General features: G+C 51.5%; 14 protein-coding genes and 1 pseudogene across 14 annotated transcripts; 8 read left to right on the forward strand and 7 right to left on the reverse strand.

Moving 5' to 3' along the window:
* The first annotated feature begins 914 nt into the window (after window positions 1–914).
* Window positions 915–1,763, forward strand: LOC136372298 (feather keratin 1-like). The gene is made up of 2 exons (XM_066336850.1): window positions 915–1,013; window positions 1,379–1,763. The coding sequence occupies exons 1-2, from the start codon at window positions 915–917 to the stop codon at window positions 1,703–1,705; spliced, it is 426 nt and encodes a 141-aa protein (XP_066192947.1). The 3' UTR covers window positions 1,706–1,763.
* Window positions 1,764–7,014: 5,251 nt separating this feature from the next.
* On the reverse strand, window positions 7,015–11,059 carry LOC136372403 (feather keratin 1-like). The gene is made up of 3 exons (XM_066336999.1): window positions 11,035–11,059; window positions 7,692–7,729; window positions 7,015–7,332 (listed from the first exon to the last, which is right to left on the reverse strand). The coding sequence occupies exons 1-3, from the start codon at window positions 11,057–11,059 to the stop codon at window positions 7,015–7,017; spliced, it is 381 nt and encodes a 126-aa protein (XP_066193096.1).
* On the forward strand, window positions 7,310–11,409 carry LOC136372402 (feather keratin 1-like). The gene is made up of 3 exons (XM_066336998.1): window positions 7,310–7,334; window positions 10,650–10,687; window positions 11,037–11,409. Exons 1-3 carry the CDS (start codon window positions 7,310–7,312, stop codon window positions 11,352–11,354), a joined length of 381 nt encoding a protein of 126 aa, XP_066193095.1. The 3' UTR covers window positions 11,355–11,409.
* Window positions 11,410–15,736: 4,327 nt separating this feature from the next.
* Window positions 15,737–16,106, reverse strand: LOC136372154 (feather keratin 1-like). Its single transcript, XM_066336621.1, has one exon. It carries the CDS (start codon window positions 16,104–16,106, stop codon window positions 15,801–15,803), a length of 306 nt encoding a protein of 101 aa, XP_066192718.1. The 3' UTR covers window positions 15,737–15,800.
* Window positions 16,107–18,858: 2,752 nt separating this feature from the next.
* On the forward strand, window positions 18,859–19,164 carry LOC136372295 (feather keratin 1-like). Its single transcript, XM_066336848.1, has one exon. It carries the CDS (start codon window positions 18,859–18,861, stop codon window positions 19,162–19,164), a length of 306 nt encoding a protein of 101 aa, XP_066192945.1.
* Window positions 19,165–23,251: 4,087 nt separating this feature from the next.
* LOC136372155 (feather keratin 1-like) lies at window positions 23,252–23,618 on the reverse strand. The gene has a single exon (XM_066336622.1). The coding sequence runs from the start codon at window positions 23,616–23,618 to the stop codon at window positions 23,313–23,315; it is 306 nt and encodes a 101-aa protein (XP_066192719.1). The 3' UTR covers window positions 23,252–23,312.
* A 2,127-nt stretch (window positions 23,619–25,745) lies between these two features.
* LOC136372293 (feather keratin 1-like) lies at window positions 25,746–26,523 on the forward strand. Its single transcript, XM_066336845.1, has 2 exons — window positions 25,746–25,809; window positions 26,186–26,523. The coding sequence occupies exons 1-2, from the start codon at window positions 25,746–25,748 to the stop codon at window positions 26,521–26,523; spliced, it is 402 nt and encodes a 133-aa protein (XP_066192942.1).
* Window positions 26,524–29,731: 3,208 nt separating this feature from the next.
* Window positions 29,732–30,028, reverse strand: LOC136372131 (feather keratin Cos1-2-like). The gene has a single exon (XM_066336600.1). The coding sequence runs from the start codon at window positions 30,026–30,028 to the stop codon at window positions 29,732–29,734; it is 297 nt and encodes a 98-aa protein (XP_066192697.1).
* Window positions 30,027–33,512, forward strand: LOC136372132 (feather keratin Cos1-1/Cos1-3/Cos2-1-like). Its single transcript, XM_066336602.1, has 2 exons — window positions 30,027–30,089; window positions 33,195–33,512. The coding sequence occupies exons 1-2, from the start codon at window positions 30,027–30,029 to the stop codon at window positions 33,510–33,512; spliced, it is 381 nt and encodes a 126-aa protein (XP_066192699.1).
* A 4,215-nt stretch (window positions 33,513–37,727) lies between these two features.
* LOC136372294 (feather keratin 1-like) lies at window positions 37,728–38,097 on the reverse strand. The gene has a single exon (XM_066336847.1). The coding sequence runs from the start codon at window positions 38,095–38,097 to the stop codon at window positions 37,792–37,794; it is 306 nt and encodes a 101-aa protein (XP_066192944.1). The 3' UTR covers window positions 37,728–37,791.
* A 2,649-nt stretch (window positions 38,098–40,746) lies between these two features.
* On the forward strand, window positions 40,747–41,502 carry LOC136372292 (feather keratin 1-like). Its single transcript, XM_066336844.1, has 2 exons — window positions 40,747–40,824; window positions 41,176–41,502. The coding sequence occupies exons 1-2, from the start codon at window positions 40,747–40,749 to the stop codon at window positions 41,500–41,502; spliced, it is 405 nt and encodes a 134-aa protein (XP_066192941.1).
* A 4,292-nt stretch (window positions 41,503–45,794) lies between these two features.
* Window positions 45,795–46,091, reverse strand: LOC136372133 (feather keratin Cos1-1/Cos1-3/Cos2-1-like). Its single transcript, XM_066336603.1, has one exon. It carries the CDS (start codon window positions 46,089–46,091, stop codon window positions 45,795–45,797), a length of 297 nt encoding a protein of 98 aa, XP_066192700.1.
* A 3,798-nt stretch (window positions 46,092–49,889) lies between these two features.
* On the forward strand, window positions 49,890–50,196 carry LOC136372296 (feather keratin 1-like; annotated as a pseudogene).
* A 4,314-nt stretch (window positions 50,197–54,510) lies between these two features.
* LOC136372396 (feather keratin 1-like) lies at window positions 54,511–57,995 on the reverse strand. Its single transcript, XM_066336992.1, has 3 exons — window positions 57,971–57,995; window positions 55,187–55,224; window positions 54,511–54,828 (listed from the first exon to the last, which is right to left on the reverse strand). The coding sequence occupies exons 1-3, from the start codon at window positions 57,993–57,995 to the stop codon at window positions 54,511–54,513; spliced, it is 381 nt and encodes a 126-aa protein (XP_066193089.1).
* LOC136372395 (feather keratin 1-like) lies at window positions 54,806–58,299 on the forward strand. The gene is made up of 3 exons (XM_066336991.1): window positions 54,806–54,830; window positions 57,625–57,662; window positions 57,973–58,299. Exons 1-3 carry the CDS (start codon window positions 54,806–54,808, stop codon window positions 58,297–58,299), a joined length of 390 nt encoding a protein of 129 aa, XP_066193088.1.
* Window positions 58,300–60,268: the final 1,969 nt, after the last annotated feature.

The following is a 60,268-nucleotide window of genomic DNA, read 5'->3' on the forward strand; positions in this document are numbered from 1 at the left end:
AATGAAATTTGTCAAGCCTCCAGGCAACCTCTTTTATCCTGAGAAATTGCTTCCAGGTTGATTAGCTCCATTACTTTTGTAGGGATTGAGATGAGGCTGACTGACATGGCTTCTTCTTCATGTCCTTCCTGAAGGCAAGAGGACCACTGGCTTTCTTGCAGTTCTGAGATTTATTCTGTGAGTGCTGAGTCTTTCAAAGGGGATTCAGAGCAACCAGACACCAAGCATCCTTCATGAGATGCCCAGGATCAAGTCACACACACTCATCTCAGTCCATCTGTTGATATGTTCCCACTCCTGATCCTGCCCTAGTGCAGATAAGCCTTTCCTGCTGATGACTTTCCAAGGAGCACAACCTCTTGACAGCAATTCCTGCTAGTAAAAACCATGGCCAAGAATCCCTTAGGAATCTCCACCTTTCCTGTAACACTCATCCTCAGTGAAGCTGCTCCAGTCAGCCTTTGGATTTTTCATCTACCTGGAAGAATTTCTTGTGCCCATCACATATTTTACCTGGTTCAAACTGAGGCAGGCTTTGGTTGTCCCTAGTCCTGCATACTCAGACAAACTGACAAACATTCTCCCCAGAGAAAAGATTAATAAGGGGAAGAGAGCTGAAACTTCTTGCTAGAAGGGGAACTGTATACAATTGCAGTTCACTGCTCCAAGCCATCATCCCCTGCATTCATGGGACCCCATCACATTTTCAACACATCTTCTTCCTTCATTGACACAACGTCACCCAGGATATCCTTGGGTGCCTCATCTCAGCACATGAAAGCAGAGCAGGAATGTTGAAAATGAGGAAATGAAATTGCAGCACAGGTTGACAGAAACCAAAACACAACCTGCAGCACTAGGTAGAAATTTTTGTTTTTGACGTGAGTCTGTTAGAAAATTACTGCCGTCATGCAATGAGTGTAGGCCTGGGGCAGTGCAAGAGCAGTATAAAAGCAGGTCCTTCTCCTCACTCCCTCATCCGCTCCTCTCGCCTCCATCTCCTTCAGTACAAGGTGAGTCTGAAGCTTTTTTCTCTTCTTTGTCTTCATATTCCTCCAACGCACCTCAGCTCACACCTGCCCCAGTCCTACCTGGGGTCTTGGAACTGCTCTCATGGGAGAGGGAAGGGGAGGAAGTTCTGTCATCACAAAACCCAGAAACTTGCTTAAGTGTCTCCTGAGCTCTGGACTAGCAAGGAACCTCTTTGGGCTTGTTCACTGTGCAGAGGGTTCTTTTTGGCAGAAATTAAGGTGACAGCTGTGGATCTCACTGCAAAACTCCCAGCTCTTTTCTCCAACTTGTGACGTATCTCACTCTTAGTGAAAGACTGCTCTTCATCCAGAGTTTCTGTTCTGCTTCTCACTTCCTTCTCTCTCAGGTGCCTGTGCAGCCCCAAGCCATGTCCTGCTACAGCCCATGCCGGCCCTGCCAGCCCTGCGGCCCCACCCCGCTGGCCAACAGCTGCAATGAGCCCTGTGTCAGGCAGTGCCAGGACTCCACCGTGGCCATCCAGCCCTCGCCCGTGGTGGTGACCCTGCCCGGCCCCATCCTCAGCTCCTTCCCACAGAACACCGCCGTGGGATCCTCCACCTCTGCTGCTGTTGGCAGCATCCTCAGCTCTCAGGGAGTGCCCATCAGCTCTGGGGGCTTTGGCCTCTCAGGCTTGGGCAGTGGCCTCTGTGGCAGGAGATGCTTCCCCTGCTAAAGCTGCTGGCCATGGCCCTGGGGAAGGAACCCAGGGACTCACAGGATGGAACCGCCCTGGGGACACAGCATGGCCTTGGTGCTTCCTGAGGGGCTGAGCAGCCCCAGCAGCCCCTGCAGAGGGATGGGGCCAGCCTGGGCTCCTGGCAAGCACAGCCTATCCCTGCCTCTGTCCTCTGCCACTCCCTCCTTTCCCTCCTGTGTCCTTGTTCCCTCCTCGGGGCCATGAGCCCCACGCAGCCATCCATCCTGGAGAGCACCTGCTGGCTCTGCTCCCTCTGTGGGGCAGGTAGATGGACATATCTCCTGAGATCTCCACCACCAGTTATTTGGTGCAGAATCCTATTTGCCTCTGGTGCTCCTTTCACTCAGATTTCCTTAGTTTTCATCTTTTGACTTAATAAAGTTCTGCTGCATTTGAGCCCTTGCCTTTTTGTCATCATTTACCCTGTATATGCCTTTACAAATTGACCAGGAGCGTTATTGGATATGCTTGTATGGAGATCATTATCACACGATTGCTTTGACTATGTGTAGAGGGTGATCCTCTGTCTTTCAAACTTGTCTACCTATCTAGGACTGGATGGAATGATTCAATGCACTTCAATGACTAAAGCTCCATCAGAGATGCTGTCACATGAAAAAGGGAGATTTCCTCAAACCTTAGCGTTTAATTTGTCATTGCCCCAGGAAAGCCGAGACCCTTGTGCCCAACCACCCTGTCAGTGTTCAGTTCAGGGGACCCTGCACTGAGCTGTCTGGCTGGATTGGAGGGCAGCTCGACTGACTCAGTCAGGGAAACACCATCAGCCTCAGGGAGACTCCTCAGCAGTTATTACCACTTTTTGACCCCTTAGTGGGTCTTCCACTGCATTTGAGTATGTTCCCTGCTGCCAGAGACTGTAAACACCAGTGAAGGACTGACACTGACAGTTTATGGAATAATACCCTTCATAACATAAAATTGTGAAAGGTTATGGTTTGAGGATTGCCAGTGATAGTATTTGGCTGCAAAAATGTATTCAATGAAATACAAAGACAAGCTCTAATCTCCAATAAAAGTATCCAGTGTGCACAGAGTGGGGTTCTTATCTAAGAAGCATTCCTGGTTCAGCCTGTTGACTATCCCAGCAGTTACTATGGAGTTTGAGCTCATGCTCCACTGTTGTTCACCAGCACCCCCAGGTCCTTTTTCACTGGCAGCTTTCCAGCCATTCTGCCCTAAAACTGTAGTGATGCAGGGGACTGTTGTGACCAGGGGCCGGACTCAGCATTTCTTCTTGCTGAGCCTTATACAAAGTGGTCTTGGTCCATTGATGCAGCCTGTCCAGATTCCTCTGTAGAACCTTTCTACTCTCTTGAAAATCAACAGTGACATCCAGCTTGGATCTGCAAACTTACTGAAGGTACACTTGACCCACTGGCCCTGGTCATCCATGAAGATACCAATCAGAACTGGGCCAAATACTGAGCCCAGGGCAACACCACTAGTGAATAGCCATCAACTGGACTTAACTCTATTCACCACCACTCTCTGAGCCCGGCCACAAAGCCAAATTTTTATCCAGTGAACACAACCCACACTGAAGTCATGAGCAGTCAGTTATTCCAAGAAAATTTGGTGGGAAATGGTGTCAAAGACTTTACTAAAATCCAATTAAACCACTTCTACAACATTTGTCTTGTCCATTTAGTGGGAAACCTTGTCACAGGAGATCAGGTTAGCCAAGTAGGGGGTCATAAAGACATTCTGACTGGGCCTGATCACCTGGCTGTCGTGTATGTGCCATGTGACTGTCCTCGAGATGACCTGCTCATAACCTTCCCTGGTGCCAAGGTCAGACTGGCAGGCCTGCAGTTCTCTGGATGCTCCTTCTAGCCCTTCTTGCAGATGTATCTTTCTCACATTAGACCCCAAAATTTACTGCAGTATTCTAGATGCGGTCAGCTGAGTGCTGAGTGGAGTGGGACCATCACCCCATTGATCTCCTGACTGTGCTCTTGCTCATATATTCCAGGATGCTGGTGCCGGTCCTCGGTGTCTGGAATTAGTTCTGGTGTCTGGAGATTATCCGGTACCAGTTAGTCCTGGTAGTGCATCCTGTTTTGGAGGCATTGCCACAAAAGCCTCTTTTCCTGGCCTTGCATTTGGATTGCTATTACTCAGAGGGAGAAGGACAACTGACTGCTACCAAGCCAGCTTCTGATGAGGGTTCTGGGGGGATATGTCACGGCACCCAGCAGTGTCCTGCAGCAGCTCAGCCACTCCTCTCTCTCAGCTGCAAGTCTCTGCAGCCTGTGCTTCTGCCACTGCACTGCTCTGGAGAGCTCCTGGACAGTCCTTTGAGACACTCAGCACATACCTGCTGACTGTCTTCCTGCCCTGAGTTTCTCCCTGCATCCGTCTCGCAATATATTTTTCCAGGAAGCCCCAGGCATAGACAGCAAAGGAGGAAGGTGAGAGGAACAAGAGTTACCACTGGGTCTGTGTGGTGTGTTGACCTCAGTCAGCAATAAGGTCACACTGGCCATTCATGTTCACTCCACTGTCACAGAACCAAGAATGAAGAAGCATGACAGTGAAATACCTTCAGGTCAAGATAAAGGGTGTTTGAGAAGCAAAGGGATAAAAGAGGAAAAAAAACATAAGTTGTACAAATGCACCCATTACCCACCATCTTGCACCAGGAGACCAGTGCCCAGCCATGCCCTGAAGAACAGCTGCATTGGAGAGACTATCTACAGTTCTTTTGCTGAGCATGTTATATGGCACAGCCCTTTCATCAGTTCAGCTAAACCACTGGGAGGACATTTCCAACTTGATTCTCCTCCCCTGGCACAGTGGAAGCCAGAGAAGGAGGAATTGTTACTTCACCTCTCTTCTCTCATGTCCTCACCTCTCCACTCTTTGTCTTGCCTCCCATTACCTCTGGAGGTCATGGATGACCTCCAAATCTCCAGATCATAGCACCCAAAGGAGACCCACAGCACTGTGCCCCATCCTCCCTTTCGTGACTGTTGAAAGTCACCATGCACCCCTAACTTCCCCAGGGCAGCACTCTCCTCACCAGTGCTCCTACAATGTCCACTGAAGAGGCAGTAAACAATCCTTATGGTGGTTCACTCTTGTCTGACTACCAGGTGGTGGAGGCATAATAATCACATTATTGATCACATCCACAGGGATGCCACAACATCCCCCCTGCCATTTCACTCCTGAGAAACACATCCCCTATGCAGGTCCTTTGACCTGGCTTCATTTCATGGGCAGTTCACCTTCCAGAAGAACTGGAATTATTATTTTACCCTTCTCAAACACTTCTCTTGGAAGAAAACTGACAGACTTCTTTCAGATATCTTCATCCCTCATTTCACGTGCACCACCTCAGAGGCAGGCTCTCGTCACCCCAGTTCCTCTCTCCTCCCTCTGCTCATGCAGAAAGAACCAGAGAGGGCCATCCAGTGCAATCCTGGAGCCCCCTTTCCCACTAACCATAGTGAGAGAGGACAGGCTACATGGGTCACCCTTCCATTGCCCCTTCCAGCTGAGGTGCTGGCCTGTGAGTACAGGAAGAGAGATTTTCTCTAAACTTTCAGAGCCAGGAAGATGCTTTCCCACACACGGTGCATCCTCTTTCCTGAAGGACTGGATTCCTGATCAGACCCTCTCTCCCCTTCACTCAATCCACCAATGAGATGGTTGCATTCACCTCCTTGTCCAGGATTTTTTCCCATTACTGGGACAATTGCCATAAGTGTTGTTTGTGTCCCTATCTCAGCCCTCATGTTCTCATGTGTGATTTGGGTGTCTGCCTCAACTATTGTGTTCTTGAATGTAGGTAAGATGGTCACTCATGACATTCTCAGAAGTGATTTGGACCCCTGTCTGGACCCCTGTCCTCTGATAATACTGTTCAGGCTCCAGACTTGTGTTAAAAGCTGCCACCAGCCACCTCAGGACAAGTTTCACTGTTGCCACACCAAAATTTTTTCTTATTACACCACCCTGACACCAGATGCCTCAAACACCACATTAAGTCAATAGAGTTAATTATTATTTTTAAATACCTCACACTAAGATGAAAAAGGACTGTGTGAGACCACACAACAAAACAACCTGCATCACTCATAAATGAGAGTGGAGAAGCCTGTTTGCTTATCCCCCACACAAGACAGTTCCTCCAGCATAGTCTCATCCTTCCTGGGCCCCAGGTGCCTATCAAAATGTCCAATCACTCCCTCTCCTCAGAGAGTATGGTGGGAGAAGATAAAATTAAAGTACTGTGTATTGAGACAAAGCCAGTTTAATGACGAAAAGCAATGAAAGACTGCAAAAACACAAGAAAAAAAGAAGAGTTTTCTTATCACCTTCCATCAACTGGCAATGTCCAGGCTCTCCTGGGAAGCAGGGACAGAGTACAATTAGCAGTTTCTTCTTTGACAAATAATCTGTGAATGAATGCTCCCCCGTCACCCTCCTCTCCTTTCTCTCAGCATTTTTTGCTGACCGTGATGTAATGTGGTATCAAACATCCCTTTGGTCAGTGTGTGTCGGGCAGCCTGGCTGTGTCTTCTCCCAGCCTCTTGGCCACATCCACCTTCATGGCCTTTTGCAGAGGAGGGTGGAGGGACAGGGTTGATGCTGGGCAAGAACTGCCCAGAAAAACCAAAAATATTTCTGTGTTATCAACACCATCCTAGCTCCAACTGCAAAGAACCAGTAGAAGGGTTAATTTGATGAATTGAACTCCATCTTGTGTAGACCATATCCAGTGCTCTTTTTCATCACTGAATATTCACAGCAAGCAAACTCTTACCAAAACAGCCCTTAAAAACATCTTTTTCCCTGGGCATATTGAGAAAGAACCTGCAGAGGAAAGAATGACCGACACATGGGCTCAAATGCAGCAGAAATTTAATGAGACAAAACACAAAAAACAGGCTGCCCAGCCTGGAGGTCCCAGTGCAGAGAGCATGAGGGACAGAAGGGAATCTCTGCCACAGTAGTTGTCCCTCTTCCTGATCCAGAGAGGGAGCAGGGGCCAGCAGGTGCTCCCCAGGATGGCTGTGTGGGGCTCACAGCGCAGGGCAGCACAAGGGAACAAGGACACAGGAGGGAAAGGAGGGAGTGGCAGAGGACAGAGGCAGGGATGGGCTGTGCTTGCCAGGAGCCCAGGCTGGCCCCATCCCTCTGCAAGGGCTGCTGGGGCTGCTCAGCCCCTCAGGAAGCACCAAGGCCATGCTGCGTCCCCAGGGCGGTTCCATCCTGTGAGTCCCTGGGTTCCTTCCCCAGGGCCATGGCCAGCAGCTTTAGCAGGGGAGGCCACAGAGGCCACTGCCCAAGCCCGAGAGGCCAAAGCCCCCAGAGCTGATGGGCACTCCCTGAGAGCTGAGGATGCTGCCCACAGCAGCAGAGGTGGAGGATCCCACCACGGTGTTCTGTGGGAAGGAGCTGAGGATGGGGCCGGGCAGGGTCACCACCACGGGCGAGGGTTCGATGATGACGGTGGAGTCCTGGCACTGCCTGACACAGGGCTCATTGCAGCTGTTGGCCAGCGGGGTGGGGCCGCAGGGCTGGCAGGGCCGGCACGGGCTGTAGCAGGACATGGCTTGGGGCTGCACAGGCACCTGGCAGAGAAGACATTGAGGAGCAGACATAAGAGGTGTTTGAAGAGTAACCTGTCACCACAACATGACTCAAGTGAAGTCAGAGACAAGAGCTGGAGATGCAGGCATGCCCACAGGTTTTTCTTCACATTTAGCCCATAAGTTCCCTGCCAAAGAGCTACCAATCTCAGAAGGTTCCTGCCTAGACTATCACTCACTACAGCAAAGCCCCAGCCTCCCTCCATATGACCCTCTGTCACGTTTCACTTCTCACGGTGAGCAGTCTCATGAAGCAGCACAGGACCAAGTGACAGGTGCGCACTGGAATAAGAGGAGGAAAAGGAAGGAAAGGAGGAGAGGAGAAAAGTGACCGGACTCACCTTGATCCCAAGCAGACTGAGGCAAGAGGAGTGGATGAGAGAGACAGAACGATCCCTCTCTTATATTTCCCCTGCACTGCCCCAGGCCCACAGTCACTGCACAAGGGTAGTAATTTTCCTACAGACTCACCTCCAAAGCAAAATATCCTCCCTAATGCCACAGGTTGTGCTTTTATTTCCATCAACATTGCCATTTCTTTTCCTCATTCCTGACATGATCATTTGGCATCCAAGGAGTCTTTCAAGTATCAAGATGAAAGACCGAAGGATTTCCCAGGCAGGGAAACATTAGCACAGGCAGAAGATGTGCTGGAGGCGTCTCTGGAAGGAAGGGATCATGGGACCAGTGAAAAATGGTAACACTGATTTCCACCCTCTTTTGCAGACCATGAAGTCCTGATAAGGACAAGATCTGTAGTGGCTGCCTGGAGCTCTGGGCTTGGCTACAGACCAGTAATGGAGACGTTTTCTCTGTGCATGGATGGAGTTGCCCTTACTGGAGGGATCCTGGCCCTTACTCATCCTGGCCTGGAAAAAAGCCTGCAGACAGACACACTCCTGGCTTGGCCTCACACCAAAAGGCTGACACACGGCCAACCCAAAATTAGAGCATGACTTGCCACAGGTAGAGAGAGTCTCTCCCTGGAAATTTGCCTACTGAAGGCATTCCCTTGCCCTCCTGGGAAGCGCCCCAGCTGCCTTCATGTCTGCAGGGCAGGGAAGTACAGCCCTGCTTGATGTGGTTTGAGAGCTGGGTTTGCACCCAGAGCCCTTCTGAACATGTTCCCCCTATGCTCAGTCTTCTCTTTGCTTTCTGTGGTTTTAGTGGACCTTTCTTGATCCTTGACCACAAGTTGTCTAAGATGCTGCCAGCTTTTCTGACTTGTTTTACTCTTCACAGGTGCCTCTATGCTATCCAATCTGCCAGATGCCTGACTGGGTGTAAGATTTTTGATGTCTGGGGGCTGTACACTGCTACTCATTTCATCCCTGACACCAGCTCTTCCTCTCCACTTTCTTTGGTGTGACAGCCAAGGCTGCCCTTGATTCCAGTGTTCAAATCCAGTTCTTCCTTCTCAGAAGCATCACCATTTTTTCCCCCTGACAGACTCCATGAGACTGGAAGAAACCCCTGGAGATCACCTAGTCCAACCAGCCCTCTGCACAGCATGATCAGCACTTAGAGGATGCTCAGGGCCAAGCCTTGAATTTCTACAAGTGTGAACAATCCTTAACCTGCCCAAGTTCTTTATCACCTTCACCCTAAAAACTAGTTTTCTTTTGTTTCCCCAGAATTTCCCATATTTACAGTGTGCCTATTTCCTCTTGTCCCTTCTCTGGAGGAGACTCAGGAAAGCCTAGCTCTGTATTCTGGACCCCTCCCACAGCTCTTTTAGCCATTGCTGAGCAGTGTGCTCAGGTACCCCCTCCCTTCTGGGATGGACAACCCCACCTCAAGCAGCCTCTCCTGTCCCAGAGGATCTAGTCACCTCATGGGCTCTGAGGCCCTTTGCTGGAGCTGCACCAGTATGACTGTGCGTCTCTTATATTGGGCAACTCCTCTTTGTGGCACATTTCTCAGCACTGCAGAGTAGAAGAGAGGGGTCACATTCCACAGTTGGAGAGCAAACCCCTTCCTAGTGCAGCGTTGGATGCTGTCAGGTGCCAGCTCCACAAAGGTGCAGGGTGGTGTCGTGATGCCCTGCAGGACCCCCTTTCTGTACTGCAAACCTCTTTAGCTGCCCCACAGCCCCAGCCTGTGGGGGGCAGGGGTTTCTCCCTCCAGCCTTGCAGGACTTTTCCCAAAGGGTTTAAACAGTGCTGGCCCCAGTCTGGGCCCTGTGGTACACCAAGAGTGAGTCTCTGCCAGCTGCAATTCATCCCACTCACCACACCCCTTAGAGACCTGCAGCCAAGCCAGATTTCACGCATGGCCTTCTAGAATTCAGGATGTCCACTTTCTTTCTCCTAGTGCTCAGCTGCGTTCCTTGACTGCCAGCACCTCCCAAGGTGTGTTTAGAGGTGTTTTCACTGACACCAAGGCTTGTGTGCCCGTCACCAGGTTGCACGCATTCATATCAGTGCAGTCTATTTAAATGTTCCTACTGCTGATCCTCCTCCTGCTCTGCTCTGGGCAGGTTTTCCCTCCCCCTGTTTCTGAGGAATATCAGGAACCTTATCCTGTGACAGGAAATGTTGCCACTGAACACCAAGGCCAGAAGCCTTGGAGAACCTTCCCCTGTCCTGTAGCCCCTGACCCCAGTGAAGCTGCCCCAGGCAGCCTTGGCTCAACCTTCCCTTTTGCTGTTCCCTTTTGCCCTGTGTGGAAGATTTTGTTTGCCACCACAAGCTTTGCTGATTCAGCCCCAGGTGGGCTTTGGCTTTCCAGTCCCAGCCCTGGAATACTCAGCCTGGGAAACGTTCTGCATCAGCACAGGGCATGAAGAAGAAGGGAGAGGAAAGCATTTCCCTGGAGAAGCAGTGTCCAGTGGGCATTGGAGTGAGGTGACAGGGGGGAGAGCAGCAGGCAGGACGTGGTGGGAGGAGAGGAGCCTTTGGCTGCTCTGCTGCTCTGTGCAGGGCAGGGCAGAGCTGGGGCTGTCCCTGCAGAGGCAGCTGCCAAGAATGGCAAGGCACTGGCCCGAGCCAACATCCCCTGCCTGCACGGGACCCTCCGGCATGGGGGGCACATCCTGTGCCTGCAGGGACACGCTCTGAGCCCAGCTGTGCTCAGGCCTCGCAGGGCACACGTGGAAGGAGCTGCAGCACAGGGCAAGCAGGTCAGAAATGAGGAAATGAAATGGCAGCGTTGATGGAAATCAAACCACAACGTGTGGCGTTAGGGCGGATATTTTGCTTTGGAGGTGAATGGGTTGGAAAATTACTGCCTTTGTGCACTGCCTGTGGGCCTGGGGCAGTGCAGGAGCAGTATAAAAGGGGGATCTTCTCCTCGCCCTCTCATTCACTCTTCTCACCTCCATCTCCTTGGCATCAAGGTGAGTCTGAAGTCCTTTCTGTTATACTCCCTTTGAATTTTCTGAGTCTATCCACCCCTGTGGTCCAATGTGGATTGTTGAGGACAGCTTCTAATGCGAGAGAGAAGAGGCAGAAGTTGTGCAAGAAAAGGGTTTAGGTTTTGGCTGCAAAGTCTCCTGAGCTGTGGAGGAGCCCTTGCGCTTCGTTGCTCTTAGGGGAATTCCTCAGGGCTGAATAGGAAGGGACGCTAGTGAGCCTGTCTAAACAACATCATGCAGTTTTGCACTTCTGGCTTCTCTCCATCGTGGGAGACCAGCAGGCTCCCCTCACTCAGCTCTGTGCACTGCTTCTCACTTCCCTCTCTGCCAGGTGCCTGTGCAGCCCCAAGCCATGTCCTGCTACAGCCCGTGCCGGCCCTGCCAGCCCTGCGGCCCCACCCCGCTGGCCAACAGCTGCAATGAGCCCTGTGTCAGGCAGTGCCAGGACTCCACCGTGGCCATCCAGCCCTCGCCCGTGGTGGTGACCCTGCCCGGCCCCATCCTCAGCTCCTTCCCACAGAACACCGCCGTGGGATCCTCCACCTCTGCTGCTGTGGGCAGCATCCTCAGCTCTCAGGGAGTGCCCATCAGCTCTGGGGGCTTTGGCCTCTCGGGCTTGGGCAGTGGCCTCTGTGGCCTCCCCTGCTAAAGCTGCTGGCCATGGCCCTGGGGAAGGAACCCAGGGACTCACAGGGTGGTACAAGACCAGGGACAGAGCATCAGTGCTCTGTCTACCACTCAGAGTGACTTCTTTTTCATCTTTTGACTCATTAAAGCTCTGGTGCATCCCAGCCAGTGTCTCTGTTTCATTCTTTTCCCTGCTTATGCTCACTCAACATGTTCAGTGAGAGAGGTTTTGCTGTGTGGTTGCAGGAGGGTGTTATTGGAAGTGGTATTGCCATGGTTGTCAACATTGCATTCATTATGTTAAAACAGCATTGATTAGTCATATTAGATGTCACCTTTCTAAATTATACTTCCTCTCCCTGCAAGAATTACCTCAGAAAGTTCAATGACCACAGGTATTCGAAAAGTACTTTTAGTTCTCCCAACAAAACTTTTGAGCTTTCTCTTCTATGTTGTCACCAAGCCTGTGTCCTCAGTCACTCTTCCACAAATAAATGTTCAACCCCACTCCCCATCCTGGTCAATATCAATGTATTTCACTTCCCTTGCTGGAGATCTTTTTGTGTGACATTCCAGTGGCAGCACAGCATGCTTGATGCCATCTGGAGAGTGCTGAGCAGGGTGGGATCTTTGCTCCCATCAATATCCTGTTGACAGTCATGCTCTGATAGCCCAAGATGTTGATAACAGTCCTTGGTGTCCAGGAACACTGCTGGCAGTTCCTCTTGTTTTGATGGTGCTCTCACAAAAGCACCTCATCTGGGCCCTCCTTTTCAGAGACTGAAGGATGTGATAGGGTTGGCTACTACAAAGCCAGCTTCAAATCTGGACTCTATATGGACATGTGTCACCATGTCCCCTTGTGTCCCGCAGCAGTTCAGCCACTCCCCTCCCTCAGATGATCCTGCACAACCGTTTGAAACCCTCAGCCCACACACCTGATGCCTCTCTGTGCCTCCCTCTCTCCAGAAACTCTCCCAGGAAAGTTGCATTGTGGAAATCCACAATATCATAACTCCTGGGCATAGAAAGGACTGAGAGCAGACCTTTAAGGAAGACATGGGGGCACTGGAGATTGAAAAGTGGACATGAGCCAGCAATGTGTGTTTGCAGCTCAGAAATTCCATCAGATCCAGGGCTGCACAAACAGAAATATGGCCAGAAGGTAAAAGGAGGGGATTCTCCACTTCTTATCTGCTCTTATGAGCTGGTTTTGCATTGATTGGAATTTGGTGACAAGGGAAGAAACACGTTACAGAAGTGATTTTCTAGGAGAAGCTGCTTAGAGTTTCCCCTGCGCCTGACAAAACCAATCCGTGGCTAGTTTTGAATACTGACTCCTTGTTAAACCACTAGAATGCTGAACACGCCTCTGTGAACACACATGATAAAAAAGAACAAACCCTGGGAAAAGCTCTCTCAAATCTGGGGGTACAAATTCCCCTAGGCCCCACACAGGCCCAGGAGTGTCTAAAGATGTGAGGACTGAGTTAAAACCTTCCGAGAAATTAAGGTATATAAATCCACCTAGACATGAGGTAGAAATGCAAGTTTAGTTTTAAATAAATAGAGGATTTTTAAGTGCCTTAAAAATAAGAGGCTATGTTAGTAAGAGACCTAGTGCCTAGCCTAAAGTTCAGTGATATTGTCTTTCACAAAGTTTGTTAAATTCTAGTCATAACAAAAACAATGTAACCTTGCTAGAAATTCCTAGATAGAACAGATAGAGGTATATACATAGAACTTGTTTAAGAATTTACAAAAATTGTCACGCATCAATTTTAGCTTAGGATAGGTCTATTGTAGGGAGTTCATGTTCAAGCTTTATTGGCTAAAAATAGAATAAAATCCACTAATAATGTTAGAACACACTCACTTAGGGGACACTGAATATATGCTGTTGCTGCTGTTGCTTTTACTGCTGCTGCTAAGATGCTACTGCTTCTGCTTGAGACTTAGAGATTTTATGTTAGAAGCCTTCTGCATACTGCTACAGACTCTGGTAACTATGCCTCCATGGGACTGATTCAGTGATGCAATAAAGGACTTCTTTTAAAACTACCCAGCTTTGAGTCTTCAATGAAGACGTGCTGAAATCTTGGCACTTACTTCCAGCTCTTGAACAGGTAACAGGGGCTGGGGCTGGCCCTGTTGTGATGTTGGCCGGGTCAGGTGCCCCTCAGCCTCGCCAGACCAGCAGCTCATCTGAAATTCTGCTGCTGCTCAGTTTCACCAGAAACCGCTGGGCATGGGGAGGGGAAGCCAACAGCCCACAGTTAAAATTGAACAAAGCAGGGGCCTGAGACCATCCCTGCGTCCAGAGTGGTTGTGCTGTTCTGGCTGGGCCCCCTGAGATCCTGACACAGCCCCCAGCGTAGCCTGAATCTATCACTGCGACTGCTTTGCCCACCACCCAGCAAAAGCCATCACGACCATCAGCAGGCCCCTGGGCAAGATATTAACTCTTTCACTGCACAGATGAAGCTTGCAGAACATTGATCCTCTATCGAGTGAGGGAAACGGACAGAGAGAAGACACGTAGAGAAACAACATGAATACACCAAGGTCATGAACAAGGAGTCAAGTCCCAGATGGGAGGAGAATGATGAGATGCCTTAGTTTTAGGCTAGAATTCTTTTGCAAGGCCATGGTGATGGACTGTGATACACTAGAATATCCCTTTAATTCATGAAAGAAGTATAGGTGGATGGAGTGTTCAAACTGCAGACATGAGCAAAGGCATTCGTGCTGAAGGAAGTAGATACTGAAGTACTTGTGATCTCATAAGAAGCTTGAACAGAGAGAGATGAGACTGATGAAGACCCTCTGCCCCCAGGGAAAGAAGAAGACGACCTCTGTTACCAGAGAAAGATTAAGAGAACCTTTGCTTTTGAACAGCTCATCCTTAAAATAGTACCCCATAAGATTGACATGGCCCATGAACGCAGCTGTGGGAAGGCTGCATGAGATAGGAGGGACTTCGCAAATGTGGGTTTCTAAGAGACTCCTCTTTGTGATAATTGAAGCCATAAGGGAACTGTCTGCTTGTGGAGAAGGCTCCATGACATAGCAAAAGAGACCCCTCTCTCTAAGTGAACTGATGAAAGACTATTTTGGGAGGTGAAAAACTGACCAAAGTCCCAAGGTTTTGTCCCTCTATGTTGTTAATAGCAAAAGAAAAAAAATGTGAGGGAAGAAGCATTCTGAAGGTTTTATTCTGATTCTTCTTATTTTGCTTTTCTCTTGGTTCTGTTTAAAATAAGTTTTCTTTCTACCCTTTAAAATTTTGGGCCTGCTTTTCTTTCTTCTAATCCTATCTCACAGCAAACATGACTTAGTACTTCTAATCGTTGATTTAGATTTTAGCCAACGTTAGACTCACACTGTTAATTGGTGCATTGGCCGAGAAAAGAATAATTGGGAAACCAAAAGAACTGCATCTTGTAAAACCTCACTTGAAATGCTGAATTCAGTCTAAAGACCTCAATTCAAGGTAGGCATGGGATCTGCTAGAGCAGCTCCAGACACGGGGTGCAAAAATGATCATTCAGATACATTGCTCCTGTTATGGAAAAAGGTTGGGGAGAACTGAGGTTTTTGAGGCAGGAGAAGAGCAGGCTCTGGGGAGACCTTATTTCAGCCTTTTGATATGTAAAAGAGCATGAATTAAGAAGTTGCAGAGAGATGTTTTCTCAAGGCCTGCAATTATTGGACAAGGAGCAAGAGTTTTAAACTGAAATAGGATAATTACAGATGCGACATAAGGAAAAATTTTACTGTGATGAATGAGACACTGGGAAACATTGCCTAGAGAATGATGGGAAATCTTTCCATCTTGGGAAGGGTTCAAGGTCAGGTTTGCTCAAGCCTTATGTGATGCAGTGAAGGATATCAGTACCCATGGCAGCAGGGTTGGACTAGATAAACCTTAATGGCCTCTTCCACCCAGACCCATTCTATGACCCCATGATAACAGGAGTCTGTGAGAAGGCAGCACAATGCACTCGATCCCTCCCTTTGAGAACATCCTGCGATAAGATGGGATCTGCTGGACTCTAATGGGAATGCAGCAGCTCTGTCTAGTCAGTGAAACACTCACTGGTTTCACTGGCTTGTGTCACAGTGTTGAGCTGAGAAAGGAAGGAAAAGAAGTGCAAAGAGAATGAATATTTGTCCCTGTACAATGTAGGGAAATTCTATCCTGCTCCAAAGAGGCAGAAAGACTCAAAACCCCGAGGGTCACGCAGTGCACACTGAGCACAACCAATGCCAGCCTGTGCTGACAGCCAGTGCAAAACCAGCCCCAAAAACCCCTCCCAGAAACAGCCCTGGGCAACCTGTGCCCTGGGAGAGTGTCTGCAGGGCAAAGGATGACACAAAGGCAGGGGCTGGGTTGCAGCAGAATTTAATGAGTCAGAAGAGGGAGAAGAGGGGGATTGAGGAGGAGGCCACAGTGCAGGGAGCAGCTTCAGCAGGGGAGGCCCCTCGTGCCACAAAGGCCACTGCCCAAGCCCGAGAGGCCAAAGCCCCCAGAGCTGATGGGCACTCCCTGAGAGCTGAGGATGCTGCCAACAGCAGCAGAGGTGGAGGATCCCACGGCGGTGTTCTGTGGGAAGGAGCTGAGGATGGGGCCGGGCAGGGTCACCACCACGGGCGAGGGCTGGATGGCCACGGTGGAGTCCTGGCACTGCCTGACACAGGGCTCATTGCAGCTGTTGGCCAGCGGGGTGGGGCCGCAGGGCTGGCAGGGCCGGCACGGGCTGTAGCAGGACATGGCTTGGGGCTGCACAGGCACCTGGCAGAGAGAGCAGAGAGGAGCAGACTGTCAGGAGTGTTTGAAGAGCAGCCTCACCACACCGTGTTGGAGAGCCTTTCTCTCAGCCCCTATGAGCATCACCAGGAAGGCCAAAGCCAGGGACGCCCCCACCCAGCCCACAGTTCAGGGGACACCTCAGTCTCTATCCAGCCCTTCTCCACAACACAGTTGCCCTCTCCCATGTGCTTGAGGTAAGCAGCCTCAAGACTCAGCAGGACACAAGGAGGGAGGTACATGATTAGAAAACCCAGAGAAGTACGAGGTGGAAGAGAAAGGGAATGAGGAAGGGCACAAGGAGAACCCAAAGGAAGACAAGAAAGGGCTCAGAACTCACCTTGTTCCAACAAGATGGAGCTGAAGGGGTGGATGAGAGAGTGAGGAGAAGATCCTGCTTTTATACTACTCCTGCACTGCCCCAGGCCCACAGTCACTGCATCTGGGCAGTAATTTTCCTACAGACTCATCTCCAAAGCAGACTGTCCTCCCTAATGCCCCAGGTTGTGTTTTGGTTTCTGTCAACACTGCCATTTCTTCTCCTCATGCTGACATCGCCATTAGGCCACAGAGGCTCTTTTGAAGTGTTGCGATGAGAGGCCTGAGGCTTTCCTGAGCATGATCACGTCAGTACAGGCAGAAGATGTGCCCCCATGTGCTGCAGAGGTCTGTGCAGGCAGAGCATGTGGCTGTGGGGAAATGTATGGTGAGTGATTCTACAAACCCCTGTGAGGAATCTTGGTCATGTCTTCCCCCCAATGCAATCCCCTCCTGAGTACCTGAAGTCTTCTCTGAATGTGGGCATGCTGCATCCCTCTCTCTCTGTGGTGCCTCCCTGCTCAGGCCACAAGTCACTGGGCATTGCCTCTGTAGGCAGGTTTGTTACATTGCTGCTTTCAAACAGCTTCGCCCAAGGAGATCTCCTCCTTCAGGGAAGACATTTCCTGGTTTATTTGATAGAGTGATTGCCATGTCTGGGGGACCCCAACCTGTGCTGTCAGCAGGCTTGTAGACGGAGATTGTTGCCCTCCCTAATCCTGTGATTCCTGAAGAAGCCGTTTTGGGTTGGGCCTCAGTATCCTCTCTAGGAGATGAGTCTGTTGGCTCTTGGGATAGCTCCATATTCTTCCCTTTCTCCTCACCCCACAACGCAATTTTCTGCACATTTTTTACCATAATCTGCAGGGCACACAAGGGTGGGCCACTTTTACAATACACTTTGTCAGTCCTGGAAGCATGTCTGACCTGTGAAAGAGCTGCCAAGCATCCCTTTTTCCTAGGGCCAGGATGGAGCTGCTCTTGCTGGAGGGGGATTCAGCTGTGCCTTGGACAGGCCTGCAGACATCACACCCTCCTGGCTTGGCCTCACACCAAAAGGCTGACACACGGCCAACCCAAAATTGGAGCGTGACTTGCCACTGGTAGGGAGAGTCTCTCCCTGGAAATTTGCCTACTGAAGGCATTCCCTTGTCCTCCTGGGACGCGTCCCAGCTGCCTCCGTGTCTGCAGGGCAGGGCAGTGCATCAGCCTGTGGTGTATTCTCAGAGCAGGTTTTGTACCAGGGCTTTTCTGAGCATATTCCCTCCCTGAGCATCTCCAGGCATGTGGCACTGCAGGATCCTGCCAGGCCTCAATCCTTTGGGCAAGTCCACTCCTTCTCTGAGAAAACCATATTCAAGCACTGGGCTACCCCCACACACCACAGCTCCAGGCAGCCCCAAAGGCCACTGCCCTCAGCCTGACCTGCTTGGCAGCACTGGGGTGTTCTCAGCACTGACAGTGTGTACTGAAAACTTTGTATGTATGACTTTGTACGTCCCCCAGGTCAGGGTGCAAAGGGTGAAGCCAAAGTGCATCATGGGGTGAGGAGAGGCGGAGACAGACAGCTGTGTTTCAAGAGCCAACATGTCCCTCAGGGGGTGAGAGGAGAGCCACCTGAGTCCAAAGGGCTTGAAAGATCATGGCCTTTTGAGAGGACATTGCTCTTTGCCCACAAGCCTGCTGACAGCACAGGTTGGGGTCCCCCAAAGATGGCAATGAGAGGAGAACACTGACGTGATCATGCTCAGGAAAGCCTCAGGCCTCTCATCGCAACACTTCAAAAGATCCTCTGTGGCCTAATGGCCATGTCAGCATGAGGAAAAGAAATGGCAGTGTTGACAGAAACCAAAACACAACCTGGGGCATTAGGGAGGACAGTCTGCTTTGGAGATGAGTCTGTAGGAAAATTACTGCCCAGATGCAGTGACTGTGGGCCTGGGGCAGTGCAGGAGTAGTATAAAAGCAGGACCTTCTCCTCACTCTCTCATCCACCCCTTCAGCTCCATCTTGTTGGAACAAGGTGAGTTCTGAGCCCTTTCTTGTCTTCCTTTGGGTTCTCCTTGTGCCCTTCCTCATTCCCTTTCTCTTCCACCTCGAACTTCTCTGGGTTTTCTAATCATGTACCTCCCTCCTTGTGTCCTGCTGAGTCTTGAGGCTGCTTACCTCAAGCACATGGGAGAGGGCGACTGTGTTGTGGAGAAGGGCTGGATAGAGACTGAGGTGTCCCCTGAACTGTGGGCTGGGTGGGGGCGTCCCCGGCTTTGGCCTTCCTGGTGATGCTCATAGGGGCTGAGAGAAAGGCTCTCCAACACGGTGTGGTGAGGCTGCTCTTCAAACACCTCTTATGTCTGCTCCTCAATGTCTTCTCTGCCAGGTGCCTGTGCAGCCCCAAGCCATGTCCTGCTACAGCCCGTGCCGGCCCTGCCAGCCCTGCGGCCCCACCCCGCTGGCCAACAGCTGCAATGAGCCCTGTGTCAGGCAGTGCCAGGACTCCACCGTGGCCATCCAGCCCTCGCCCGTGGTGGTGACCCTGCCCGGCCCCATCCTCAGCTCCTTCCCACAGAACACCGCCGTGGGATCCTCCACCTCTGCTGCTGTGGGCAGCATCCTCAGCTCTCAGGGAGTGCCCATCAGCTCTGGGGGCTTTGGCCTCTCGGGCTTGGGCAGTGGCCTCTATGGCAGGGGATGCTTCCCCTGCTAAAGCTGCTGGCCATGGCCCTGGGGAAGGAACCCAGGGACTCACAGGATGGAACCACCCTGGGGATGCAGCATGGCCTTGGTCCTTCCTGAGGGGCTGATCAACCCCAGCAGCTTGCGCAGAAGGATAGGGCCAGCCTGGGCTATTGGCACGACAGCCTGTCCCTGCCCATCCCTGCCTCTGTCCTCTGCCACTCCCTCCTTTCCCTCTTGTGTTCTTGTTCCCTTGTGCTCTCTAGGGCTATGAGCCCCACACAGCCATCCTGGGAAGGACCTGCTGGCTCTGCTCCTTCTCTGGAACAGGCAGATGGACACCTGCTGGGATCTCTGCCACAGCCATGTGATGGAGATTCTACTGTGGCCCTGCTGCTCTCTGCTCTGAGGCCTCCACTCAGAGTGACCTTGTTCTCATATTTGACTCATTAAATTTCTGTTGCATCTCAGTCCATGCCTCTGTGTCATCCTTTTCCTGTTGTTGGTGTCCCAAGGTTCCCAAGGAGAGAAGTTTCTAAGGGATGGTTCTGTGTGACTGATTTAGGAGAAAGCGTTCGAGTGCTTTTCAAGACTGAAGAGTTGAATCTACTTTATCATGGTATTGCCGCTTTCTATCCTTCTTGGTTTGCCTGGAGCTGGTAGAATGACCCAAACCTCTTCACTGGCTCTTGTCTACTCCAAGGATGATTTTATCTCTCTGACCAAACCATTCTCCACTCCACACCCAGCAATCCCTGGGCCTTAGTCAAATGCTCTGATCCCCTCCCCATCCTGTTCACCCTACACCAAACTCACTCCCCTTGGTCCAGGTGGTTCTTGCATTACAGCCCGTGCCCAACATGGGGATGGCCCCAGGCGAGTGCTGAGCAGAGCGGCATCGCCGCTCCCACCCATCTCCTGCTGCTGCTCCTGCTGGCACAGCCCAGGATGCTGCTGACAGCCCTTGGTGCCAGGCCACAGTCAGGGCAGTCACCCCTGTTCTGATGTGAAACACAAAATCCCATTTACCCGGCCTTGCTTTGGGGCTGCTGCTTGCCAGGGGCTGAGGGAAGTGTGAAGAACAGGGATGGTTTGTCCCAAGTCACCCGCCTTTCAGGGCTCTGGGGATATGTATGTCACTGTGCTCAGCTGTGTCCTGCAGAATTTTAGCCCTTTCTCAGCTGCTCCTGGACAGCCCTTTGAGTCACTCAGCCCACACCTGCTGCCTCTCTTCCTGCACAATATCTTTTCCTTCCTCCATCTCTCCAAAATCTTTCCTGGGAAGCACTCGGCAGAGACAAGGAAGGAGCAGGGCAAAGAGGACAAGCACTGCCTGTGGGTCTGTGTGGTGTTATGAGCAGCACTAAGCACTGAGCAGTGGTTCTCATGATCTGCTGACCCAGTAGGAATGGGGAGAATTGGAAAAGCAAGAAAGTGACATACCCTGGCATCAAGATCAGGACATTCTATGAAGGAATGGGAGAAAAAGAAAACACCAAGTGGTTCCAAGGCAATCATGTGGCACCAGCAAACTAATGCCAAGCAGTGTCCAAAGATTGGCTACTCTGGGAAGACTGTCCACAGCTTTATTGCTAAGCACAATATTATATCTGCCCAGGGTAGAATCACCATCCCTGGAGGGATTTAAAAGACATTTTGTTGTGACACTTGGGGACATGGTTTAATGTTGAGCTTGGAAGAGCTGGGTTAATGGTTCGACCCCTTAATCTTAAAGGTCTTCTCATACCTAAGTGATTCTATGATTCTGCATGATCTGGAACAGCCCTTTGGTCAGTTGAGGTCATTTGTCCTGGTTGTATCAGCTCCAGCTGCTTGCCCACTCCTGGCCTCCACTGTGAGTGACACAGCATGAGACAGAGATGGTCTTGATGGTGGGTCAGCCCTGTGCAGAAACAGGTCAGGCTTTGGCATGTCCTTTGCACTGGTTTAGCCACACATTTGAAGCACAGAACAATACTGACTGCTCTGAAGATAGTGACCTCCAGTCAACACTGGTACAGACTGATGTAAGAGGCCTCAAGACCACAATTACCTTAAACACTGTCAAGGCCACAGAATAGGAAAAGCCACTACAAGTGGGAACTTAAGGTAGGCACAGAGAGAGGAATTTTCAACCTAAAGATGTTAATTCCAGGCCTGGTGAGGCATATCTGGGAGCATCTGGACAAAAATTCCTGTGGGAAAGGAAGCAACTGCTTATACACATTCCTTCCCAAGCTATGGGCTTGTGTCTACACCCTGAGGATACCCAGAACTTGGACTGTACCAAGGTGATACCCCAGAAGAACAACTCAGGGACCCTCAACACTGAGAAGACCAGAAGGAAAAACCAACAGGATGCCTCTTGATCCACAGGGTGGTGATATCTTTCAACTTTAACTATCTCTCTCTCTTCCTCACTCCCACCCTCCTCTATCTCCTGTTTCTTTCTATCAGTCTCTACCTCATATTTACCATTAAATAAAATTCATACTATTGATTTCTGAGTATGGTCTCACCTTTGTTTGGGCAGAGGTATTTCTTAATTATCAGATCAAAATCACTGGTCCTCCATTCCATCTCCTGTTGTACCCTGGGGTTTTTCTTGATTTGTGCCTGCCCCTGAAGAATGATGGCAGCCAGGGCAAGATAAAGTGCCTTTCCTTCTCTTCTCTCTCTTCCTCTTTCCTCCTATCCACTTCCATGAGACTTTTGGGGTTTCTGCCCTTCCAGGGCCCTCCACAACTCAGGCTTCTCAACCAGTATCAGCAGTGGCCACATGCCCCTTCTCCAGAATGAGCACCAAGGCCAAGAGAGAGGTCTGGGCAAAGCTGGATCTGATGGTCAGAGGATCAGCTGGAGCCATGGCTTCCTTCTTCACCTGCAAGTTACAGTGTCCCAGGAGAATTTGGGGAGCATCCAAGGATTTATACTCGTGGGCTCAATGTCCAAGTGGAAAACAGTGATTACTGGTGTTCATCAGGGATCAATACAGGGACCAATATTTGTTAATATGTTCATCAATAACATAGATAGTGGGACTGAGTGGATGCTCAACAAGTTTGTGAATGACACCAAGCTGAGGCTTGAGGAAAGTGTTTAAATTTAGACAGATATTGGCAGATTTGAGAATGGCCCATGTGAAACTCAGGAACTTCAACAAGGCCAAGACTGGAAGATAAATGGTTTAGACCAGCTCTGCAGAGAAGGAACCAGAAATAATGGAGGTAGAAAAATTGGACATGAGCCAGCAAAGTGTTCTGGACATCCAGAAATTCATCCATGTCCTGATCTGCCCAAATAGAAATATGGCCAGAAGGTCAGCTCTCGTTAGACCCCACCTAGAGTGTTGTGTCCAGCCTGGAGTCCCCAGTTCAAATAGTCATGGACCTGTTAGAGCAGCTCCAGAAAATGGCTGCAAAAATGATCACATGGATGCAGCACCCCTGCCATTGGAAAAAGGCTGAGGAACTTGAGTTTTTCAGGTAGGAAAAGAGCTAGCTCTGGGGAGACCTTATTGCAGCATTTCAATATGTAAAAGAGATGGATAAGGAAGTAGAGAGAGGACAGGGAGCAACATTTTTAAACTGAAATAGAGTAGATGTAGATATAAGGGACATAAGGGAGAAAATAATGATGTGGTGGGAAATGGAAAATGGCATATATCATCATGGGAAGTGTTCAGAGTGACTTTTAATGGACCTTTGAGTTTCATTAGAAGTGATACAGTGGCACAATACTGTTAGGAAGGGTTTGCCTGGCACCTGATGGGAAGCTGGAACTTGTGTCCTTGCAGTAACACATTCCCTGCTTGGTACTTCCAATGCAGTGCTGAGCTGAGTGAGAAACAATGAAAAAGTGTGTGAAGAAGGTACACGTTAGCCACTGAACTGTTTACAGAAATTCCATTCTGATGCAAAGAGGCAGAAAGACTCAAAACCCAGAGGGTCTCTCAGTGCACACTGAGCACAACCAATGCCAGCCTGTGCTGACAGCCAGTGCAAAACCAGCCCCAAAAACCCCTCCCAGAAACAGCCCTGGGCAACCTCTGTGCCCTGGGAGAGTGTCTGCAGGGCAAAGGATGACACAAAGGCACGGGTTGGGTTGCAGCAGAATTTAATGAGTCAGAAGAGGGAGAAGAGGGGGATTGAGGAGGAGGCCACAGTGCATGGAGCAGCTTCAGCAGGGGAGGCCCCTCATGCCACAGAGGCCACTGCCCAAGCCCGAGAGGCCAAAGCCCCCAGAGCTGATGGGCACTCCCTGAGAGCTGAGGATGCTGCCAACAGCAGCAGAGGTGGAGGATCCCACGGCGGTGTTCTGTGGGAAGGAGCTGAGGATGGGGCCGGGCAGGGTCACCACCACGGGCGAGGGCTGGATGGCCACGGTGGAGTCCTGGCACTGCCTGACACAGGGCTCATTGCAGCTGTTGGCCAGCGGGGTGGGGCCGCAGGGCTGGCAGGGCCGGCACGGGCTGTAGCAGGACATGGCTTCGGGCTGCACAGGCACCTGGCAGAGAGGGAAAGAAAAAGTAATGCAGGGTTTTTGAAGAGGAACCCATCACCACACCAGGGAGCTGCTCTGTCAAATCAAGATGGTAACAAGAGCTGGAGATGTTGTACTGATGCCCACAGCCTTCTCCTTCCATTTAGCCAAGAAGTTCTCTGCCAAGAGCAACCAAGTCCTGGGTGATCCCACCTATCCCATCACTCTGACTCTTCAGTCAAGTCCCAAGCTCTCCCTATGCACATTTATTTTTTTCAAGCCCCTCTCCCATCATAAGCAGCTCCATAACCTTGCACAGAACTAAGGAGCAGGTACATGCAGAAAACAGAAGGAGGGAGAACAGGAGTGAGAGGAGAAAAGTCTTCAACCTTACCTTGTTCTCACTGAGATGGAGACAAGAGGACTGGATGTAAGAGTGAGGAGAAGGAGTTGCTTTTATTCTTCTCCTGCACCACCCCAGGCCCACAGTCACTGCACTAGAGCAGTAATTTTCCAACAGACTCATCACCCAAACAAAATATCCTCCCTAACGCCACAAGCTGTGCTTTTGCTTCTGTCAATGCTGTCATTTAATTTCCTCATTTCTGACATTCCTGCTCTGCCTTGCATGATCCTTTCATGTGCTATAACAAGAAGATACCCCATGAAGAGTCATGCCGGTGAATGCAGAAGTACAGGAGGGGTCCTGTGCAGGCAGATGGTGGCTTGGGACAGTGAAGTGCTGTTTGTAATTGGAGCGGGTGAGCTCCAAGTCAAGGATTGCCTGAGAAAAGTCAGAGCATAGAAGGGATGCACAGGCCTCACCTACCTGGCCTGAGGCTATTCTCAGGCTGTGGTGAGGGGCTCTCCTGAATACTTTACAGAGTTAAAGATTTGCAGAAAACATCTCCCTGCCATGTGAGACACATCCCTGGGCTTCACATGGCATGACTTCTCCTGGCATTAGTGCTTCCTCATGCTTCCTTTCCCCTGACCCAAAGGTTACCTCAGCCTGGAGCACGAATCAGCACCACTGGAGAAGCTGGAAACTTGCCCATCTCCCCAGTGAAGGAGAGCTGGAAAGACCCTGCAGTACCACATGCCTGAGGATGCTCAGGGAGGGGACGTGTTCAAAAAGACCCTGGGTGCAAACCCAGCTCTCAAACCACATCAAGCAGGGCTGTACTTCCCTACCCTGCAGACATGAAGGCAGCTGGGGCGCGTCCCAGGAGGGCAAGGGAATGCCTTCAGTAGGCAAATTTCCAGGGAGAGACTCTCTCTACCTGTTGAGAGTCACAGTCTAATTTTGGGTTGGCCTTGTGTCAGCCTTGTGATGTGTTCTGTGCAGGCCCATGACCCACACACAGCTGAATTCCCCTGCAGCAAGGGCAGCTCCACCCACACCTCAGGAAAACCATCTTCAGTCACTGGGATGTTCCTTGTACAGAGCTCCAGGCAGCTCAAACATTGCCCAGAGCTCAAGGGGCTTTCAGGACAATCAGCTTGTTTTGGAAAAGAATCCTGAGCTAATATGGGGCCAAAGTGTGGGGCCAAAGTGTATGGTCAGCTGAGGAGAATGGGAAGAACAAGGTATTTACTGAACCTCCACACGCCCTTACAAGAGTTAGAGGGGACCCAACTCCTTGAGGCATCTCAAGGAATCCTGGTATTCAGGAGAACAAAGTTATCTTCTCTCCCAACTGCTGATGGCACACATTGGTAACCCCACAAGGCAGCCATGAGGGGAGACAACCTTGCCAAACAAACTGCCACCTGAGGAGAGGACAAGCTTGGTGGAAGGGTATGTTCAGCCGTTTACAAAGAGGGTAGAAAACAACTAAAGCATATTTCCCAAGATAGGTGTCAGCTGTCTGCACAGACCCCTCCACCACATGAAACTCAACATCTGCATGTACTGATGTGTCACTGATCAGAAAACCCTTGGGTCTTTCATTTCAATGCTTGAAAGAATCCTTGGAAGCCTCTTGGTCACATCAGAAATGAGGAAACGAAATGACAGTGTTGATGGAAACAAAAGCACACCCTATGGCATGAAAGAGGATGTTTTGCTTGGGAGGTGAGTCTGTAGGAAAATTACTGCCCTTATACAGGGACTGTTGGCCTGGGGCAATGCAGGAGCAGTATAAATGCAGAACCTTCACTCTCTCATCCACTCTTTACAGCTCCATCTCACTGGGAACAAGGTGAGTTTCAAAGACTTTTCTCTTGTCCTCTACCTTATCCACCTTTTGGTCCTCTTGTGGATTGTCTCTATACATATTCTAAGGCCCTGAGAATGCTTATTCTGGGAGAGGAAATGGGGCACACAGAGGGGAAAGGAAAAGGCTCAGGCTTCACAGAGATGCCTCCAAAGCCGTAGGCTACGTGGAGTCATCCCTGGTTCTGCAATTCCTGCTGACTTCTTCTGAGGGAAAGGAGATACCTGTGGGCTCCCGGTGAAGTCCTTTACGGATTAGGAAAAGGGTCTCCCTCATGTAGGGGGGGACAAATATTATACTTAAAATATCCCTCACGCCTTGATTTACTTCCCTCTCCCTTGATTTACTTCACCTTCTTCCAGGTGCCTGTGCAGCCCCAAGCCATGTCCTGCTACAGCCCGTGCCGGCCCTGCCAGCCCTGCGGCCCCACCCCGCTGGCCAACAGCTGCAATGAGCCCTGTGTCAGGCAGTGCCAGGACTCCACCGTGGCCATCCAGCCCTCGCCCGTGGTGGTGACCCTGCCCGGCCCCATCCTCAGCTCCTTCCCACAGAACACCGCCGTGGGATCCTCCACCTCTGCTGCTGTTGGCAGCATCCTCAGCTCTCAGGGAGTGCCCATCAGCTCTGGGGGCTTTGGCCTCTCGGGCTTGGGCAGTGGCCTCTGTGGCACAAGGGGCCTCCCCTGCTGAAGCTGTCCATGCACTGTGATCTCCTCCTCAATCCCCCTCTTCTCCCTCTTCTGACTCATTAAATTCTGCTGCAACCCAACCCATGCCTTTGCGTCATCCTTTGCCCTGCAGACACTCTCCCAGGGCACAGGTTGCCCAGGGCTGTTTCTGGGAGGGGTTGTTGGGGTTGATATTGCACTGTCTGTCAGCACAGGCTGGCATTGGTTGTGCTCAGTGTGCACTGAGAGACCCTCTGGGTTTTGAGTCTTTCTGCCTCTTTGGAGCAGGATAGAATTTCCCTACATTGTACAGGGACAAATATTCACTCTCTTTGCACTTCTTTTCCTTCCTTTCTCAGCTCAACACTGTGACACAAGCCAGTGAAACCAGTGAGTGTTTCACTGACTAGACAGAGCTGCTGCATTCCCATTAGAGTCCAGCAGATCCCATCTTATCACAGGATGTTCTCAAAGGGAGGGACCGAGTGCATTGTGCTGCCTTCTCACAGACTCCTGTTATCATGGGGTCATAGAATGGGTCTGGGTGGAAGAGGCCATTAAGGTTTATCTAGTCCAACCCTGCTGCCATGGGTACTGATATCCTTCACTGCATCACATTAGGCTTGAGCAAACCTGACCTTGAACCCTTCCCAAGATGGAAGGATTCCCCATCACTCTCTAGGCAATGTTTCCCAGTGTCTCATTCATCACAGTAGAATTCTTCCTTATGTCGCTTCTGTAATTATCCTATTTCAGTTTAAAACTCTTGCTCCTTGTCCAATAATTGCAGGCCTTGAGAAAACATCTCTCTGCAACTTCTTAATTCATGCTCTTTTACATATCAAAAGGCTGCAATAAGGTCTCCCCAGAGCCTGCTCTTCTCCTGCCTCAAAAACCTCAGTTCTCCCCAACCTTTTTCCATAACAGGAGCAATGTATCTGAATGATCATTTTTGCACCCCGTGTCTGGAGCTGCTCTAGCAGATCCCATGCCTACTTTGAATTGAGGTCTTCAGACTGAATTCAGCATTCCAAGTGAGGTTTAACAAGAGCAGATAAGAAGTGGAGAATCCCCTCCTTTTATCTTCTGGCCGGTGACACATGTCCATGTGCAGTCCAGATTTGAAGCTGGCTTTGTAGTAGCCAACCCTATCACATCCTTCTCTGTGAAAAGGAGTCTCTGAAAAGGAGGGCCCAGATGAGGTGCTTTTGTGAGAGCACCATCAAAACAAGAGGAACTGCCAGCAGTGTTCCTGGACACCAAGGACTGTCATCAACATCCTGGGCTATCAGAGCATGACTGTCAACAGTATATTGATGGGAGCAAAGATCCCACCCTGCTCAGCCCTCTCCAGATGGCATCAAGCATGCTGTGCTGCCACTGGAATGTCACACAAAAAGATCTCCAGCAAGGGAAGTGAAATGTGTGAAGATTGACCAGGATGGGGAGCGAGCTTGAACATTTATTTGTGGAAGAGTGACTGAGGACACAGGCTTGGTGACAACAGAGAAGGCTTTAGTGGGAGAACTAAATCTTTTCTTGGAATATTGAATGGTTGCTGAATAGTAACAGGTAATTCTTGCAGGTAGACGAAAGCAGAGTAATTTCGAAATGTGACACTAAATATGAGTAATCAATGCTGTTTTATCATAATGAATGCGATGTTGACAATCATAGCAATACCACTTCCAGCAATGCCTGCCCAGAACCCTAGAGCAACCCCTGCCTCACTGGACATGTTGGGTGAGCATGTGTAGCAGAAAGGATGACAAAGAGGCACAGGCTGGGATGCAGCAGAGATTTAATGAGTCGAAAGATGAAAAAGAAGTCACTCTGAGTGGTAGACAGAGCACTGATGCTCTGTCCCTGGTCTTGTACCACCCTGTGAGTCCCTGGGTTCCTTCCCAGGGACATCTTGAGCAGCTTTAGCAGGGGAGGCCCCTCATGCCACAGAGGCCAATGCCCAAGCCAGAGAGGCCAAAGCCTCCTGGGTTATGGGCTAGGTGGGTTCCTCCCTGGCCTTGATCATTCTTGGTAGGGCTTATAGGGGCAGAGAGGATCTCCCTCACAGTGTGGTGATTGTGTGCTCTTCAAACACTCCTCATGGGTTTTCTGGCCATCTCTGCCAGTTTCATCTCCAGACCCAAGACATGTTTGTTTACACCCCATTCAGTTCCTGCCAGCCCTGTGGCCCCAGCCCACTGGCCAACACCTTTAGTGAGCTGTGTCAGGCCTAATCAGCAGGAAAGGAGACATCACCAGTGGAATAGGCAGCAGCTGCCTACCCTAGCCAAGGACACCTGGGAACTAATAAGCCTTAAAGATGTAATTGTCATGGTTTGGCCCAGGTGAGCAGGAGGGGCCATGGGTAAGACCTTCATGGTCATTGATACAAGCTCATGTCCTTCCCAAGATGGGAGAGAGGAGGACTCTCTCTCCCTTCCAGGAAAAAGGCTGCCTCTTCCAGTGGGAAAAAGCCTGGGGGGGAACCAAAGAGGTTGGTTTACTTTCCATGTAAATAGTTTCTTTGTGTCATAACTTTTGTTATTGCTGTTGTAGCTCTTACTGTTTGTTTTCTTCTCTCACTGCTGTTTGCAGTAAATAGTTCTTATCTCAAACTGTGATCTTTTTTGCTTCCAGCTGGAGGAGAAGAGGAAGCCAATGTAGGTGTGCAGTTTCTTTTTAACAGGACTACTAAATTGGAGAATACAATCTACAGAACCATGCCTGAGCAATGCGTCTCTCCCTTGGAATCTCAGGATAGTGACAAGAGGGAAAGGATGACACAGACACATGGGCTGGGATGCAACAGAAATTTAATAAAGCAAAATTTGAGAACAAGGTCAGTCGGAGTAGAGGCCTCAGTACAGAGAGCACCAGGGTCAGCAAAGAATCTCCATCAAATGGCTATGGCAGAGATCCCAGCAGGTGTCCATCTGCCTGTTCCAGAGAAGGAGCAGAGCCAGCAGGTCCTCCCCAGGATGACTGTGTGGGGCTCACAGCCCCTGGGAGCACAAGGGAACAAGGACACAGGAGGGAAAGGAGGGAGTGGCAGAGGACAGAGGCAGGGATGGGCTGTGCTTGCCAGGAGCCCAGGCTGGCCCCGTCCCTCTGCAGGGGCTGCTGGGGCTGCTCAGCCCCTCAGGAAGCACCAAGGCCATGCTGCGTCCCCAGGGCGGTTCCATCCTGTGAGTCCCTGGGTTCCTTCCCCAGGGCCATGGCCAGCAGCTTTAGCAGGGGAGGCCACAGAGGCCACTGCCCAAGCCCGAGAGGCCAAAGCCCCCAGAGCTGATGGGCACTCCCTGAGAGCTGAGGATGCTGCCAACAGCAGCAGAGGTGGAGGATCCCACGGCGGTGTTCTGTGGGAAGGAGCTGAGGATGGGGCCGGGCAGGGTCACCACCACGGGCGAGGGCTGGATGGCCACGGTGGAGTCCTGGCACTGCCTGACACAGGGCTCATTGCAGCTGTTGGCCAGCGGGGTGGGGCCGCAGGGCTGGCAGGGCCGGCACGGGCTGTAGCAGGACATGGCTTCGGGCTGCACAGGCACCTGGCAGAGAGAAAAAGAGGAAGCAGAGCACAAGGAGTGGGTGAGGATCGGCCTGTCACCCCACCATGAGGATGACCTTGTTTCTCTCAGTGCAAAAGTCTTCCCAAATCATGACAAAGTCCATAGATATCTCCACCTCACCAACAGCTCAAGAGACACCTCAGCCAAGCCCCAGTGTCTGTGTCTGCCACACCTCCTGCCTCTTTCCATCACCCATGGCAAGGAGCCCCAGTGCCAAGATGGAGACAAGTAATGTGCTTAGAAATGTATTTGAAGGAGGACAAGGAGGAGGAGAAATGCTCCAAACTCACCTTATTCCCAAGGAGCTGAAGATGGGAAGAGTGGATGAGAGAGTGAGGAGAAGGAGCTGCTTTTATACTGCCCCTGCACTGCCCCAGGCCCACAGTAACTGCACAGGGCAACAATTTCCCTATGGACTCATGTCCAAAGCAAAACGTGCTCCCTAATGCCACAGGGTGTGTTTTGGTTTCCATCAAGGCTGTCATTTATTTTCCTCCTTTCTGACATCCCCACTAGGTCATGGAGATCCCTTTCATGTTCAAGGATGAGAAGCCAAATGATTTTTCTTGCAGGAACACATGAGTAATGGTTGGAGTCAATAATCTTGGAGGTCTTTGCCAATCCTTGTGATTCTGGGATTCAATAATTCCCTGATCATTGGCCGGAATCAGGTCTCAAACAGAGCCGTGTGCCACTGGGTTCCCTCTCAGTATCTGGAGGAGGTGTTGGGTGTCTGGACCGTTCCTTGTTCCTCCCTCTCTCCTCACCCACCATGCCCTTTGGCTGCACAGTGTGGAGCCTCACCTGGATGACACACCAGCACAGGCCACTTCTCCAGCACATGCTGTCAGTGCTGAGGACACATGTGACATGTGAGGGAGCTGCCAAGCATCCCTTTTTCCCAGGGCCAGGATGGAGCTGCGCTTGCTGGAGGGGGATTCAGCTGTGCCTTGGACAGGCCTGCAGACATCACACCCTCCTGGCTTGGCCTCACACTAAAAGGCTGACACACGGCCAACCCAAAATTGGAGCATGACTTGCCACTGGTAGAGAGAGACTCTCCCTGGAAAATTGCCTACTGAAGGCATTCCCTTGTCCTCCTGGGTCATGTCCCAGCTGCCTCCGTGTCTGCAGGGCAGGGAAGTGCATCAGTCCGTGGTGTGTTCTCAGAGCTGGCTTTTGTCCCAGGGCTTTTCTGAGCATCCCCAGGCCTGTGGCACTGCAGTTTCCCCAAATCTCTGTCATGCTGGGGGAATGGAGGAGATTTCCCTCCCTCTCCAGTGGTGCTGGGGTTGTTCTCTAGGCTGAGGAGGCATTTGCAGCATTGGAAAGGGGTGGGCATCAGTCCCAATGCCCTGCAGAAGCCATAGAGCTTTGAAGGCCAGGATGTGACCAAGCAATGGGGCTGGGTTTACTGAAAGCCCTTTTACAGCTCCTCAGCCTCCAGGAGAGCTCCCCTCCACAGCCAGGTGTCTTTGACCAGGAAAGTGAGTCCTTGTGTGCATTCTGTCCCTCCATCAGGATCTCATCCTGTTGTCCTGTGATTTGCCTTGACTTTCTGTGGTTTTGTGAACCACATGGTGCCCCTTAGTTGCTGCCAGCTTTTCTGATCTCTGGCTCTTCATAGGTACCCGTGAAGGCACATCTGATGTCCCAGATGCCTGAGTGGGTGGAAGAGTCGGCGTGTTTGAAGTCCAGAGTCTGTGCATTTCTATTTGTATCCTCCCTAACCATCTCCTTGTGTCCCCATCTGCATTCCCTCACTGCCAGCACCTCCCAAGTGGTGTTTGGAGGAGTTTTCACTGACACCAAGGCTTGTGTGCCCATCAGCAGGTTGCATACACTCATGTCAGTGCAGTCTGTTTAAATGTTCCCACAGCTGATCCTTCTCCTCCTCTGCTCTCGGCAGGTTTTTCCTACCCCTGTTTCTGAGGAGTATCAGGAACCTTATCCTGTGACAGGAAATGTTGCCACTGAACACCAAGGCCAGAAGCCTTGGAGAACGTTCCCCTGTCCTGTAGCCCCTGACCCCAGTGAAGCTGCCCCAGGCAGCCTGGGCTCAACCTTCCCTTTTGCTGTTCCCTTTTGCCCTGTGTGGAAGATCTTGTTTGCCACCACAAGCTTTGCTGATTCAGCCCCAGGTGGGCTTTGGCTTTCCAGCTGCAAACCTGGAATACTCAGCCTGGGAAACGTTCTGCATCAGCACAGGGCATGAAGAGGAAGGGAGAGGAAAGCATTTCCCTGGAGAAGCAGTGTCCAGTGGGCAGTGGAGTGAGGTGAGAGGGGGGAGAGCAGCAGGCAGGACGTGGTGGGAGGAGAGGAGCCTTTGGCTGCTCTGCTGCTCTGTGCAGGGCAGGGCAGAGCTGGGGCTGTCCCCGCAGAGGCAGCTGCCAAGAATGGCAAGGCACTGCCCCGAGCCAACATCCCCTGCCTGCACGGGACCCTCCGGCATGGGGGGCACATCCTGTGCCTGCAGGGACACGCTCTGAGCCCAGCTGTGCTCAGGCCTCGCAGGGCACACGTGGAAGGAGCTGCAGCACAGAGCAAGCAGGTCAGAAATGAGGAAATGAAATGGCAGCGTTGATGGAAATCAAACCACAACGTGTGGCGTTAGGGCGGATATTTTGCTTTGGAGGTGAATGGGTTGGAAAATTACTGCCTTCGTGCACTGCCTGTGGGCCTGGGGCAGTGCAGGAGCAGTATAAAAGGGGGATCTTCTCCTCGCCCTCTCATTCACTCTTCTCACCTCCATCTCCTTGGCATCAAGGTGAGTCTGAAGCCCTTTCTCTTCTTCTGCCTTTGGGCTTTCTAATCACATTCTCTGCTTTAATCCCATTGGGTTGTTGAGAACAGCTTTTTCTGGGAGAGGGAAGGGACAGAAGGTGTGTATGGAGAAAGGCTGGGTTTGTCTGAGATGTTTCCTGAGCTCTAGCCAATGTGTGGAAGTCCTTGGTCTTGGTCACTCTTCAGGAGATTCTTGGGGGCCTCAGCAACCAGTGAGGATGCTGGGCCTCTCAAAGCAAAGAGGCTGAGCTTCTCTTTGCTTTTGTCTGTCATGGGGCACCAAATGACGGCTCTGACACAGCCCTTTCTCAGCTCTGCTTCCACTCTCCCTGTCTCACAGGTGCCTGTGCAGCCCCAAGCCATGTCCTGCTACAGCCCGTGCCGGCCCTGCCAGCCCTGCGGCCCCACCCCGCTGGCCAACAGCTGCAATGAGCCCTGTGTCAGGCAGTGCCAGGACTCCACCGTCATCATCGAACCCTCACCCGTGGTGGTGACCCTGCCCGGCCCCATCCTCAGCTCCTTCCCACAGAACACCGTGGTGGGATCCTCCACCTCTGCTGCTGTGGGCAGCATCCTCAGCTCTCAGGGAGTGCCCATCAGCTCTGGGGGCTTTGGCCTCTCGGCCTTGGGCAGTGGCCTCTGTGGCCTCCCCTGCTAAAGCTGCTGGCCATGGCCCTGGGGAAGGAACCCAGGGACTCACAGGATGGAACTGCCCTGGGGACGCAGCATGGCCTTGGTGCTTCCTGAGGGGCTGAGCAGCCCCAGCAGCCCTTGCAGAGGGACGGGGCCAGCCTGGGCTCCTGGCAAGCACAGCCCATCCCTGCCTCTGTCCTCTGCCACTCCCTCCTTTCCCTCCTGTGTCCTTGTTCCCTTGTGCTCCCAGGGGCTGTGAGCCCCACACAGCCATCCTGGGAACCTGCTTGGAATACACACCTCGAAGAACAAGCAACTGGTATTTGCCTCTGGTGCTCTCTGCATTGGCATCTCTGCTTGGATTGACCTAATTTTCCTGGTTTGACTCATTAAAATTCTTTTGCATCGCAGCCCATGTTGTCCTCTCATTTATTCCCCTAGAGATCCTCTCCCAACATGCCCAGAAAGAGAGATGATGCCCACGGCTGGTTGTGGGTGGGGGTTATGCACTGGGATTGTGGGAATGGTTGTTCACAGGGTGTTAACACAGGCTCAATTTAAATTTTCTGAGTCATGCAATAGGTAACTCTGTTTTCTAATTTTCTCCACTGACCTGGGGCTGGACAGCATGGCCTAATGATCTTCAGTGATGAGAAGGATGATTTTTGGTGTCTCTCCTAAAGCATTCCCTTCTCTACACTCAGCAATGGGCCTTCCCTACACTTCCTGAGTCTTCAGCTTCTTCTCTCCAGCCAAGTGCTCTGATCTCCTCCCCATCCTGTTCGCCCTACACCAAACTCACTTCCCTTGGTCCAGGTGGTTCTTGCATTACAGCCCGTGCCCAACATGGGGATGGCCCCAGGCGAGTGCTGAGCAGAGCGGCATCGCCGCTCCCACCCATCTCCTGGTGCTGCTCCTGCTGGCACAGCCCAGGATGCTGCTGACAGCCCTTGGTGCCAGGCCACAGTCAGGGCAGTCACCCCTGTTCTCATAGTGTGATGTGCTGCTTTGAAAGTGGCATGTCAGTCACTCTTTTGTACATTTCTGTTGTGAATGTTGCTGAGGTTATAGTCAATTGCCTTGTCTGATCCCTGTAAATTGTAGTTATCTCATCCTGCGATCTTTGCTTTTTGTGCTTCCAGTTCTTCTCTTCAGCCCTCCACAGTGGAGAAAGAGAGGAAGGGCTGAGAGCAGCACATGGTTTTTTTTGGAACATTAAACTGGAGAATACCACTGTCAAACCAGGACAGAGATCCTTCTGTACTTTGCAGCCTCATCAGCAGGAAAGGAGACCTCACCAGTGGAACAGGCAGCAGCTGCCTCCCCTAGCCAAGGACATCTGGTCATTAATAAGCCTTAGAGATGTAATTGTCATGGTTTGGCCCAGTTGAGCGTGAAGGGGCATGGGCTCTCAGGTTTGGGTTTCTGTGCCCGAGATTCAGGTGGCTAAGAGTTTTTTGCCTCTCAATGCCCTGAGCCATGTCACAGGAAAGAAGCGGAGTCTTCAAGGTCTTGTTTTCTCCATTTCCCTGTTGTTTATTATTTCATATCTCGCAATGTTCTCTGTGCCCAGCCGAGATCTGAACAGCAGCTGGGACACGAGGTGACTCCTCCTGCAGTGGGATGTCACAGCCTCTTTATTCAGAAAACCACATTTCACTTGTTTACAGTTTTTTTCCAATACCTCTCACCTACAAAAAATGTTCAACTCTACTCTGACCCAATCTCCTTAGACTCCTTTGTGGCACTGTCACCAGAAGATGGAGGTCAGGGGAGAAGAAGGAAGAACCAAGATGCACACCCTAAATCTTCCATCTTGTCCCCCATGTACATACATTCTAAAAACTCAAAACTACATAATTTTTCATCCTACACTAAGCTGAACTACTGTTTTCACATCTTTGTGGTTTGTAATTCTTCTCTCAATGTTGGAAGCTGTTCCCATGGACTGAAGTCAGAGGCAGTGTCCTCCTGGGCTCTGTGCCAGGGTCTATTACCCCCCTGTACAACTCCAAGACCCCCCTGGACAGATCCAAGAGCCACTTTCTCAAGTCCCAAACCTCTCTGCTGAGGTGGGTGGCCTTCCAGGGCACTCAGAGGAATGCCCTGGACTCCAACAATGGGCAAGACCTTCATGTTCATTGATACCTAGCTCATGTCCCTCCCAAGATGGGGGAGAGGAGGACTCTCTCTCACTTCCAGGAAGAAGGCTGCTCCTTCCATAGGGAAAAAGCCTTGGGGGGTGAAGGCACATGAAATTGGTTTACTTTCCATGTAAATAGTTTCTTTGTCTCATAGGTTTTCCTATTAATATTGTGGCTGTTAGTGTTTGGTTTTTGATCTCATTGCTGTTTCCAGTGAGTAGATATCCCAGACTGTGATCTTTGACTTTTGTGCTTCCAGCTGGAGGGGAAAGGGAAGCCACTGTTGGTGTGGACTTGGTTTTTCGGATTGGTTTGTTTGGTTTTTTTTTTTAGGGAGGAGGTGGTTGGTTGTTTTTTTTGAGCAGGACTACTAAATTGGAGAACACCATCCCTAAACAACAACAGTGATAAGCCAAAATGTTCTGTGCCAGTGGGGCAGATTGCAGCTGGCATCTCTCATTCCAGGACATTCAGGAAAATCCCTTAATGATGTAGTAAATCAAGATGTCGATGCGTGTCTGTGTATATTTTGCTAACCTGGTAAACTATTCAAGGTCCGTGTATCCTATAGCTTAATTATGATCATTGCCATACTGAAAGTCACACCTGCAGGTCAAAAAGATGCTGTGCCCAGGTAAAGACCCTTCCCCTGAGCGTGTGTAGAATTGAGCTGGGGTGGTATAACTTGTATGGAACTGAGGAATCAATCCCAGTAGAGGGGCTGTACTTGGAAAGCTTCAAACTCTGAATATCTGTGTACCGATAATGACATGGAAAGTCTGGTGGGTATGCTTGGTTTGGGGAATTCCACCAAGCATCCAGGCTTGTGCAACAGACATAAACAATCAATGTTTCTTCTGAGTGTGATTACTGAGTTGTTGCACAGTGAGTAACAAATCTGATATTGTGGACAACACAACCAAACCCATTTTGTGACTCCATGGGAGCACAGGTCTGTGGGAAGGCAGCCCACTGCACTGTGTCCACATTTTGGGAATTCTGTGGTTATGATGGGACCTGCTGGAGCCTGATGCTAGATACTGATGGAAGCCGGTGCCTTTGTCTTGTCTGTAACACATTCACTGCTGAGTACTTGTGTCAAAAGTTCAGTTTAAAGAAGGGAGAGAAAAGAGGTACGTGGTTGTCCCTGGACTATGTAGGGGAATTTTATTCTCTTCTTGGTTAATTCTACTCTATTGTAAGCAGCCCTGCAAAGGAGGACTTGGGGCTGCCTGTGGGATGATTGGCCTGCCACAAAGCACAACTGTGCTCTGGCAGCCCAGAAAGCCAGCTGTGTCCTGGGCTGCATCCAAACCAGCTCGGGCAGCAGGCCAAGGGAGGGGATTCTGCCATGCTCAGGTGACACCCCACCTGCAGAGCTGCCTCCAGCTTGGGGCTCCCAGCACAGAAGGACATGGAGCTGTAGGAGCGAGCCCAGAGGAAGCCAAGATTATCCGAGGGATGGAGCAGCTCTGGCAGGAGGAAAGGCTGGGAGAATTGGGAATGCTCAGCCTGGAGAGGAAAAGCTTTGGGGTGAGGTAATTGTGGCCTTGCAGTACCTGAATTTATGGTCAAGATGGGGAGAGCCTGTTTACAAGAATCTCTAGTGACAGGACAAGGGGAATTGGCTTCACATTGACAGAGAGTTGATTCAGACTGTGTATCAAGAAGGAATCCTTTATTACCCAAGGGTGGTGAGGCAATGGCACCCGTTGTCCAGAGATGCTGTGGCTGCCCCTGGATCCCTGGAAGTGTTCAAGGCCAGGCTGAGATGGGGCTTGGAGCAATGTGGGATACTGGAAGGTGTCCCTGCCCATGTCATGGGGGTGGGACTGGGTGATGTCTAAGGTCCTTTCCAAGCCAAGCCATTCTGGGATTTTATCTTTCCTTTGACATCCATCAGGACAGGGAAATTCAGAACCCCGAGGGTCACTCAGTGCACACTGAGCACAACCAATGCCAGCCTGTGCTGACAGCCAGTGCAAAACCAGCCCCAACAACCCCTCCCAGAAACAGTCCTGGGCAGCCTCTGTGCCCTGGGAGAGTGTCTACAGGGCAAAGGATGACACAAAGGCACGGGCTGGATTGCAGCAGAATTTAATGAGTCAAGAGAGGGAGAAGAAGGGGATTGAGGAGGAGACCACAGTGTAGGGAGCAGCTTTAGCAGGGGAGGCCCCTCGTGCCACAGAGGCCACTGCCCAAGCCCGAGAGGCCAAAGCCCCCAGAGCTGATGGGCACTCCCTGAGAGCTGAGGATGCTGCCAACAGCAGCAGAGGTGGAGGATCCCACGGCGGTGTTCTGTGGGAAGGAGCTGAGGATGGGGCCGGGCAGGGTCACCACCACGGGCGAGGGCTGGATGGCCACGGTGGAGTCCTGGCACTGCCTGACACAGGGCTCATTGCAGCTGTTGGCCAGCGGGGTGGGGCCGCAGGGCTGGCAGGGCCGGCACGGGCTGTAGCAGGACATGGCTTGGGGATGCACAGGCACCTGGCAGAGAGAGGGAAGGGAGAATCAAGGCATGATAGGGGTTTGAAATGCAACTTGTCACCCCAAAATGACAGGGATCCTTCTTCTTAGCCCCAGTGTGTCCCACCAAAATAATCAATTCCTTGGAGGAACCAAATCCCCTTGTAGTTCAGGAGATACCTTATTCTATATCCATCATTTGCCATGCTATACCTTCTCTCTCTCATGGTAAGCAGCCTCAAGACCCAGTACTGGGTCTTTGGCATGTGAGAAGAATTCTCAAAAGAAGATTATATGGGAAGAGTGGAACGAAAAGGAGAATGAGAAGGAGGATAAGAAACAGCTCCAAACTCACCTTTTTCCCAGTGAGATGGAGAAGATACAAGTGGATAATAGGGTGGTGAGAAGGGCCCATTTTTATACTGCTCCTTCACCGCCCCAGGTGCACAGTCACCGCATGAGGACAGCAATTTTCCTACAGACTCATCTTTAAAACAAAATATTTGACCTAATGCCTCAGGTTCTGTTTTAGTTTCCATCAACTCTGCAATTTCATTTGCTCATTTCTGACTCACCCCCTTGGTGACAGAAGCGCCTTTCAAGTACCTGGATGAGGAGCTCTGGGATTTCCTGCTGAGGTACACATCAGTACATGCAGAAGATGTGCTCCACTCCCTGGAGGGGCCTGAGGTCTGGGGAGATCTGGTGAGGTCTGGGCAGACCTGTTTTCAGCAGGAGGGATATGCACATCTTCCCTCCAAGGCATTTGCTCTTGGATACCCAAAAGCCACTGTGCCAGATTATGGAGCCCATGCCTCTCCCTTCTTGCTGCTTCCCTGCTCCTGCCAGGAGCCACTGGGCATTGTCTGTGTACACAGGTGGGCTGCACTGCTGTTGTCAGATGCCTTCACTCAAGGAAATCTCCTTCTGAGGAAACAATTGGCACTTGAAAGTCATCCCTTCTTGTGACAGTGTCTGGGGTCCACAAGCTACATTATCATTAGGCTTGCAGAACAATGTTGTTCATTCCTTGATTCCTCAATAAACCTTGGACCTCTGCTCTCCTGATGCCACCATGAGCTCTAGCAGTAGCTTTGGGCATGGCAAGCAGCAGAGTCAAAGACCTGGACTCTTTTTGCAAACACAATGACAGTCCTGCAAGCCCCCTGGGCTGAAGGAGTGCTGACAACCAGGTCATGGAGTGGGCAATGGCCGTGGGGCTGCCTGGAGCTGTACTCCAGTGCTCAGAGATGGTTTAACTGAGACATGGTGGGTCTGCCCTGACAGCAGGGGAATTCAGTGTGGGACGTGGGCCAGCACACACGATGCCAAAAGGCTGACACTCAGCCAACCCAAAATTGGAGCATGACTTGCCACAAGCAGAGAGATTCTCCCTCAGGAAATCTGCCTACTGAAGGCATTCCCTTGTCCTCCTGGGACACGTCCCAGCTGCCTCCATGTCTGCGGGGCAGGGAAGTGCATCAGGCCTTGGTGTAGTCTCAGAGCTGGTTTTGTACCCAGGGCTTTTCTGAGCACATCCCCTCCATGAGCATCCCCAGGTACATGGCATTGCAGAGTTTTAAGGCCGTAAAATCACAGCAGACTTCTGTGCCTAGTGATTCAAGAGTTCTTCCTTTTGCAGGGCAAGACTTACTTTTTGCCACCTTCTTGAAGGCAGAAAAACTTGTGTGGGCCAAGTCCTCCAGCTCGTTTCCAGTGCTCACATGCTTTTTGTGACAGCTATGATTACAAAGGGAGTTGAAAGTGACCTTATCTGACACCAACCATTGCTCCTGTGTGCACAGTATCTAATAAGACACACTTGCATCAGGCAAAACTGTTTAAATGTTCCCACACTTATCCTGTTGCACTGTGGGGAAGTCTTCCTATATCCTGACAACCCAAGGACCATCAGGAACTCAAATTCCTGAAAGGAATTCCTGCCAGTAAGGAAGTCCAAGCACCCCTGGAGTACCTCTGCCAGGCATGTAACCCTTGCCTTCAGGGGAGCTGCTCTGTTGAATACTGAAGCTGTCTTTGGCCAATTCTCCCACTTCCTTGAAGACTTTCTTGTTGCCCTCCACATGGTTTGCCTGATCCAGTTCCAGGTGGGCTTTGGCTTTCCTAACCCCAGCCTGGATACTCCAACAGCCTGGCAAACATTTCCCCCAGACCAAAGGGCATCAAGAGGAAGAGAGCTGAAACATTTACCCAGCCAGGATACCTGGAGATGATGCAGCTCATGACCCTTGGAGAGAGAAGGAAGAGAGAGAAGCAAGTGACACATCCCGAAAGCAGGAGGAACTTTTGTGGACTGTGGTCATATGTTGCTGGAAGCAAAGCTGGGGCACTTTTTACAGAGCCAGTTGAAAACAATTGTACTTCACTGCCCCAAGCCAACATCTCCTGCCTGCGTGCAACCATTCCAACACCTCTGGCCAAATGGACATGATATTGCCTGGGATATTATTGAGCTTCTCATTACGGAACATGAAAGGATCCTGGGCAAGAATGTCAGAAATGAGGAAATAAAATAGCAAGGTAGATGGAAACATAACCTGAATCTGTGCCATTACATAGGATATTTTGTTTTCGAGGTGAGTCTGTTGGAAAATTAATGCCCTTGTTCAGGACTATGGGCCTGGAGCAATGCAAGAGCTGTATAAAAGCAGGTTCTTCTCCTCACTCTCACATTCACTCCACTCACCTCCATCTCCTTGGAAGAAGGTGAGTTTCAAGCCCATTCTCCATTTTCTCATTTTCTGGGATTTCTCTGCACATACCTGTGACATTGTCCCATGCAGGACCTTGCAGATGCTTTTTGTGAAAGGAGGAAAGGAGTGGGTGGTGTGTGATTGCTGGGACTTGGCAGAAGTATTGCCCCAGTTCTGAACTGGATGGGGACATCCCTGGCTTCAGCTCTTGGTAGGGTTTGTGTAAGGGGAAGAGCCCATGTGCCTCCAGACACAGCCTTCAGCTCTTATTGCCAGCTCATGCCTTGGCTCCCTCATGTCGGGGTGACGATTGGATCCTCACCCACACCTCGTGATTTACTTCTCCCTTCCCTCTCTCTGCCAGGTGCCTGTGCAGCCCCAAGCCATGTCCTGCTACAGCCCGTGCCGGCCCTGCCAGCCCTGCGGCCCCACCCCGCTGGCCAACAGCTGCAATGAGCCCTGTGTCAGGCAGTGCCAGGACTCCCATGTGGCCATCCAGCCCTCGCCCGTGGTGGTGACCCTGCCCGGCCCCATCCTCAGCTCCTTCCCACAGAACACCGCCGTGGGATCCTCCACCTCTGCTGCTGTTGGCAGCATCCTCAGCTCTCAGGGAGTGCCCATCAACTCTGGGGGCTTTGGCCTCTCGGGCTTGGGCAGTGGCCTCTGTGGCAGGAGATGCTTCCCCTGCTGAAGCTGTCCCTGCACTGTGGCCTTCTCCTGGATCCTCCATTTTCTCCCTCTTTTGACTTTTGACTCATTAAATTCTGCTGCAATCCAGCCCCTGCCTTTGTGTCATCCTTTGCCCTGCAGACGCTCTCCCAGGGCACAGAGGTTGCCCAGGGCTGTTTCTGGGAGGGGTTGTTGGGGCTGGTTTTGCACTGTCTGTCAGCACAGGCTGGCATTGGTTGTGCTCAGTGGGCACTGAGTGATCCTCTGCATTCTGAATTTCCCTGTCCTGATGGATCTGAAAGGAAGGATAAAATCCCAGAATGGCTTGTCTTGGAAAGGACCTTAGACATCACCCAGTCCCACCCCCATGTCATGGGCAGGGACACCTTCCAGCATCCCACATTGCTCCAAGCCCCATCTCAGCCTGGCCTTGAACACTTCCAGGGATTCAGGGGCAGCCACAGCATCTCTGGACAACGGGTGCCATTGCCTCACCACCCTTGGGTAATAAAGGATTGCTTCTGGATACACCCTCTGAATCTACTCTCTCTCAATGTGAAGCCAATTCCCCTTGTCCTGTCACTACAGATTCTTGTAAACAGGCTCTCCCCATCTTGACCATAAATTCAGGTACTGCAAGGCCACAATTACCTCACCCCAAAGCTTTTCCTCTCCAGGCTGAGCATTCCCAATTCTCCCAGCCTTTCCTCCTGCCAGAGCTGCTCCATCCCTCGGATAATCTTGGCTTCCTCTGGGCTCGCTCCTACAGCTCCATGTCCTTCTGTGCTGGGAGCCCCAAGCTGGAGGCAGCTCTGCAGGTGGGGTGTCACCTGAGCATGGCAGAATCCCCTCCCTTGGCCTGCTGCCCGAGCTGGTTTGGATGCAGCCCAGGACACAGCTGGCTTTCTGGGCTGCCAGAGCACAGTTGTGCTTTGTGGCAGGCCAATCATCCCACAGGCAGCCCCAAGTCCTCCTTTGCAGGGCTGCTTACAATAGAATAGAATTAACCGAGAAGAGAATAAAATTACCCTACATAGTCCAGGGACAACCACGTACCTCTTTTCTCTCCCTTCTTTAAACTGAACTTTTGACACAAGTACTCAGCAGTGAATGTGTTACAGACAAGACAAAGGCACCAGCTTCCATCAGTATCTAGCATCAGGCTCCAGCAGATCCCATCCTGACCACAGGATTCCCAAAAGGTGGGACACAGTGCAGTGGGCTGCCTTCCCACAGACCTGTGCTCCCATGGAGTCACTGAATGGGTTTGGTTGTGTTGCCCACAATATCAGATTTGTTACTCACTGTGCAACAACTCAGTAATCACACTCAGAAGAAACACTGATTGTTTATGTCTGTTGCACAAGCCTGGATGCTTGGTGGAATTCCCCAAACCAAGCATACCCACCAGACTTTCCATGCCATTATCTGTACACAGATATTCAGAGTTTGAAGCTTTCCAAGTACAGCCCCTCTACTGGGATTGATTCCTCAGTTCCATACAAGTTATACCACCCCAGCTCAATTCTACACACGCTCAGGGGAAGGATCTTTACCTGGGCACAGCGTCTTTTTGACCTGCAGGTGCGACTTTCAGTATGGCAATGATCATAATTAAGCTATAGGATACACGGACCTTGAATAGTTTACCAGGTTAGCAAAATATACACAGACACGCATCGACATCTTGATTTACTACATCATTAAGGGATTTTCCTGGATGTCCTGGAATAAGAGATGCTATCTGCAATCTGCCCCACTGGCACAGAACATTTTGGCTTATCACTGTTGTTGTTTAGGGATGGTGTTCTCCAATTTAGTAGTCCTGCTCAAAAAAAACAACCAACCACCTCCCCCCTAAAAAAAAAAAAATCAAACCAATCCGAAAAACCAAATCCACACCAACAGTGGCTTCCCTTTCCCCTCCAGCTGGAAGCACAAAAGTCAAAGATCACAGTCTGGCATAATATCTACTCACGGGAAACGGCAATGAGATCAAAAACCAAACACTAACAGCCACAATATTAATAGGAAAACCTATGAGACAAAGAAACTATTTACATGGAAAGTAAACCAATTTAATGTCCTTCCCCCCCCCCCCCCCCAGGCTTTTTCCCTATGGAAGGAGCAGCCTTCTTCCTGGAAGTGAGAGAGAGTCCTCCTCTCCCCCATCTTGGGAGGGACATGAGCTGGGATCAATGAACATGAAGGTCTTGCCCATTGTTGGAGTCCAGGGCATTCCTCTGAGTGCCCTGGAAGGCCACCCACCTCAGCAGAGAGGTTTGGGACTCGAGAAAGAGGCTCTTGGATCTGTCCAGGGGGGTCTTGGAGTTGTACAGGGGGGTAATAGACCCTGGCACAGAGCCCAGGAGAACACTGCCTCTGACTTCAGTCCATGGGACCAGCTTCCAACATTGAGAGAAGAATTACAAACCACAAAGATGTGAAAACAGTAGTTCAGCTTAGTGTAGGATGAAAAATTATGTAGTTTTGAGTTTTTAGAATGTATGTACATGGGGGACAAGATGGAAGATTTAGGGTGTGCCTCTTGGTTCTTCCTTCTTCTCCCCTGACCTCCATCTTCTGGTGACAGTGCCACAAAGGAGTCTAAGGAGATTGGGTCAGAGCAGAGTTGAACATTTTTTGTAGGTGAGAGGTATTGGAACAGAACTGTAAACAAGTGAAATGTGGTTTTCTGAATAAAGAGGCTGTGACATCTCACTGCAGGAGGAGTCACCCCGTGTCCCAGCTGCTGTTCAGATCTCGGCTGGGCACAGAGAACATTGCGAGATATGAAATAATAAACAACACGGAAAATGGAGAAAACAAGACCTTGAAGACTCCACTTCTATCTTGCGTCCTGGCTCAGGGCATTGAGAGGCAAAAAACCCTTAGCCACCTTAATCTCGGAACAGAAAGCCAAACCTGAGAGCCCATGCCCCTTCACGCTCAACTGGGCCAAACCATGACAATTACATCTTTAAGGCTTATTAATGACCAGATGTCCTTGGCTTGGGGAGGCAGCTGCTGCCTGTTCCACTGGTGAGGTCTCCTTTCCTGCTGATGAGGCTGCAAAGTACAGAAGGATCTCTGTCCTGGTTTGACAGTGGTATTCTTCAGTTTAATGTTCCAAATAAAACCATGTGCTGCTCTCAGGCCTTCCTCTCTTTCTCCACTGTGGAGGGCTGAAGAGAAGAACTGGAAGCACAAAAAGCAAAGATTGCAGGATGACATAACTACAATTTACAGGGATCAGATAAGACAATTAACTATAACCGCAGCAACATTCACAACAAAAATGTACAAAAGAGTGACTGACATGCCACTTTCAAAGCAGCACATCACACTATGAGAACAGGGGTGACTGCCCTGACTGTGGCCTGGCACCAAGGGCTGTCAGCAGCATCCTGGGCTGTGCCAGCAGGAGCAGCACCAGGAGATGGGTGGGAGCGGCGATGCCGCTCTGCTCAGCACTCGCCTGGGGCCATCCCCGTGTTGGGCAGGGGCTGTAATGCAAGAACCACCTGGACCAAGGGGAGTGAGTTTGGTGTAAGGTGAACAGGATGGTGAGGAGATCAGAGCACTTGGCTGGAGAGAAGAAGCTGAAGGCTCAGGAAGTGTAGGGAAGGCCCATTGCTGAGTGTAGAGAAGGGAATGCTTTAGGAGAGACCAAAAATCATCTTTCTCATCACTGAAGATCATTAGGCCATGCTGGCCAACCACAGGTCAGTGGAGAAAATTAGAAAACAGAGTTACCTATTGCATGACTCAGAAAATTTAAATTGAGCCTGTGTTAACACCCTGTGAACAACCATTCCCAACAATCCCGGTGCATAACCCCCACCCACAACCAGCCCTGGGCATCATCTCTCTTTCTGGGCATGTTGGGAGAGGATCTGTAGGGGAATAAATGAGAGGACAACATGGGCTGCGATGCAAAAGAACTTTAATGAGTCAAACCAGGAAAATTAGGTCAATCCAAGCAGAGATGCCAATGCAGAGAGCACCAGGGGCAAACACCAGTTGCTTGTTCTCCAAGGTGTGTATTCCAAGCAGGTCCCCAGGATGGCTGTGTGGGGCCCACAGCCCCTGGGAGCACAAGGGAACAAGGACACAGGAGGGAAAGGAGGGAGTGGCAGAGGACAGAGGCAGGGATGGGCTGTGCTTGCCAGGAGCCCAGGCTGGCCCTGTCCCTCTGCAGGGGCTGCTGGGGCTGCTCAGCCCCTCAGGAAGCACCAAGGCCATGCTGCGTCCCCAGGGCGGTTCCATCCTGTGAGTCCTTGGGTTCCTTCCCCAGGGCCATGGTCAGCAGCTTTAGCAGGGGAGGCCACAGAGGCCACTGCCCAAGGCCGAGAGGCCAAAGCCCCCAGAGCTGATGGGCACTCCCTGAGAGCTGAGGATGCTGCCAACAGCAGCAGAGGTGGAGGATCCCACGGCGGTGTTCTGTGGGAAGGAGCTGAGGATGGGGCCGGGCAGGGTCACCACCACGGGCGAGGGTTCGATGATGACGGTGGAGTCCTGGCACTGCCTGACACAGGGCTCATTGCAGCTGTTGGCCAGCGGGGTGGGGCCGCAGGGCTGGCAGGGCCGGCACGGGCTGTAGCAGGACATGGCTTGGGGCTGCACAGGCACCTGGGAGACAGGGAGAGGGGAAGTAGAGCTGAGAAAGGGCTGTGTCAGAGCCGTCTGTTGTCACCCCATGACAGACAAAAGCAAAGAGAAGCCTAGCCTCTTTGCTTTGAGAGGCCCAGCATCCTCACTGGTTGCTGAGGCCCCCAAGAATCTCCTGAAGAGTGACCAAGCCCAGGGACTCCCACACCTTGGCCTGAGCTTAGGAAACATCTCAGACAAACCCAGCCTTTCTCCATACACACCTTCTGTCCCTTCCCTCTCCCAGAACAAGCTGTTCTCAACAACCCAATGGGATTAAAGCAGAGAATGTGATTAGAAAGCCCAAAGGCAGAAGAAGAGAAAGGGCTTCAGACTCACCTTGATGCCAAGGAGATGGAGGTGAGAAGAGTGAATGAGAGGTCAAAGAGAAGGTCCCCCTTTTATACTGCTCCTGCACTGCCCCAGGCCCACAGGCAGTGCACAAAGGCAGTAATTTTCCAACCCATTCACCTCCAAAGCAAAATATCCGCCCTAACGCCACACGTTGTGGTTTGATTTCCATCAACGCTGCCATTTCATTTCCTCATTTCTGACCTGCTTGCTCTGTGCTGCAGCTCCTTCCACGTGTGCCCTGCGAGGCCCGAGCACAGCTGGGCTCAGAGCGTGTCCCTGCAGGCACAGGATGTGCCCCCCATGCCGGAGGGTCCCGTGCAGGCAGGGGATGTTGGCTCGGGGCAGTGCCTTGCCATTCTTGGCAGCTGCCTCTGCAGGGACAGCCCCAGCTCTGCCCTGCCCTGCACAGAGCAGCAGAGCAGCCAAAGGCTCCTCTCCTCCCACCACGTCCTGCCTGCTGCTCTCCCCCCTCTCACCTCACTCCACTGCCCACTGGACACTGCTTCTCCAGGGAAATGCTTTCCTCTCCCTTCCTCTTCATGCCCTGTGCTGATGCAGAACGTTTCCCAGGCTGAGTATTCCAGGGCTGGAACTGGAAAGCCAAAGCCCACCTGGGGCTGAATCAGCAAAGCTTGTGGTGGCAAACAAAATCTTCCACACAGGGCAAAAGGGAACAGCAAAAGGGAAGGTTGAGCCAAGGCTGCCTGGGGCAGCTTCACTGGGGTCAGGGGCTACAGGACAGGGGAAGGTTCTCCAAGGATTCTGGCCTTGCTGTTCAGTGGCAACATTTCCTGTCACAGGATAAGGTTCCTGATATTCCTCAGAAACAGGGGGAGGGAAAACCTCCCCAGAGCAGAGGAGGAAGAGGATCAGCTGTGAGAATATTTAAACAGACTGCACTGACATGAGTGTATGCAACCTGCTGATGGGCACACAAGCCTTGGTGTCAGTGAAAACACCTCTAAACACACCTTGGCAGGTGCTGGCAGTGAGGGAATGCAGCTGAGGACAGAAGGAGATGGTCAGGGAGGATACGAATACCAATGCACAGACTCTGGACTTCAAACACGCCGACTCTTCCACCCACTCAGACATCTGGGACATCAGATGTGCCTTCACGGGCACCTATGAAGAGCCAGAGATCAGAAAAGCTGGCAGCAACTAAGGGGCACCTTGTGGTTCACAAAACCACAGAAAGTCAAGGCAAACCACAGGACAACTGGATGAGATGCTGATGGAGGGACAGAATGCACACAAGGACTCACTTTCCTGGTCAAAGACACCTGGCTGTGGAGGGGAGCTCTCCTGGAGGCTGAGGAGCTGTAAAAGGGCTTTCAGAAAACCCGGCCCCATTGCTTGGTCACATCCTGGCCTTCAAAGCTCTATGGCTTCTGCAGGGCATTGGGACTGATGCCCACCCCTTTCCAATGCTGCAAATGCCTCCTCAGCCTAGAGAACAAACCCAGCACCACCGGAGAGGGAGGGAAATCTCCTCCATTCCTCCAGTAAGGCAGAGATTTGGGGAAACTGCAATGCCACAGGCCTGGGGATGCTCAGAAAAGCCCTGGGTACAAAACCTGCTCAGAGAACACACCACGGACTGATGCACTTCCCTGCCCTGCAGACACGGAGGCAGTTGGGACATGACCCAGGAGGACAAGGGAATGCCTTCAGTCGGCAAATTTCCAGGGAGAGACTCTCCCTACCAGTGGCAAGTCACGCTCCAATTTTGGGTTGGCCGTGTGCCAGCCCTTTGGTGTGAGGCCAAGCCAGGAGGGTGTGATGTCTGCAGGCCTGTTCAAGGCACAGCTGAATCCCCCTCCAGCAAGAGTAGCTTGTAGGAGATGGTCTGAAGATCCCTCATCTGCCTCACGACCATCATCACAGACAGAGACTGAAACCCTTAGAGGACTCCACAACTCCAGCACCTGCAGTTCTGGCCTGGCTGAGGTGGGATGTTTGCCAAGTGTTGCCTGTCAGTGTGCTCAGTGGTAAAACCCAGCATGCATTTCTGTCAGAACCGGAGCAGAAACAATGGGCAAGTCACAGTGAACTGACTGTGCTTGCTGATGGCTGACTTGTTTGCAGTTCTCTCAAAATGAACACACCACAACGATCTCCCGACCTTTGGTCCAACTGCCTGTTGCTGTGGAAAAGACAATAAAGACTCCTGAGTTAGTCAAAGTCTTTGTGATCACCCCACGGAAGAAGTCGGATCTATTGGCAACACCATGAGGATTTCGTCTCTCTCTTGGTAGCTACACCCACCCCCTCTTTCCTCTCTATCCTTTATTTCCTTTCAAATCCTTCTATCGCATTTCCTGTTGGCACTCAATAAAGGTGCATTGGTTTTGATGAATACTGAAATCTATTCTGTGTTGTTTCTGCACTCTAAGATCAGTTAACAAACCATCAAGACTCCCACTTGCATTAGTGAAATGCGACACAGCTCCATCCTGGCCCTGGGAAAAAGGGATGCTTGGCAGCTCCCTCACATGTCACATGTGTCCTCAGCACTGACAGCATGTGCTGGAGAAGTGGCCTGTGCTGGTGTGTCATCCAGGTCAGGCTCCACACTGTGCAGCCAAAGGGCATGGTGGGTGAGGAGAGAGGGAGGAACAAGGAACGGTCCAGACACCCAACACCTCCTCCACATACTGAGAGGGAACCCAGTGGCACAGGGCTCTGTTTGAGACCTGATTCCGGCCAATGATCAGAGAATTACTGAATCACAGAATCACAAGGATTGGCAAAGACCTCCAAGATTATTGACTCCAACCATTACTCATGTGTTCCTGCAAGAAAAATCATTTGGCTTCTCATCCTTGAACATGAAAGGGATCCCTATGACCTAGTGGGGATGTCAGAAAGGAGGAAATTAAATGACAGCTTTGATGGAAACCAAAACACACCCTGTGGCATTAGGGAGCACATTTTGCTTTGGACATGAGTCCGTAGGGAAATTGTTGCCCTGTGCAGTTACTGTGGGCCTGGGGCAGTGCAGGGGCAGTATAAAAGCAGCTCCTTCTCCTCACTCTCTCATCCACTCTTCCCATCTTCTGCTCCTTGGGAATAAGGTGAGTTTGGAGCACTTCTCCAACTCCTTGTCCGCCTCCAAATGCGTTTCTAAGCACATTACTTGTCTCCAGCTGGGCACTAGGGCTCCTTACCATGGGGGAGGGAAAGAGGCAGAAGGTGTTGCAGAGACAGACACTGGGGTTTGGCTGAGGTGTCTCTTGAGCTGTTGGTGAGGTGGGGATCTCTATGGACTTTTTCATGATTTGGGGAGTCTTTTGCACTGAGAGAAACATGGTCATCCATATGGCGGGGTGACAGGCTGATCCTCACCTACTCCTTGTCCTCTGCTTTCCCTTTTTCTCTCAGGTGCCTGTGCAGCCCCAAGCCATGTCCTGCTACAGCCCGTGCCGGCCCTGCCAGCCCTGCGGCCCCACCCCGCTGGCCAACAGCTGCAATGAGCCCTGTGTCAGGCAGTGCCAGGACTCCACCGTGGCCATCCGAACCCTCGCCCGTGGTGGTGACCCTGCCCGGCCCCATCCTCAGCTCCTTCCCACAGAACACCGCTGTGGGATCCTCCACCTCTGCTGCTGTTGGCAGCATCCTCAGCTCTCAGGGAGTGCCCATCAGCTCTGGGGGCTTTGGCCTCTCGGGCTTGGGCAGTGGCCTCTGTGGCAGGAGATGCTTCCCCTGCTAAAGCTGCTCCCTGCACTGTGATCTCCTCGCCAATCCCCCTCTTCTCCCTCTTTTGACTCATTAAATTCTGCTGCAACCCAGCCCATGCCTTTATGTCATCCTTTGCCCTGCAGACGCTCTCCCAGGGCACAGAGGCTGCCCAGGGCTGTTTCTGGGAGGGGTTGTTGGGGCTGGTTTTGCACTGGCTGTCAGCACAGGCTGGCATTGGTTGTGCTCAGTGTGCACTGAGTGACCCTCGGGGTTCTGAATTTCCCTGTCCTGATGGATCTGAAAGGAAGGATAAAATCCCAGAATGGCTTGGCTTGGAAAGGACCTTAGACATCAACCAGTCCAATTCCTGTGTCATGGGCAGGGACACCTTCCAGTATCCCACATTGCTCCAAGCCGCATCTCAGCCTGGCCTTGAACACTTCCAGGGATCCAGGGGCAGTCACAGCATCTCTGGACAACGGGTGCCAGGGCCTCACCACCCTTGGATAATAAAGGATTGCTTCTTGATAGACCCTCTGAATCTACACTCTGTCAATGTGAAGCCATTTCCCTTTGTCCTGTCACTACAGATTCTTGTAAACAGGCTCTCCCCATCTTGACCAAAAATTCAGGTACTGCAGGGCCACAATCACCTCACCCCAAAGCTTTTCCTCTCCAGGCTGAGCATTCCCAATTCTCCCAGCCTTCCCTCCTGCCAGAGCTGCTCCATCCCTCGGATAATCTTGGCTTCCTCTGGGCTCGCTCCAACAGCTCCCTGTCCTTCTGTGCTGGGAGCCCCAAGCTGGAGGCAGCTCTGCAGGTGGGGTGTCACCTGAGCATGGCAGAATCCCCTCCCTTGGCCTGCTGCCTGAGCTGGTTTGGATGCAGCCCAGGACACAGCTGGCTTTCTGGGCTGCCAGAGCACAGCTGTGCTTTGTGGCAGGCCTATCATCCCACAGGCAGCCCCAAGTCCTCCTTTGCAGGGCTGCTTACAATAGAGTAGAATTAACCAAGAAGAGAATAAAATTACCCTACATAGTCCAGGGACAACCAGGTACCTCTTTTCTCTCCCTTCTTTAAACTGAACTTTTGACACAAGTACTCAGCAGTGAATGTGTTACAGACAAGACAAAGGCACCAGCTTCCATCAGTATCTAGCATCAGGCTCCAGCAGATCCCATCCTGACCACAGGATTCCCGAAAGGTGGGACACAGTGCAGTGGGCTGCCTTCCCACAGACCTGTGCTCCCATGGAGTCACTAAATGGGTTTGGTTGTGTTGCCCACAATATCAGATTTGTTACTCACTGTGCAACAACTCAGGTAATCACACTCAGAAGAAACACTTGATTGTTTATGTCTGTTGCACAAGCCTGGATGCTTGGTGGAATTCCCCAAACCAAGCATACCCACCAGACTTTCCATGCCATTATCTGTACACAGATATTCAGAGTTTGAAGCTTTCCAAGTACAGCCCCTCTACTGGGATTGATTCCTCAGTTCCATACAAGTTATACCACCCCAGCTCAATTCTACACACGCTCAGGGGAAGGATCTTTACCTGGGCACAGCGTCTTTTTGACCTGCAGGTGCGACTTTCAGTATGGCAATGATCATAATTAAGCTATAGGATACACGGACCTTGAATAGTTTACCAGGTTAGCAAAATATACACAGACACGCATCGACATCTTGATTTACTACATCATTAAGGGATTTTCCTGAATGTCCTGGAATAAGAGATGCTATCTGCAATCTGCCCCACTGGCACAGAACATTTTGGCTTATCACTGTTGTTGTTTAGGGATGGTGTTCTCCAATTTAGTAGTCCTGCTCAAAAAAAACAACCAACCACCTCCCCCCTAAAAAAAAAAAAATCAAACCAATCCGAAAAACCAAATCCACACCAACAGTGGCTTCCCTTTCCCCTCCAGCTGGAAGCACAAAAGTTAAAGATCACAATTTGGGGTAATATCTACTCACTGGAAACAGCAATGAGATAAAAAACCAAACATTAACAGCCACAATATTAATAGGAGAACCTATGAGACAAAGAAACTATTTACATGGAAAGTAAACCAATTTCATGTGCCTTCACCCCCCAAGGCTTTTTCCCTATGGAAGGAGCAGCCTTCTTCCTGGAAGTGAGAGAGAGTCCTCCTCTCCCCCATCTTGGGAGGGACATGAGCTGGGATCAATGAACATGAAGGTCTTGCCCATTGTTGGAGTCCAGGGCATTCCTCTGAGTGCCCTGGAAGGCCACCCACCTCAGCAGAGAGGTTTGGGACTCGAGAAAGAGGCTCTTGGATCTGTCCAGGGGGGTCTTGGAGTTGTACAGGGGGGTAATAGACCCTGGCACAGAGCCCAGGAGGACACTGCCTCTGACTTCAGTCCATGGGAACAGCTTCCAACATTGAGAGAAGAATTACAAACCACAAAGATGTGAAAACAGTAGTTCAGCTTAGTGTAGGATGAAAAATTATGTAGTTTTGAGTTTTTAGAATGTATGTACATGGGGGACAAGATGGAAGATTTAGGGTGTGCCTCTTGGTTCTTCCTTCTTCTCCCCTGACCTCCATCTTCTGGTGACAGTGCCCCAAAGGAGTCTAAGGAGATTGGATCAGAGTAGATTTGAATATTTTTTGTAGGTGAGAGGTATTGGAAAAAAACTGTAAACAAGTGAAATGTGGTTTTCTGAATAAAGAGGCTGTGACATCCCACTGCAGGAGGAGTCACCTCGTGTCCCAGCTGCTGTTCAGATCTCGGCTGGGCACAGAGAACATTGCGAGATATGAAATAATAAACAACACGGGAAATGGAGAAAACAAGACCTTGAAGACTCCGCTTCTTTCCTGTGACATGGCTCAGGGCATTGAGAGGCAAAAAACTCTTAGCCACCTGAATCTCGGGCACAGAAACCCAAACCTGAGAGCCCATGCCCCTTCACGCTCAACTGGGCCAAACCATGACAATTAGATCTTTAAGGCTTATTAATGACCAGATGTCCTTGGCTAGGGGAGGCAGCTGCTGCCTGTTCCACTGGTGAGGTCTCCTTTCCTGCTGATGAGGCTGCAAAGTACAGAAGGATCTCTGTCCTGGTTTGACAGTGGTATTCTCCAGTTTAATGTTCCAAATAAAACCATGTGCTGCTCTCAGGCCTTCCTCTCTTTCTCCACTGTGGAGGGCTGAAGAGAAGAACTGGAAGCACAAAAAGCAAAGATCGCAGGATGACATAACTACAATTTACAGGGATCAGATAAGACAATTAACTATAACCTCAGCAACATTCACAACAGAAATGTACAAAAGAGTGACTGACATGCCACTTTCAAAGCAGCACATCACACTATGAGAACAGGGGTGACTGCCCTGACTGTGGCCTGGCACCAAGGGCTGTCAGCAGCATCCTGGGCTGTGCCAGCAGGAGCAGCACCAGGAGATGGGTGGGAGCGGCGATGCCGCTCTGCTCAGCACTCGCCTGGGGCCATCCCCGTGTTGGGCACGGGCTGTAATGCAAGAACCACCTGGACCAAGGGGAGTGAGTTTGGTGTAGGGTGAACAGGATGGTGAGGAGATCAGAGCACTTGGCTGGAGAGAAGAAGCTGAAGGCTCAGGAAGTGTAGGGAAGGCCCATTGCTGAGTGTAGAGAAGGGAATGCTTTAGGAGAGACACCAAAAATCATCCTTCTCATCACTGAAGAGCATTAGGTCATGCTGTCCAGCCCCAGGTCAGTGGAGAAAATTAGAAAAGAGATTTACCTATTGCATGACTCAGAAAATTTAAATTGAGCCTGTGTTAACACCCTGTGAACAACCATTCCCAACAATCCCGGCACATAACCCCCTCCCACAACCAGCCCTGGGCAACATCTCTCTTTCTGGGCATGTTGGGAGAGGATCTGTAGGGGAATAAATGCGAGGACAACATGGGCTGCGATTCAAAAGACCTTTAATGAGTCAAACCGGGAAAATTAGGTCAATCCAAGCAGAGATGAAAATGCAGAGAGCACCAGGGGCAAACACCAGTTGCTTGTTCTCCAAGGTGTGTATTCCAAGCAGGTCTCCAAAGAGGGCTGGAGTCAGCAGGTGCTCCCCAGGATGGCTGTGTGGGGCTCACAGCCCCAGGGAGCACAAGGGAACAAGGACACAGGAGGGAAAGGAGGGAGTGGCAGAGGACAGAGGCAGGGATGGGCTGTGCTTGCCAGGAGCCCAGGCTGGCCCCATCCCTCTGCAGGGGCTGCTGGGGCTGCTCAGCCCCTCAGGAAGCACCAAGGCCATGCTGCGTCCCCAGGGCGGTTCCATCCTGTGAGTCCCTGGGTTCCTTCCCCGGGGCCATGGCCAGCAGCTTTAGCAGGGGAGGCCACAGAGGCCACTGCCCAAGCCCGAGAGGCCAAAGCCCCCAGAGCTGATGGGCACTCCCTGAGAGCTGAGGATGCTGCCAACAGCAGCAGAGGTGGAGGATCCCACCACGGTGTTCTGTGGGAAGGAGCTGAGGATGGGGCCGGGCAGGGTCACCACCACGGGCGAGGGTCGATGATGCACGGTGGAGTCCTGGCACTGCCTGACACAGGGCTCATTGCAGCTGTTGGCCAGCGGGGTGGGGCCGCAGGGCTGGCAGGGCCGGCACGGGCTGTAGCAGGACATGGCTTGGGGCTGCACAGGCACCTGGGAGACAGGGAGAGGGGAAGCAGAGCTGAGAAAGGGCTGTGTCAGAGCCGTCTGTTGGCACCCCATGACAGACAAAAGCAAAGAGAAGCCCAGCCTCTTTGCTTTGAGAGGCCCAGCATCCTCACTGGTTGCTGAGGCCCCCAAGAATCTCCTGAAGAGTGACCAAGACCAGGGACTCCCACACCTTGGCCTCAGCTCAGGAAACATCTCAGACAAAACCCAGCCTTTCTCCATACACACCTTCTGTCCCTTCCCTCTCCCAGAACAAGCTGTTCTCAACAACTCAATGGGATTAAAGCAGAGACTGTGATTAGAAAGCCCAAAGGCAGAAGAAGAGAAAGGGCTTCAGACTCACCTTGATGCCAAGGAGATGGAGGTGAGAAGAGTGAATGAGAGGGTGAGGAGAAGGTCCCCCTTTTATACTGCTCCTGCACTGCCCCAGGCCCACAGGCAGTGCACAAAGGCAGTAATTTTCCAACCCATTCACCTCCAAAGCAAAATATCCGCCCTAACGCCACACGTTGTGGTTTGATTTCCATCAACGCTGCCATTTCATTTCCTCATTTCTGACCTGCTTGCTCTGTGCTGCAGCTCCTTCCACGTGTGCCCTGCGAGGCCCGAGCACAGCTGGGCTCAGAGCGTGTCCCTGCAGGCACAGGATGTGCCCCCCATGCCGGAGGGTCCCGTGCAGGCAGGGGATGTTGGCTCGGGCCAGTGCCTTGCCATTCTTGGCAGCTGCCTCTGCAGGGACAGCCCCAGCTCTGCCCTGCCCTGCACAGAGCAGCAGAGCAGCCAAAGGCTCCTCTCCTCCCACCACGTCCTGCCTGCTGCTCTCCCCCCTCTCACCTCACTCCAATGCCCACTGGACACTGCTTCTCCAGGGAAATGCTTTCCTCTCCCTTCCTCTTCATGCCCTGTGCTGATGCAGAATGTTTCCCAGGCTGAGTATTCCAGGTTTGCAGCTGGAAAGCCAAAGCCCACCTGGGGCTGAATCAGCAAAGCTTGTGGTGGCAAACAAGATCTTCCACACAGGGCAAAAGGGAACAGCAAAAGGGAAGGTTGAGCCAAGGCTGCCTGGGGCAGCTTCACTGGGGTCAGGGGCTACAGGACAGGGGAAGGTTCTCCAAGGCTTCTGGCCTTGGTGTCCAGTGGCAACATTTCCTATCACAGGATAAGGTTTCTGATATTCCTCAGAAACACGGGTAGGAAAAACATGCCCAGAGCAGAGGAGGAGGAGGATCAGTTGTGGGAACATTTAAACAGACTGCACTGACATGAGTGTATGCAACCTGCTGATGGGCACACAAGCCTTGGTGTCAGTGAAAACACCTCCAAACACCACTTGGGAGGTGCTGGCAGTCAGGGAATGCAGATGGGGACACAAGGAGATGGTTAGGGAGAATACGAATAGCAATGTACAGACTCTGGACTTCAAATACGCCGACTCTTCCACCCACTCAGGCTTCTGGGACATCAGATGTGCCTTCACGGGCACCTATGAAGAGCCAGAGATCAGAAAAGCTGGCAGCAACTAAGGGGCACCTTGTGATTCACAAAACCACAGAAAGTCAAGGCAAACCACAGGACAACAGGATGAGATGCTGATGGAGGGACAGAATGCACACAAGGACTCCTCTTCCTGGTCAAAGACACCTGGCTGTGGAGGGGAGCTCTCGTGGAGGCTGAGGAGCTGTAAAAGGGCTTTCAAAAAACCCGGCCCCATTGCTTGGTCACATCCTGGCCTTCAAAGCTCTATGGCTTCTGCAGGGCATTGGGACTGATGCCCACCCCTTTCCAATCCTGCAAATGCCTCCTCAGCCTAGAGAACAAACCCAGCACCACCGGAGAGGGAGGGAAATCTCCACCATTCCCCCAGCATGACAGAGATTTGGGGAAACTGCAATGCCACAGGCCTGGGGATGCTCAGAAAAGCCCTGGAACAAAACCTGCTCTGAGAACACACCACGGACTGATGCCCTTCCCTGCCCTGCAGACACGGAGGCAGCTGGGACATGACCCAGGAGGACAAGGGAATGCCTTCAGTAGGCAAATTTCCAGGGAGAGACTCTCCCTACCAGTGGCAAGTCACGCTCCAATTTTGGCTTGGCCGTGTGTCAGCCTTTTGGTGTGAGGCCAAGCCAGGAGGGTGTGCTGTCTGCAGGCCTGTCCAAGGCACAGCTGAATCCCCCTCCAGCAAGAGCAGCTCCATCCTGGCCCTGGGAAAAAGGGATGCTTGGCAGCTCCCTCACATGTCACATGTGTCCTCAGCACTGACAGCATGTGCTGGAGAAGTGGCCTGTGCTGGTGTGTCATCCAGGTCAGGCTCCACACTGTGCTGCCAAAGGGCATGGTGGGTGAGGAGAGAGGGAGGAACAAGGAACGGTCCAGACACCCAACACCTCCTCCAGATACTGAGAGGGAACCCAGTGGCACACGGCTCTGTTTGAGACTTCATCCCTGCCAATGATCAGGGAATTATTGAATCCCAGAATCACAAGGATTGGCAAAGACCTCCAAGATTATTGACTCCAACCATTACTCATGTGTTCCTGCAAGAAAAATCATTTGGCTTCTCATCCTTGAACATGAAAGGGATCCCTATGACCTAGTGGGGATGTCAGAAAGGAGGAAATTAAATGACAGCTTTGATGGAAACCAAAACACACCCTGTGGCATTAGGGAGCACATTTTGCTTTGGACATGAGTCTGTAGGGAAATTGTTGCCCTGTGCAGTTACTGTGGGCCTGGGGCAGTGCAGGGGCAGTATAAAAGAAGCTCCTTCTCCTCACTGTCTCATCCACTCTTCCCTTCTTCTGCTCCTTGGGAATAAGGTGAGTTTGGAGCACTTCTCCAACTCCTTGTCCGCCTCCAAATGCGTTTCTAAGCACATTACTTGTCTCCAGCTGGGCACTAGGGCTCCTTACCATGGGGGAGGGAAAGAGGCAGAAGGTGTGGCAGAGACAGACACTGGGGTTTGGCTGAGGTGTCTCTTGAGCTGTTGGTGAGGTGGGGATCTCTATGGACTTTGTCATGATTTGGGGAGTCTTTTGCACTGAGAGAAACATGGTCATCCATATGCAGGGTGACAGGCTGATCCTCACCCGCTCCTTGTGCTCTGCTTTCCCTTTTTCTCTCTGCCAGGTGCCTGTGCAGCCCCAAGCCATGTCCTGCTACAGCCCGTGCCGGCCCTGCCAGCCCTGCGGCCCCACCCCGCTGGCCAACAGCTGCAATGAGCCCTGTGTCAGGCAGTGCCAGGACTCCACCGTGGCCATCCAGCCCTCGCCCGTGGTGGTGACCCTGCCCGGCCCCATCCTCAGCTCCTTCCCACAGAACACCGCCGTGGGATCCTCCACCTCTGCTGCTGTTGGCAGCATCCTCAGCTCTCAGGGAGTGCCCATCAGCTCTGGGGGCTTTGGCCTCTCGGGCTTGGGCAGTGGTCTCTGTGGCAGGAGATGCTTCCCCTGCTAAAGCTGCTCCCTGCACTGCGGTCTCCTCGCCAATCCCCCTCTTCTCCCTCTTTTGACTCATTAAATTCTGCTGCAATCCAGCCCCTGCCTTTGTGTCATCCTTTGCCCTGCAGACGCTCTCCCAGGGCACAGAGGCTGCCCAGGGCTGTTTCTGGGAGGGGTTGTTGGGGCTGGTTTTGCACTGGCTGTCAGCACAGGCTGGCATTGGTTGTGCTCAGTGTGCACTGAGTGACCCTCGGGGTTCTGAATTTCCCTGTCCTGATGGATGTCAAAGGAAGGATAAAATCCCAGAATGGCTTGGCTTGGAAAGGACCTTAGACATCACCCAGTCCAATTTCTGTGTCATGGGCAGGGACACCTTCCAGCATCCCATATTGCTCCAAGCCCCATCTCAGCCTGGCCTTGAACACTTCCAGGGATCCAGGGGCAGTCACAGCATCTCTGGACAACGGGTGCCAGGGCCTCACCACCCTTGGATAATAAAGGATTCCTTCTTGATACACAGCCTGAATCTACACTCTGTCAATGTGAAGCCGTTTCCCCTTGTCCTGTCACTACAGATTCTTGTAAACAGGCTCTCCCCATCTTGACCATAAATTCAGGTACTGCAGGGCCACAATTACCTCACCCCAAAGCTTTTCCTCTCCAGGCTGAGCATTCCCAATTCTCCCAGCCTTTCCTCCTGCCAGAGCTGCTCCCTCCATCCCATGGATAATCTTGGCTTCCTCTGGGCTCGCTCCTACAGCTCCATTTCCTTCTGTGCTGGGAGCCCCAAGCTGGAGGCAGCTCTGCAGGTGGGGTGTCACCTGAGCATGGCAGAATCCCCTCCCTTGGCCTGCTGCCTGAGCTGGTTTGGATGCAGCCCAGGACACAGCTGGCTTTCTGGGCTGCCAGAGCACAGTTGTGCTTTGTGGCAGGCCAATCATCCCACAGGCAGCCCCAAGTCCTCCTTGGCAGGGCTGCTTACAATAGAGTAGAATTAACCGAGAAGAGAATAAAATTACCCTACATAGTCCAGGGACAACCAGGTACCTCTTTTCTCTCCCTTCTTTAAACTGAACTTTTGACACAAGTACTCAGCAGTGAATGTGTTACAGACAAGACAAAGGCACCAGCTTCCATCAGTATCTAGCATCAGGCTCCAGCAGATCCCATCATAACCACAGGATTCCCGAAATGTGGACACAGTGCAGTGGGCTGCCTTCCCACAGACCTGTGCTCCCATGGAGTCACTGAATGGGTTTGGTTGTGTTGCCCACAATATCAGATTTGTTACTCACTGTGCAACAACTCAGTAATCACACTCAGAAGAAACATTGATTGTTTATGTCTGTTGCACAAGCCTGGATGCTTGGTGGAATTCCCCAAACCAAGCATACCCACCAGACTTTCCATGCCATTATCGGTACACAGATATTCAGAGTTTGAAGCTTTCCAAGTACAGCCCCTCTACTGGGATTGATTCCTCAGTTCCATACGAGTTATACCACCCCAGCTCAATTCTACACACGCTCAGGGGAAGGATCTTTACCTGGGCACAGCGTCTTTTTGACCTGCAGGTGTGACTTTCAGTATGGCAATGATCATAATTCAGCTATAGGATACACGGACCTTGAATAGTTTACCAGGTTAGCAAAATATACACAGACACACATCGACATCTTGATTTGCTACATCATTAAGGGATTTTCCTGGATGTCCTGGAATGAGAGATGCTAGCTGCAATCTGCCCCACTGGCACAGAACATTTTGGCTTATCACTGTTGTTGTTTAGGGATGGTGTTCTCCAATTTAGTAGTCCTGCTCAAAAAAAACATCCAACCACCTCCCCCCTAAAAAAAACCAAACAAACCAATCCGAAAAACCAAGTCCACACCTACAGTGGCTTCCCTTTCCCCTCCAGCTGGAAGCACAAAAGTCAAAGATCACAGTCTGGGATAATATCTACTCACTGGAAACGGCAATGAGAT

Source organism: Sylvia atricapilla, chromosome 27 (genome assembly GCF_009819655.1).
Source record: "Sylvia atricapilla isolate bSylAtr1 chromosome 27, bSylAtr1.pri, whole genome shotgun sequence".
In the NCBI taxonomy this organism is placed as follows: domain Eukaryota; kingdom Metazoa; phylum Chordata; class Aves; order Passeriformes; family Sylviidae; genus Sylvia; species Sylvia atricapilla.

Coding starts and splice junctions, on each gene's coding strand:
- LOC136372131 (XM_066336600.1), bottom strand. CDS start 30,028: ATGTCCTGCTACAGCCCGTGCCGGCCCTGCCAGCCCTGCGGCCCCACC.
- LOC136372132 (XM_066336602.1), top strand. CDS start 30,027: ATGGCTTCGGGCTGCACAGGCACCTGGCAGAGAGAAAAAGAGGAAGCA. Junction 30,090..33,194: donor AAGCAGAGCACAAGGAGTGG/GTGAGGATCGGC, acceptor CCTGTCTCACAG/GTGCCTGTGCAGCCCCAAGC.
- LOC136372293 (XM_066336845.1), top strand. CDS start 25,746: ATGCAGGAGCAGTATAAATGCAGAACCTTCACTCTCTCATCCACTCTT. Junction 25,810..26,185: donor TCTTTACAGCTCCATCTCAC/TGGGAACAAGGT, acceptor TGATTTACTTCA/CCTTCTTCCAGGTGCCTGTG.
- LOC136372402 (XM_066336998.1), top strand. CDS start 7,310: ATGGCTTGGGGCTGCACAGGCACCT. Junction 7,335..10,649: donor TTGGGGCTGCACAGGCACCT/GGCAGAGAAGAC, acceptor CTCCTCGCCCTC/TCATTCACTCTTCTCACCTC. Junction 10,688..11,036: donor TCCATCTCCTTGGCATCAAG/GTGAGTCTGAAG, acceptor CCTCTCTGCCAG/GTGCCTGTGCAGCCCCAAGC.
- LOC136372396 (XM_066336992.1), bottom strand. CDS start 57,995: ATGGCTTGGGGCTGCACAGGCACCT. Junction 55,225..57,970: donor TTGGGGCTGCACAGGCACCT/GGCAGAGAGAAA, acceptor CTCCTCACCCTC/TCATTCACTCTTCTCACCTC. Junction 54,829..55,186: donor TCCATCTCCTTGGCATCAAG/GTGAGTCTGAAG, acceptor CCTGTCTCCCAG/GTGCCTGTGCAGCCCCAAGC.
- LOC136372298 (XM_066336850.1), top strand. CDS start 915: ATGAGTGTAGGCCTGGGGCAGTGCAAGAGCAGTATAAAAGCAGGTCCT. Junction 1,014..1,378: donor TCCATCTCCTTCAGTACAAG/GTGAGTCTGAAG, acceptor CTTCTCTCTCAG/GTGCCTGTGCAGCCCCAAGC.
- LOC136372395 (XM_066336991.1), top strand. CDS start 54,806: ATGGCTTGGGGCTGCACAGGCACCT. Junction 54,831..57,624: donor TTGGGGCTGCACAGGCACCT/GGGAGACAGGGA, acceptor CTCCTCACTGTC/TCATCCACTCTTCCCTTCTT. Junction 57,663..57,972: donor TTCTGCTCCTTGGGAATAAG/GTGAGTTTGGAG, acceptor TCTCTCTGCCAG/GTGCCTGTGCAGCCCCAAGC.
- LOC136372155 (XM_066336622.1), bottom strand. CDS start 23,618: ATGTCCTGCTACAGCCCGTGCCGGCCCTGCCAGCCCTGCGGCCCCACC.
- LOC136372154 (XM_066336621.1), bottom strand. CDS start 16,106: ATGTCCTGCTACAGCCCGTGCCGGCCCTGCCAGCCCTGCGGCCCCACC.
- LOC136372133 (XM_066336603.1), bottom strand. CDS start 46,091: ATGTCCTGCTACAGCCCGTGCCGGCCCTGCCAGCCCTGCGGCCCCACC.
- LOC136372403 (XM_066336999.1), bottom strand. CDS start 11,059: ATGGCTTGGGGCTGCACAGGCACCT. Junction 7,730..11,034: donor TTGGGGCTGCACAGGCACCT/GGCAGAGAGGGA, acceptor GTTCTGTCTCTC/TCATCCACTCCTCTTGCCTC. Junction 7,333..7,691: donor TCAGTCTGCTTGGGATCAAG/GTGAGTCCGGTC, acceptor CTTCTCTGCCAG/GTGCCTGTGCAGCCCCAAGC.
- LOC136372294 (XM_066336847.1), bottom strand. CDS start 38,097: ATGTCCTGCTACAGCCCGTGCCGGCCCTGCCAGCCCTGCGGCCCCACC.
- LOC136372292 (XM_066336844.1), top strand. CDS start 40,747: ATGCAAGAGCTGTATAAAAGCAGGTTCTTCTCCTCACTCTCACATTCA. Junction 40,825..41,175: donor CTCCATCTCCTTGGAAGAAG/GTGAGTTTCAAG, acceptor TCTCTCTGCCAG/GTGCCTGTGCAGCCCCAAGC.
- LOC136372295 (XM_066336848.1), top strand. CDS start 18,859: ATGTCCTGCTACAGCCCGTGCCGGCCCTGCCAGCCCTGCGGCCCCACC.